This window comes from Cenococcum geophilum (assembly GCF_001692895.1).
Source record: "Cenococcum geophilum 1.58 unplaced genomic scaffold K441scaffold_91, whole genome shotgun sequence".
In the NCBI taxonomy this organism is placed as follows: Eukaryota; Fungi; Ascomycota; class Dothideomycetes; order Gloniales; family Gloniaceae; genus Cenococcum; species Cenococcum geophilum.
The window spans coordinates 238,416-310,504 of record NW_027137649.1 but is presented as its reverse complement, the minus strand read 5'-3'; the positions used below and the strand labels follow the sequence as shown (position 1 = coordinate 310,504).

At 36.1% G+C, this 72,089-nt stretch overlaps 4 protein-coding genes across 4 annotated transcripts; 1 reads left to right on the top strand and 3 right to left on the bottom strand.

The window, feature by feature from the left end:
- Positions 1 to 30,926: 30,926 nt before the first annotated feature.
- Positions 30,927 to 31,698, bottom strand: K441DRAFT_682820 (ankyrin; the record flags this gene model as incomplete). The annotated part of the gene is made up of 2 exons (XM_067651623.1): positions 30,927 to 31,620; positions 31,673 to 31,698. 2 exons carry the CDS (start codon positions 31,696 to 31,698, stop codon positions 30,927 to 30,929), a joined length of 720 nt encoding a protein of 239 aa, XP_067496679.1.
- Positions 31,699 to 45,117: 13,419 nt separating this feature from the next.
- On the bottom strand, positions 45,118 to 47,223 carry K441DRAFT_671166 (FAD-binding domain-containing protein). The gene is made up of 2 exons (XM_067650392.1): positions 45,425 to 47,223; positions 45,118 to 45,378 (listed from the first exon to the last, which is right to left on the bottom strand). The coding sequence occupies exons 1-2, from the start codon at positions 46,971 to 46,973 to the stop codon at positions 45,296 to 45,298; spliced, it is 1,632 nt and encodes a 543-aa protein (XP_067496678.1). The 5' UTR covers positions 46,974 to 47,223; the 3' UTR covers positions 45,118 to 45,295.
- Positions 47,224 to 47,932: 709 nt separating this feature from the next.
- K441DRAFT_374451 (uncharacterized protein) lies at positions 47,933 to 48,664 on the top strand. The gene has a single exon (XM_067641473.1). The coding sequence runs from the start codon at positions 48,030 to 48,032 to the stop codon at positions 48,519 to 48,521; it is 492 nt and encodes a 163-aa protein (XP_067496677.1). The 5' UTR covers positions 47,933 to 48,029; the 3' UTR covers positions 48,522 to 48,664.
- A 100-nt stretch (positions 48,665 to 48,764) lies between these two features.
- On the bottom strand, positions 48,765 to 50,580 carry K441DRAFT_691312 (uncharacterized protein; the record flags this gene model as incomplete). Its single annotated transcript, XM_067652469.1, has 6 exons — positions 48,765 to 48,812; positions 48,869 to 48,924; positions 48,980 to 49,099; positions 49,168 to 49,584; positions 49,649 to 49,892; positions 49,963 to 50,580. The coding sequence occupies 6 exons, from the start codon at positions 50,578 to 50,580 to the stop codon at positions 48,765 to 48,767; spliced, it is 1,503 nt and encodes a 500-aa protein (XP_067496676.1).
- Positions 50,581 to 72,089: the final 21,509 nt, after the last annotated feature.

Below are 72,089 nucleotides of genomic sequence, written 5' to 3'. Positions count from 1 at the left end.
TAGCTGTATTATAACTATTAAAAAGCTTATTATTACGCTATAGACAGAATATTTAGTAATATAGATTTTAATCCTTTAATATAGCGGCCTTATTATAGAGAGAGTGTAGAAAATAAAAGCGGCACTTCTTCACTCTAGTAGAGCCTTTCTTTAATCTTAAGTAGTAAGATTTAGTGTAATTATAGTGCTGTTAAAATCGATTAAGGCAGGTAGTAAGAAGCTTACTACTATTAAGCTGTTCTTTATAGCTAAGAGTAAAAGAATATTAGGGATTAGGAGGCCTAGATTAATTAGGATTTATTAAAAATATAAAAGTAGTCTAGTACTTAGTAAAAGCCGCCCTTAATTTACTAGCTAATAGATCTAGCCTTAGGGCCATTAAACTCTATAAGAAGCTATATATATAGCCGCTACCTCGTACTTACTACTTATATTAGGACTAAAAGTTAGTGCTATTAAATAGATCTATAAGTACGTGCTTTCTAAATAGATTAAAGCAGTAATATACGGATTATTATTAAGATTTTAAGAAGTAATTCGGTAGCGCTAAGCCCTATTAGTAGCCTTATATTTATTAAATAAAGATATATAAGAGTATAGATTATACTAATATAAATTAGCAGCGCTAAGTGTAAAGAATAGAGACCTACTTTTAATATTCTTAGTATAAGCTATAAGCTTATTTCTCTTCTATCTCCAGTAAGTTTTAGTACCCTTAAGGTTTCGTATATTAGCGACTTAGTTAATTAAGGCATAAGTATAGTAAAAGGGTCGCGAAGCCTATATAATTGGATTGTTTATAAACGAGTATCTAAAGCTAGAGAAAGAAAAGGAGACGGAGGGCGGCGCCGCTCGACGTTATATACAATCCTTTAGTTACGTAACAAAAATTATCTAAAACTGTATAAAACTATCTACAACTATCTACAACTATTTACTATAATTTACTAATATCTATTAGCTATAATCTACTAGTTTCTACTAATATCTATTAGCTATAATCCACTAGTTTCTACTAATATCTATTAGCTATAATCTACTAGTTTCCACCAGCGCCGTAATATTACCCCCCCCCCTCTAAAAAAGCCTGCCCTTAGGCTTTATATATCCGTATTATATCCGTAGGGTATTCTTATCTTTATACTTAATAGGCAGCTTATTATCTTCGCTATTCTAGCACTTTATTTACTTATTAAGGTACTTTAGGGGTCTAGGTTTATTAGGGTAATAACTATAGAACTCCTAAAGCTTATAGGGACTACTTATAAAGTTCTATATAGGGTACTAAGTAGGGTCTAGGTTATATCCTTTCCAACTAATATAATACTTTAGCGTTCCCCTTATGAGTTTACAGACTAGTATTTCTTTAATTTCCTATTTATTATTATTACTAACTTAAATTAGTAGGGGCGGTTTATTCTTTTATCTAGGTAATAGGTCGTTTATAGCTTTCTATAGCTTATCTAGCCAGAAAATAGAGTAAACCTTAATTAAATCTAGGAGCTTTACTTTATATAAGTTACCTATCTTTTTAAGGACCTTATATAGTCCCGCTATCTAATAGTCTAGCTTATAGCTAGGCCATTCTATCTTTTAGTTCTTTGTTATAACCTAGACTATATCTCCTATAGTAAAGTCGGGCTCGCGCCTATACTTATTTGCCTGCTATTCTATTAACCTTTAGGCCTTTTCTAAATTAGTATAGGTTACTACTTAGGCTTTCTCTAAGCGCTTAGCGTACTGTTAGGCTTCCTTATAAGACAGTTTCTCGCGTATAATCTATAGTCCTTCTAGCCTATCCTAGTTAAAGCTTGTTTAGGGTAAATACCCTATTTCTAGTTAGATAGGTGCAAATCCTATAAAGTTATAGGGTAAGGTCGCCTAGGCGTAGTCTATTAGGGGTAATAGTTTACCCTAGTTGTCCTAAAAGTAGTTAATAAAGGGCCAAAGTCTCTAGTCTAAGTATTAATTTACAATCTTCGTTTGGCCATCTATTTAGGGGTAGTACGCTATAAAAAGCTTTAGCTTAATTGTTATAGACCTTATATTAGCAGTAGTAGAACTACTAAGAAGAGATATATATAGGTTAGTTAAGATAATACGGGAGGTACTAGAACCAATTAAGCTATAGGATAAGGGGTAGCTAAGTTATATGGCTAGTTACGTTACGAGTTCGGAACGTAAAAACGTAGAAATGTAGAAACGCGACGTACTAACGTACTAATGTACTTAGTATATTTTATAGGAGTTGGATTGTGTATTTAAAGGACTATAATCCCTACTTAGATAGTTCTCTTCTTTATAGTAAATCTTAGAATATAATTACAGTTAATCTATTAGGTAACCACTCTACGGTATTACGCTATTTATTCTTTATCTATATACCCAGCCTATTAATAAGTCTACTATAGTTCCTACTATAAGGCTTTGTTATACATTTACTACCTAGGTTATAGTAGATAGTAAGATAGCAATATACTACAAAAGTAGTAGCTACAACGCTATTAACGGTAGCTACTACGTTGTTACGGGACGGGGCAGTGGCTATAAGACGTATATATTTGAGGAGTCTACAAGACGTTACGCGATCGATTGTAAGGGTCGAGGGCGTAAGGAGGTGATATACCTACGCGTAGCTGATATAAGCTATACGTGAGGTGTACGCGAGAGCATAGGGCTCTCCTATGGAGGCCCCTGCGGTAGGGTTTCGTAACACTACCCCCCCTCCTATAGAGGCGGAGCTCCAGCGACGCTGTGGTTACTATGTATATATAGAAGGGACACTTAGGGTATAGAAAAGAAGAAAAGGGGGGTATTGCTAAAGGCTTGAAACAATGTTATATAATAAGGCTTGGCATCTGAGAATCTAACTAATTAGATAACTTTAACCGCTGGTTAAAGTTCCTGGATATTTTAACGATATTCCGGTTATATAATCGCACTTTGCCGTAATCTAATGGCAATCTAACGGTAATTTGCCCCTATGTGGTAATATATAACGGTTTAACTCTATAAGGGCTCCTATAGAGGATTAGGTATAAAATCTCTGCTTAGGCCCAGTTTCTGTAGGTTCGCGTAGTAAAAGTTGTTGATTAGATCCTTTGCATTTTCGAAGTCTTCCTATAGTTGCCATTCTGGCTAGTCTATGTCGAATCCTATATATATAGCTCTGTAGTAGAGCCGTCGTCCTTTACCTTTACCAAAGTATTTAGAGTTAATAATTCGTTTAACGGTCCACTCCTCGTGGTTCTCGTCTTTATTCTTGTCTTAGATTAGTACTAGTAAGGGTTTGGGCTGTGTCTGCCCTAGTAAGGGGTTAGGCTGGTGAAGGTATAGTAGCTATAGGTGAAATATAGGCTATATCCCGCGGGTGGCTAGGGTAGGCGGGAGCTCTAGCTCGTATACGGCTCCCCTATTAATAACTCATTTAATTAGGTAGGGGCTGAGGTTCTTATAATTAAGTGACTTTATAGGCCTCTATATAGAGATATTGCGTATATTTAGCTATACCCAGTCGCCAACACGCATCTCTAGTAGTGGTGTTCTATAACGGTCAGCAAAGTAGGCCTACTTTGCTTAAGCCTAGGCCATTTCTCCCTTATAGTAGTTAAGTAGATTTTTTATGCGGTCTATATACTAGTCGGTAAGTAGCATCTTAAGGCGTTTTCTATATAGCAGTTTCTTATTAATAGGTTCTAGTGGTTCTATGCTAGATTAGGGGTAATATTCCTTATTCGCGAAGAACGGGGTAAGTCCTATAGTAGTTAAGATGTAGTTATTTGCTGCGAATTCACCTAGTAGGAGGTAATCCACCTAGTTATCTTGACTATAGGCGACTACTTATTATAGGTACGCTTTTATACTAGCATTAGCGTTTTCCGGTTACCTAGTAGTTTTATAGTAGAAGGATATAGATATCTTAACGGAGATGCCAAGGCGTTAGTAGATTCGTCTTTATATATTAAAGCCGAACTATATACCTCAGTCGGACGTAATTAAGTTAGGTAACCTATATAATCAGTAGATTTTGCAAAAAAAAGCGTTAGTAACGTCACTAACGGCTACGCCTTTAGTTAGGACGTAGTGGCGCTTTTTTATAAGTTAGTATATTATTATAAGGATGTTCTTATAGGTACGGCCATATCGCTTATAGGGTGGTAGGTTAATAACGAAATCTATGGCGATATCTGCCCATTGTTGTATGGGTACTAGTAGAGGGTATAGTAGTCCTTAGTACTTTGTATTAAAGGCCTTAGCGCACTTATAACCGTAGTAGGCGCCTATAAAGCGTTTAACTAAGTCTATTATTTTAGGCTAGAAGTAGTATTAGCTAAGAAGCTTATAGGTTCCTNNTCTACNTNGNTNGCCNCTTAATNNNAGGTCATNGGCTATTTAGATTAGTTGCCGTTATAGATTTTCTAAGTTGGGGATAAATAGACGGCCTCTATAATAAAGCCTATTTTCTTTTACTTCTAAGGCTACTATATTAATCTGGCCTAAGCTTTAGAGTTTAGTTAGTAGCGTATAGGCGCTAGCAGTCTTTACGGTAATAAGTTAATACAGTAATAGGTTAATAGAGGTGTTATATACCGTAGTAATAAGCTTATTAATTTTAGGAGGTAATTCTAGTTCTGTAGTATAGAGCTAAGGTATAGTTAGCTTTATTGTAGGTAGCATACCTAGGGCTAAATTCCGTGCTTTTAGGATTGTCTATTGTTGGAACTAGTTATAGGGGTTATCTTTAGACTAAGGAAGGTCTTATAAGCGGCGTATTAGGCTATTAGGCTTAGTACCTTATACTCCTAGCCTATATATAATTTTAAAGTTAAAACTAGAGAGGAACTTGTTCTAGTATACTTGGCGTCAGTTTAGCTATTTTATAGTTATAAAGTACTTAAGGTTGCGATAATCCGTAAGGACTTTAGTTAGCTAATTAGGTTCTACTAAGGAGAGTTCCGGTTAGAATTCCTTAAACACTTATATAATCGCAAGAAGTTCCTTATTATAGATCTTGTAGTTATATTCTTATAGTGTAAGCTTAGATAAATAAAATGCGACTAGGTGGAAAAGACCGTTATTACCCATCTAGGAGAGGACGCCTGCGTTAACGTGGTCTAAGGAGTTAGTCTTAAGATAGAGTTATCGTCCTAGTATAAAGTAAGCTAGGATAAGTACTTTAGTAAAAGCATCTTTAAGGTCTTAGAACGCCTTCTTGTATTTAGGCATCCAGATAAAACATAGATATATTTTTCTTCCTTTTACGGAAAGGCTCTTCGTTCGCATTATTGCTATAAGTAGTGCTATAATACCTAAGAAGTTATATATAAATTTTTAATAGAAGTTAGTAAAACTAAGGAAAGCTTATACGTCTTTAATGCAGTTAGGGGTTTACCATTTAGTAATTATACGTACCTTCTTAGGGTCTATACGGACACCCTTAGTAGTAATAATTAGTCTAAGGTATTTTACTTCTATAACTAAGAATTTATACTTCTTTAAATTAATATAAAGTCCTANNTCCCTAAGGCGCTATAGGACCTTTTAAACATACTTAGTATGCTTAAAAGGGTTATTACTATAAATAAGTATATTATCTAGGTACGCAGAGCAGAAGTCGTTAAGGTAGTCCCGTAAGGCGTTATTAATATAGCTTTAGAAGCTGCCTGGGCCGTTATATACGCTAAAAGGCATAACGGTATATTTAAATTGGCCAAAGCGTAATGCAAATATAGTTTTCCATTTATCACCTTCTCATATTTAGAGGCGGTTAAAGGCGGCGATAATATTAAGCTTAGTATAGATTTTGGCTTAGCTAAGCCGCTTAAGAGTTTTACGTATAAGCGGTATGGGGTATTAATTCTTAATTATAATAGCGTTAAGTCCTCTATAGTTAATATAGAATTAAATACCTCCTCCTAGCTTCTTAGTAAGGAGGATAGGGGCNGNTNCTNGGGANATNCTNGGGCNAATAAACCCTTTNTNNAGGTNTTNNTTNATATACTTTTTAANAACTANAAGTTNNTNTTTTAATATTAGGTAGGGTCTCTTATAGGGTAGCGTTTTTCCTTATTTAATATTAATGGTATAGTTATTAGGTTAATATAGGGGGAGTATATTTACGCTCTTTTGTAAGCACACGTTAATAAAGTTATGGTACCTTTTAGGGAGGAGCTTACGGAGTTCCTTATTGGTAAGTCCTTTTTTAAGCTTTATAAACTTCTTAAAGTCTAAAGGTAAAAGTCCATAAAGTTTTGCGGGGGTATTATTTTCTAGGAGGTTGACTATATCTATCCTATTACTATAAAGGACGTGGTTCTGTTCTTTATTAAGCTTATATAGTTATAATTAGGAGGCTGCGGTAACGGTCTAGCCTTTCCTATATACTATGCGGTAGAAGGCCGCGGCACTTATATAGTAGTAGTTAGTTATAGGTAGGGTAATAAGGGGTTCCTTAGGTTAGTATCCTAGGGAGTAGATAGAGGCGGCTAGGCTATATCCTAGGCAGGTTTCTCTACAGTATTTAGAGTTAAAGGTTGCTTCTCTCTTTTTCCAGTTAATAGCGGGGTTATATTATTTAAGCCAGTTTATTCTAAGAATAATAGGGTAGTTAGTAAGTAGTATAATATAGGCCCAGAGTTCTTCCTGGTGCCCATTTATGTCTAGGTAGAGTTATGCTATATAGGTAATCTTCTATGCGGTATAACTACTATTAGCGAGTTATAGGGCGCGGGCTTTAGTAAGGGGTAAGGTAGGTAAGTTATAAGTGCGCACGAATTAGGTATTTATAAATTTATTAGTAGCTCCGCAATTAATTATAGAATAGCTTTTATATTATTTTTTAGCAGTAGTTCCTATTACGGGTAAAACTATCTGTTTCCGTCTATTTATCTTTACTAAGTTATTTATTAAGCAGGCCGATATATAGATCCCCTTATTATTAGGGCGTTTTAACCTGCGACTTAGGGCTAGGACTTAGCGTTTTCCGTTTCCGTATCCGACTCTACCGCTATTACTACGTCTTCGTCTTATATAGTAGTGGTATATAGCGACGTATTTAGTATTTAAGGTACTAGGTTAGGTGTTAGGCGGCAGCTACTAAACCTAGCTATTAGGCAGTTTAGGCTATAGCTATAATAGCCTTCTTAATAATATCTATAGCAACGCTTTAGCTTCTGGAGTAGCTCGCGTTCTCTGTTTAGTAGCTTCTATAGAAAGGTTAGTATGGAAAGGTTAATATTAGGACCAGTAGTATTACTTAGGGTAGTAGGCGTTAGTGGTTTAGTAGGTCTGGAGGGCTTCTATAGGGAGGTCTTTAGGTAGGGGTTTATAGTAGTAATCTAATTCAGTCGTCGTTTAATCTTCCGTATAGCTGCTACCATATTATAAACATTATTATAGTTATGGCTGGCGGCTGCGTAACTAAGGCGATAAGTAACTTTTTTAAGGAGATCTTCCTAGTCTTTAGTATCGTCTTAGGTAAGGGCTCTAGTGTATTTCTAGAATTTAACATAGAACTTATTAAATAATTTAGTAGGGCTTATCTTTAGGGCACGTAGTTTAGCTCGGTTAGTGGCTAGTAAATTATAGTTGCGGTACATTAGGTTAAGATTGTTAAGAACTTCTTAGTAGGACTACCACTTCCGGGGGCTATTAGTCTCCCATTAGGCGAAGAGTCTATTAAATAGTATACCCTTTATTCGCCCGATAATATAGCCAATCTTAGTATCTTCCGTAGGAAAAAGGCAGGCGCTTTAAGTTAGTTTTTTACGGATTTATATCTTCTAGTGGCTATATTCTTTACGGTCTCCCTAAAAAACTAGGGGATTAGGGTAACATATATTAGACCCTACAGTAATAGCTTAGGTTTAGTTATTATAGCTTTTATTATCGCTTTAGTAGGGGTTCCCGTTAGGTAAGGCTATTTGGCGCTAACTCTCCGTTAAGTATTAAGTAGGTAAAGTTGCCGGGGGCGTAGAGACTTAAGTGGCGTTATATACAGTAGAGAGGTGTCTAGCGTTATTACGAATATACTCGTTAAGCTAAGATTATAGGTATTTAATTATGCCTTCTCTTTTAGTGACCGTAGCAATAAGTACAATCTTAGCCTTCTTTAACTATTGGACGTCGCGTTTAGACACGCGGAGGTCGTCTTTGGTTTCTTAACGCGTATTATCGGCAAGCGCCTCGCGAGCTTATAGGTCTTAAATAATATCGCGATCTTAGGCAGTACGCATCTTGGCTCATGTAAGCTTTAGGTAGTAGTTCTATAGAAGGCGGTAGTATTTATCGGGTTCTTATGCTACCATTTTTACAAATGTCTTAGCGTCTCGTATTTTAATTTTAATGGGTAATAGCCCTTCCGCTTACTTGTCCATAGTTATATAGTTAATAAAAAATAAGACATTATTAGTGTCCATCTCCTTAGGGGTTAAGGCTAGGGCTAATAAATCGAATTCTCCTGGGATTAATTGGCGTTGTAGGTTAAGTATAGGTATTAGATTATTCTTTGGGTTTAATATAGTGGCTAGTAAGGAATATTGTCTTACTATTGTGGGTTCCTTAGAAGTATAAAGTAAGGTAACTCGTAGGCACGCTACTTCTAGCAGCGCCTGTAGTATTATAAAGACGTAAAATTGGTCGTAGGCTGGGTGTCGGTGGTAAAAAGGCGCAACGTAATGTCACGGGACGGGGCAGTGGCTATAAGACGTATGTATTTAAGGAGTCTATAAGACGTTGCGCGATCGATCGTAAGGGTCGAGGGCGTAAGGAGGTGATATACCTACGCGTAGCTGACATAAGCTGTACGCGAGGTGTACGCGAGAGCACGGGGCTCTCCTATAGAGGCCCCTGCGGTGGGGTTCTATAATATACGTTAAGTACAGGCGGTGACACTAGCATAAGGGATATTGACTTATAGTTAGTCACAGTTGAACAACTATAGGAGATAGTTGATTAATTAATAGATAATAATGCGATACTTAAAAATAAACTTAATAGGAGAGGAGCAGCTAAGGTTAAGCTATTATCTATTAAACGATTCTTAGGTAAGAGATTAAAACTTAAAGGATTTCTAATATAGATATACTTTAAGGTTACGTAGGAGGAAGCTAAGCTAGTAATACCTATGGATTAAGTGGCGTATATAGGACTGTTTTTAATAGGAAAGGCACTTAAGTGGTTTAAACCCTACCTTATAGAAGTATAAGTAAATGGTATAAGTACCACTAATTAGGAAGTTAAGTTTATATTTATAAGTTGGGGCGGCTTCGCGGAACGACTTACGCAGATATTTGGGGACCTAGAGGCGACAACTATAGTAGAGAGGAAGCTATAGGACTTAATATAGCGAACCTTAGCAATTAAGTATACGATGTAATTTTAGACATTAATAATATAGGTTAAATAGAATAATAGGGCGCTTATAGCATAGTATAAACAAGGACTTAAGGCGAAAGTCTAGGACGTAATTATCCTAATAGAAGATATAGATAATCTAAGAGAATTAATTAACTAAGCTATTAAGATAGATAATAGGATCTATTAACGGGAATAAGCTAAAAGAGGGTAAAATAGGGTTCTACAGTTGTATAAGGCGTAGAGTACGCAATAACTAAAGTAGAATTAGAAATTATGGTATAGTGCAAAGCTAATAGACCTAAGTAGTATTAAAGAATCCAGAAGATGGAATAAAAGATTATAGAAACCTAGAGGGTAAGGATTAAGTAATTGAAGATCTAAGGAGCAGAGGCTAAACTAAGGATTTTAATAGCAAAAGACGTTTAGGCGGACTCTATAGTAAGAACAGTGGTATAAAGATAGAGCTTATATAAACTGTGGTAAATAGGGTTACTTGCTAGAAATTATAAAGATAGTTAGAGATACTATATAATAAAGGGAACTAGACTAGTAGACGATATATACGTATAGAGGGGTGATAATATACTATGAGGAATAAAAGAGTGTTTAATTAACCACTTTGCGTTTTGCTATAATAATACATACAGAGTTTATAAAGACGCTAAGTATGGCGTAAGCTATTAGCTATAAGAGCCTAAGTTAAAAGGACTCTGGGGTATAAGAGAGATAGATAAAGAATAGGATTGACTTTATAAACTAGATTAGGACCTAATAAGTATATTTAGTTAGGGATTAGCGAAGAAAGTTCTTGCGCACTAGTTCTATTAAGCGATAAGATCTAAGAATTAGAACGATTGGATTGTTAGCAGCGGTAATAAGGTAATAAAGGCAGCTTACTAGGAGTATATAGACCTTAAGGATGTAATAATAGAAGTAGAGACTGAAACCACTACAGAGTAAGGTTTAGTAATGGAAATTATAACACTATTAGATATAGTATCTATTACTTTACAAGATAGAAGGAAGAGTATCCTACGTAGATTAAGCAAGCAAACGATTGCTAGTGCTAATTTACCACTTAATAAAGGCAAAAGGCTAAAGGCTTAAGATTCTTAAGAAGAGATAAAAGACGACTAAGATTCTTAAAATGAGATAAGGTATACCTAAGGACCTATAACGGACGAAAACCGATAGAGTAGGGCAGTAGCTTAGTTTAAGAACATACAAATAAGCTTAGGATAGAAATTCCTAAAGGTATAAGATTCTTAAGACGAGATAAGTAAGATTTAAGACTCTTAAGACGAGATAAGAACACCTAAGTCTAGTCAGACTAAGACAGGAGTAAGGCTTAAGAAAGAAGTAAGCTTAGAACTAAGAATCCTATAGAACTAAGATTTTAATATATAATTAAGGACTATTAATAAGGGACTAAGGAAGTAAGAAGACTTTAAAGATCTACTTATAAGACGCGAACCAAAAGAAACTATAGAGGAATTTAGGGTAAGTATTACCTTATGGCAAGAACAGAAACTAGATAAGAGATTTAGCACACTAGGTTATATAAAGGACAGAGCACTAATATAAAGAATTACTAATAGGCCTAAAATAGGCACGCTAAGAGTAAAATAGCTAAATAAACTAAAATAAGAAGAGGATCTAGGGATTCTAACTAGGTTTAAAGAATGATATATAAAGGGTTATTATAACGTAGTAATAAAAAGATACTTCCTTATAGATAAACCGTATACGCTTATAGGGCTATACTAAAAGTGGTATAGATAGCGACATAATAATAAGTGGGAAGATTTCTATATATAGTTAGATAAATAAGTTATTTAAGACCACCTAATTATAGAAAAGGCTATAAGTTATATTAAAGGAGCCTTAATTATAACGTTAAGAGATTTAGAGGAGCGATTAGAGGACTAAAGAAGCGAGAGGTAAATCTTAGTACCTATAAATAAAGTTGCAACGCTCAGATTAATACAAGAAAGGTTTAAACTTAAGGATAAAGATAAACTAAGAGTTAACCTAAGACATTAAGCGCATTATACATTAGTATAGATTGCATATATAGATAATACGTGTAATATATACTAAGTACCTAAAGATAAGAACCGGATGTACTTAGTAAGAATATATTAGGCACTAGATAAAACGAAATATAAGAATACTAAGTATATATATAGCTAGTATTTAGTAGAGGTTTAAGGACAAGGGGACTTAATACTATAACCAGGAAGATTCCTTATAGAAAAATGCCTAGAGAATACGTATCTATGGTATATTAAAGATAAAAAGCAAACTAAGTATTGGCTAAAGGTGGACTAAGTACGAACAGGAACTAGCAGCTAATAGTTAGAAAAAGTGGAGGCCTATAGAATTAGAGGGAGCCAGTAATAGAGCCTTAGACCCTTAAAGGAATTTAAGGATAATACCTAAATTTAAAAATTAATTGGTAAGATTAGCAGTTTAAAGCATTAATAAATAGTGGAGTAATAAGGAACTATATTTTACTAGTAGTAGTGAAATAAATAGGACTACCTTATAGATAGAAGGAGTACTCTTACCTATTAGTTATAATTTTAGGAGATCTAATAGCCTATAGAGGAGGTATTATTAATCTTAAAATAGGACTAATTTAGATAACTATTAAAGGGAGATAGATTAAGATATCTTTTAATATCCTACTATTAGGACGGGATAAGGCAGTATTAGGAATGCTTTAGTTATAGGAATATAACCTAAGGATTGATTAGATTATAGGGCAGGTCGATATTAAAGATACTTAATAACGTAAGATGTAATAACAGACTAAGTTGGTATAGTACTAGGTAGGAGCAACCTATAAAGAAATAGAAAAAGGATTAAGTTATATACTAAAGAGATACCATAAATATAGCAAAAAGTTATAGTTACTAGAAAGTGAAAAGCTGTTAAAGTATATAGTATAAGACTATAAGATAGAATTAAAACTAGAAATAAGTCTAAGGTTCTTTCTAATATATAAGCTTACTAAAGAAGAAGGTAGAGCACTAAAAGAGTTTATTTAAGAAAATCTTTAAAAGGGATATATCAGACTATTGCAGTTATTAGTAGGATATTTAGTACTATTTATACTAAAGAAGAATGGAAAACTTAGACTATATATTAACTATAAATAGTTAAACGGTATTACTAGGAAGGATAAGTATCTTTTACCCTTAATTAGCGAAATCTAAGATAGGATTAGTAATGCGCAGATCTTTACAAAGATAAATTTAAGGTAGGTATACTATTAGGTTAGAATTAAGGAAGGCGACAAATAGAAGGCAGTCTTTAGGTTAAAGGAGGGACTATATAAACTATTGGTTATGCAATTTAGGCTTATAAACGTACTAGCAACGTTCTAAAAGCGAATTAACAACGTATTAGGAGAATACCTTAATAAGTTTGTTATAGTATACCTCAGTAATATTATTATCTACTCTATAAGTAAGGAAGAATATAGAGAATATGTTAAATGGGTTTTAAAGAGACTATAGGAAGAATAGATGCTAGTAGTAATTAAGAAATGCGAGTTCTTTATAAGGAAGACAGATTTTATTAGATTTATTATTAAACTAGGTTATATTAGTATAGACCTAAAGAAAATTAAAGCTATAGTAAGTTGGTAAGAACTAGAGAACGTAATATAGTTAAGGTTATTCCTAGGATTTTGCAACTACTATAGAAGGTTTATAGTATAGTAGTTAATAAGTATTAAACCATTTATAAGACTAATAAAAAAGAAGGAACTATAGATATAGGGAAATGAGTAAAAGGAGCTGTTTTAGAAACTTAAGACGAAGTTTACCTAATAATTAATCCTTAAGATCTACTAATTAGGGTTAGATATAGTTGTGGAAATAAATATATTAGACTTTATACTAGAAGTATGCTTACTATAAAAGTACGAGAATGTATAGCATCTAGTAGTATACTATAGTTAGAAGATAATACTACCGGAACTAAACTATAACATCTATAATAAAGAATTGTTAGGTATAGTTGCAGTACTTAAGGAATAGAGAGTATTTTTATAAGGCATAGAGAAACTATTTATAGTTAAGACGGATTATAAGAATCTAATAGGATTCCTAATAATAAAGGAACTTAACTAAAGATAGGTTAGATAGGCGGAGATACTTATAGAATACTATTTTAAGATTTAGTATACTAAAGGTACCGATAAAGTATAAGCAGACGCTCTAAGTAGAAAAGCTAAACTATAAAATGACGAGAAGCTATTAGGGGTAATGCTACGTAAAGATAGTAACGGATTAATTAGATATAATTATCCTAAGATTATAGTAACCTAAGAGTACGGGTTACTGGAAAGCGATTAGACTAGAAGGATTTAAGAGGTATAATTTAAGGACCTAAAAATAGACAAGTATAAGTGGAGAATAAATACGTATATCCTAAGGGGAATAGCAGAAGAATTTGTTAAAGAATTTTATAAAGGAATAATATAAGGACACAATAGAGCCACGGGCTTAGTGTTAAGACTTTAAGAGGAATATATTATTTATGGAATCTAAGGCTTAGTAAGAAAAGTTACTAAGGAATGTTTAGATTGCTAAAGGAATAAGCTAACGAGGTATAAGCTATATAGAGGGCTATAACCTATTAAGACACCAGAACGTCTATAAGAGATAATATTATAGGACTTTATTATAAAACTACTAAAGTTAAAGGACCCTATTATTAGATAGGATTACGACGCAATTCTAGTAATAGTAGATAAGCTTATAAAGTAGGGATACTTTATAGTATATATAGAAGAAATCTTAGTAGAAGATATTGCTAAAATCTATATTAAGGAAGTGTTTATAAGATATAGAGTACTAAGCAAGATTATATTGGATAGAGATCTAAGATTTATAGCAGTATTTTAGAAGGTATTCTTAGCGGAATAAGGAGTTAAAGCAGTAATTTCTACTATATATTATCCGCAGACAGACGGTTAAATAGAGAGATTAAATTAGATACTAGAGTAGTATCTAAGACACTATATTAATTACGCATAGAATAATTAGGTATTAATGTTACTAGTTATATAGTTTATATATAATGCGACACTATAGGAAGGTATAAAGATGTTACTATTTTAGGTAAATTACGGGTATAAACCTAGGATATTATTATTACTATAACAAGCAAAGAAAATAAGTAGTATAGTAAAGGAAAGAATGGAGACTTTAATAAATCTTTATAAGGACCTCTATTTTATAGTAAAAATAGTATAAGAAAAGATAAAAAGATACTATAATACTAAGAGATCTAAGGGACTAGATCTTCAGGAGGGGGATAAAGTATAGCTATTATATAAAAATTTCACGAGTCGACAATTAAGTAAGAAGTTAAACTACCTAGGAACCGCTATAAAATTTAAAGAACGCTATAGAAAAGGTGTAGGAGTATTAACGGAGAATAGGTTAGGTAACATTAAGAAGGAACTAAAGATAAAGGGATTAGTTAAAGGCGATAGACGAGCCGGATTATCTATAGGATCTACTACTAGCGTATAAACTGTTTCCGCCTTATTATAAGTGGAATCCATTTTAGCCTCCTTAGCCTTAAGCTTAAAAAGACCTTATTTTACTAAATATAACTCCTTATAGCGCACCTTTTTACGAACCTTTATAAGACGGCTTAGTTAAGCGTAAGTATTAAGTTAAGCCTTTAGGGCCTGAGACGCTTTATTAGAACGATGTTAAACCTTAGTAAAAGCCTTAGCTAACCTACTCTCTAGCCTTTTAGCCGCTATTAACACGCGAGACCCTAGAGTAAGTTAGATAAGGAACTAGACGGTTATAAAGGATTATAAGACGTGTATACTTAGTATTAGAAACGGATTAAACATTATAAAACGATCGCATGTTCGCTCGCGTATACTTAGCGTAAGAAGAAGGTTGGCGACTAGATAGAGCCGCGATTATAATATATACTAACTTCTTCTCCGTATAATAAGAATAGGACAGTATAACTTTACTAAGTAAGAGAATAAATGTTACTAGCTAATTATAATAGTTAGACGTAGAGGATCTAATAGGAGGCTTTAGGGATAATAAAGGTTATTAAATTAAAGACGGGAATGCTATAACTCTAATTAACGACTTAGAGATAGGAGATATCTTTAAGGATAAAAATAGAGAGGAGGGGGATAGTGTTACGGACCTTATATTAGCAGTAGTAGAACTACTAAGAAGAGATATATATAGGTTAATTAAGATAGCGCGGGAGGTACTAGAACTAATTAAGCTATAGGATAAGGGGTAGCTGAGTTACATAGCTAGTTACGTTATAAGTTTGGAATAAAAGAACGTGGGAATATAGGAACGTAACATACTAACATACTAACGTACTAACGTACTTAGTATATTTTATTGGGGTTGGATTATATATTTAAAGGACTACAGTCCCTACCTAGATAGTTCTCTTCTTTGTAGTAAATCTTAGAATATAATTAGAGTTAATCTATTAAGTAACCACTCCACAGTATTACGCTATTTGATATTTATTTATATACCTAGCCTATTAACAAGTCTACTGTAATTCCTACTATAAGGCTTTGTTATATTAATCCCTAGGATTTAAGTAAACTTGTTCTAGAAAGCTAATATAAACTGCGGCCTATAGTCTAATATAATAGTATCTAGTGATCTATAAATGCGGTAAACGTAGTAAATATATAGTTAGGCCGCCTCCTTAGCATTAATATTCTTATAATAGGGAATTGAGAACGGGCGCTTGCTAAAGTAGTTAATTAGAATTATAACTATATTATATCTGTCGCGGTTTATAGGTAGCTTATAGAAATCTATAGAGATATGCTACTAGGGGCGGTCGGGTATTAGAAGAGGTTTTAATAGTCCTAGGGTCTTATCTCGTGGAATTGTAGACCTACGGCAGTTATTACAGTTCTGTACGTAACGGTTAATATTTATAACTATTCTGGGCTAGTAATAACGGTCGCTAGTAATCTTACGGGTTTATTTTTTCCGGGGTAGGCTATAGAAATTTAGGTATATACTTTAGTAATAAGCTAAGCCCGTAAGTTCTATTCCTTTACTACTACTAGCCGTTTCTAGTGTTTAAGCAGTCTACTTTTAAGGGACTATAGGCTAGTAACATTTCTTACCTTTTTACGGTACTCCTATAGAGAAGGGGCCGTACAGTTTACCTATAGTAGTTTATTAATAAGGTCTAATTCTATAGAGTTAATAGGATATATCTTAGTATTTAAAGAGTCCGTATTTAGTTCTGCCTATATTTAGGGGTTAAGGTGTTTTGGTTATAGTAGCGTCTAGGTCCGTAATAAAATCTTTATAGCCGTCTAGTTATCTAGATCTTATTCACGCCTTATAAAAGCGTCTATACGGTTTATAGTGCCTAGTCTATATATAATTAAGAAGTTAAACTAAAATAGGGTATTCGCCTAGCGTACCTGCCGGACTATAAGGGCCTTAGTTATTATAAAGTATCCTAGGGCCTTATAATCTAAAACTACCTTAATTAGCTTAGGGGTCCCCTCTAGCTATATACGCCAGTGCTAAAAGCTAGAGATAATAGCCAGCATTTCTTTATTATAGATGTAGTAGTTTAGCTTAGCATCTATTACAGTCTTTAAATAGTATATAATAGGGTGCTATTCTCTATCCGGTTACTTCTAGGAAAAAACACTAGCTATTGCGCCCTCTAAGCCATTAGTTTCTAGTATTAAGGGCTATTTTAGGTGAAAATGGGCAAGTAAGGGAGCCGATACTAGCCGTTTTTTAAGCTTATTAAAGGCCTGCCTATATATAGCGTTAAAGTAAAAGGGCTAGTCTTTTCTAGTAAGATGGTTAAGAGGCTAGGTAATCCTACTATAGTTCTTAATAAAGCGTTAGTAGAAGTTACAAAAACCTAAAAATAATTATACCCCCTTTACGGTCCGTAGGGATACCTACTAGTTAATTACGGCCGTTTTTTCTAGGTTGGCTTTAATTCCATTTATACTAATAATAAAACCTAAGTACTTTATACGCTTAATACTAAACTCTAACTTCTTAATATTAACCTAGAGGCTAGCCTTACGGAGCTATTATAGGACTTTATAGATATGCTCCTCGTATTTTAGCTTATTCTTAGAGTAGATTATAATATTATCTAAATAGGCTGTATAGAAGTTGTTAAGGTAGTTAAAGAGTACATTATTTATATACCACTAATACGTAGCTAGTCCGTTAGTTAGTCTAAAAGGGAGTACCTTATATTTATACGTTCCATAATAGGTCTAAAATATAATAAGATCTTTAAACCTAGGGTTTATCCTAATTTAGTAGAAGGCCTAGCGGATATCGAGCTTAGTAAAGACCTTAGCTCTACTTATTCGGGCTAAAGTTTTATTAAGTAGGGGTAGTGGATAGCGGTCCTTGTGGGTTATATTATTTAGTTTATAGTAGTTAATATAGAAGCGGAGTCCTCTATTTAGCTTTTTAATAAAGAGAATAGGTAAGGCAAAAGGGGCTTAGCTAGGCTTAATAAAGCCCTTATTTAGGTTATTAATAAGATACTACTTTATAGCCTATAATTCGGTAATAGACTACTTATAGAGGGGGCTAAAGCTAAGGGTGTTTTCCTTACCCTACTTAATCTCGATCTTATAGTTATACAGTTAGTAAGGTAGAAGTATATCGGATACTACTTTAGAGAATATATTCTTAAATTTCTAGTGTTAATAGGGCAGCTTTTATTCTACTAGTTCCTTATCTATAAGCTCGCTTTCTTATCTACTAAGCTCACCTTACTTTTCCTTAATTATTTAATTAATCTTATATAAGCTAGTTATAAAGGCGACGGTATTAGGCTAAACTAAGTTCTAGTAGAATCCTACAGCACTAATACAGCAGATATTAACTAGTGGGAGGTTTACTAGTTTCTTTACGAATATCCATTAGGTTATATTTTGCGGTATAAAGTTTATAGTCTTTTTTAGCTTACGTTCCATTTTCTATAGGTTATCTTTCCTATCTATTAGTTTGGTATAGCGTCCAATATCCCTAGCTTTCCTTTATAGCTGCGTAGGGCATAAGTCCTTTATAGTTAACTTAGCTAGGTTACTACTAGCTTCCTAGGTCTCTAGTGCGGGTGGCGTAGTATAGCTAGTTTAGGGGCGGCGTAATATACAGATCCGTTATAGGTTAAGCTATATATCTTTCTTAAAGGCCTAGTCTTTACGCATAGCATCTACCTAGTAAATAGTATTAATCTAGGGCCGTATAAGGTTTTTTATTATAATGCTAATTTCTTTTATAAAAGAAGGGGTTAGGGGTAGGGTTTCGGGCTAGATAAGCCGCCTACTCTATATATTAAGCTGTAAGCCTAAATAGGCTAGCCATTTTCTTTCTAAGATTATATTATGGCTTTCTAGGTCCGTAATAAGAAAAGGGACATTATACTACCTTCGTCCGTTAACATGGAGGTAAATCCGTAAGATAGTTGTAATAGGTAGTTCTATTCGCCCATTATACCCATAAATAGGAATTAGTTTAGGCAGTTCTTTAATAAGTATATTTAAAAAGTTAGCCAGTTTTATGGTATACTAGGTATCTATTAAGGCAAAGGTATTTACTCTAGAGTTAGCTAAAGTAGAGGTTAAAACTTAATATCTATTACGGAATAAAGTATAAGGGATAGTGTAGCTTTTTTTACTAACTAGCCGATCTAGATTAATATATAATATATTAATCCCTTTTAACCCTAAAGAGGAGTCTTCCTCTAGGGTTCCTCTTTTTTTAACTCTGCGCTATCCTTTTAGATTAATAGGACCTTATTTACTTTTACGTTTATTAGGCAATCCTTTATATAGTAGCCTTTTTAACTATAAGAGAAGCAAGCTCCTTAATTACTAAGGGCCTATATATAGGGGTTACTATATATAGGCCGAGCATTCGCTAGACCTATAGTAGGACTAGCCGTATAACTAGCTACTAAATTAGCGGCGGGCTATATAGGTAGTGCTATAGGGGTTGCCGATCTTACTAGGGCATTATAGGCCGTTCTTATATTACTTATGGTCTGATTTAAAGGGTTTCTGGCTTTATACTATTTAGCGCGTACCTTAATTTAATAAAGGCCTTAGTTAATAGCTAAGCACTAGTCTATAAGTTCCTTTAGCGTCTATATAGTAGTAAAAACTAGTAATACGGCTTACTGTAAGTCTAGGGTAAGCTTATTAAATAGGTCTAGTATTAAATCTTCTTAGGGAATTTAAGCTTAGCTAGCTAGGTGTAGAAAGCGGGTCTAAAAGGCTAAAAAGGTCTCTATTATTTTTATATTTAGGCTTTTATAATTAAGTCGGGCGTTTTATACTTTAAAGGAGTCCTTATAAATAAAAGATAGGTAAATAATTATCTCTTCTTTAGAGAGGAAGGGATCTGCTAAGTCCTATACGTATCGCGGACGTAGGTGCGTCTATATATCTCCACCAGTACGGCCAAAGACGTAGGCTATTTTAGCCTAGGTAGAAGGAAAGTGGTCTGTATTAACTTCGAGCTTATCCTATAATTAAAGCTTCCAATTATTAATTATAGGGTTGGTTCCGTCTATAAGTAATAGGGGGTCCGCAACCTTTGCGGACCGTAATAATACTAATACTGTATATTAGGCTAGGGCCTTAAGGACTATAGTAAGTTTCTAGGTATCTAATAATTCTTTACTAGGTATAGGGGGTTCTCTGGCTTTAAGCGGCTCTTAAAGTCATTTAATTTTAGCATTAGCTACTATAAGCTCTACCTAGAAGTTTGAGTTAGTTGCTATTTTACTATTAGAGGTATTTAAGGGTCCTACAGCTGCTTTACCGGCCGCTATAGTTCTTAGTATAGTAATATAGTTATTAGGGTAACTTCCAGTAGGATTCTATAGGGGTTCTAGTCTATGCGTATTTTATAGGTCTTATTATTCTTTTCTATTCTTCTAGTTCTATTTTATTCTTTAAGTTCTAGTAATAGTCTTTAGGTCTACTTCTATATTCTATTCTTATTTATAGTCTATAAATATTTTTAAGTTTCTTCTTAGAAAGAAGAATAGACGAGCTTTAGATAATATTAGCAACTTAGTTAATTGAGGTATAAGCACGGCAAAAGGGTCGCGCAAGCCTATATAATTAGATTGTTTATAAATAAAGATCTAAAGCTAGAGAAAGGAAAGAAGATAGAGGGTAGCGCTACTTAACGTTATATACAATCCTCTGGTTATATAACGGCAATTATCTAAAACTATATAAAACTATCTACGACTATCTATAACTATTCGCTATAATTTACTAATATCTATCAGCTACAATCCACTAGTTTTCACTAATATCTACTAGCTATAATCCACCGGTTTCTACTAGCGCTATAATATTATATATACTATATAATCTTATTTAGCAACTAGCTACCCCTATTACTATTTATAAAATTACTAAGCTTATTTAAAAATAGACCATTCTTATTTAATCAGCCGTAAAGGAAGTGGGTAGCGTTAAGGGCTTACTCTCTTATAATTTAATTAACACATAGTAGCAAAATAAGGGGTAGCGGCTAAACTAGCTGTCCTAATACTTAAGTATATACTTAGCGTACGCAGCCAGGGTAACCGTATAGCTTTATAGTATATTAAAATCGGCTTTACTATAAGGAAATAGAGTAGGAAAGGCGCCGCGTATAATAAAACTAGCTAATCGCTTAGAGAGAGGTGTCTATTATATAGTAGGAACCTTTAGGCCCACTTATAGGTCTTATTAGTATTAAACCTTACAACTTAAAAGCTCTAATTTATTAAGGTTAGGTACTGGATTAGGAACCGGGGTATCTGGTACATTATTATTAAATTTACCGTCTAGTATATTACTGCTAATCTCGGTAGGTAGAGGATTAATAATAGAAAGACATTATATAGGAGTAGTAGGGTAAGCCGTTAGGCTACTAGAATTAGACTTTAACTTATTAATATAAGGTAGCTAATCTAATATAGAGCCATTTTTAGGTAAGCTGGTAAGCCAGGTGCTATATATTTTAATATTATAATAATTAGGATAATTAACCTTTAGAAAGTAAAGCTACTATACTATAGTAAAGCGCCTTATAGTATACCGCTTAGTAAACCGCCAACTTAGGTATTCGCCACCCTCTACTGCCGTAGGCCTTACGATCAGTATATTAAGTTTAGTAGATAGCCGTAGTAGCTGCCTCTAAGTCTTTAGTATATTCTAGCCGAGGTAGTAGATATAGCTAGTATAGCGATATTACTAGCCATATATACGCACGGCTTGTAGATAAACGTATATACGCGTAATTAGAAGCTCCTTTACCGCGGTAAGTATAGGTAAGAAGCTAGGAATAGGCCCTAGATTAAGCCCGTTACTTTTACTAAATAGAGAAAAAGAGTTAGATCTTTAAGGCTATCGGCATCCTTAATATAGGCTTTATATATACCTATATTATTACCCTCTATAGCTAGGCCTATTTAGAACTACCGCTCCTTATAATAACTACACGTCTCTATATATTTAGCCTATAGTATACTTCTAAACTTTTTAATTTACACCTAATTAATAGCTAAAATAGGTAGTAGTGTAGCTATAGTTAGAGCTTACCGTAAGGGAGCTTGCCGTAAGAAAGGTAGTATTAGTAGTAGGGTAGATATTAGAGGTAGAGTAGGTATTAGCATTAGAGTAGGTATAGGAGCTATTTAAAGTACCTCTTTTACTATATAGAGCTTTATCTATAGTATAGAGCGGAGAAGTAGGTAAGTAAGCTTTACCCCACTAATTAAGAATACGGTGCTCCTATTATATTACCCTAATTATCTTCCGTCATTAAGCTATTTTAGGAGCATCTTAACTATTCTAGCCATAAGGCAGGAAGGCGTTCTTAGTATCATTTTTAGGTAGAGTAGTTCGCTAGCGCCTTATAGGATAATTTTTAGTAGTAGAACCTCACTCTATAAGAGCTATCCGCTTATTTAAACTATATTTAGAGGCCTAGAAAAGTAAGCAGAGGTAGAAGTAATATATAGGGAAGACGCGCCTTTAACCGACATAACTAGCACAGCTTTAAAATCTTCTTTAAAGGGCCGTCTTTGACAAAGTTAAGGCGGGGCTTATAGATATATCACTTGCTGCACTTAATTACAGTAGGATCTACTATATTTATAATATATATAGTGGTATTAATAGAGGTGTTAACAAAAAGGAAGGCGATATTTTAATGTTTATAATATTTTAATATTCGTTACGTGGATTCTGCTATAACTTACCGCGCGCAACTTTTTTTCTAACTAATAAGAAGCTGGCTTTCTAACCAATTAAAAGCTGGCTTAGCGGTGGTTTAAAATCTAGGACCTAAATATATAGACCACTTATACCTTAGGTTAATAAGTATAACTATTAATAGGCTAAATGCGAGGATCCTATACTTATTTGGGGCTAATTTAAACGCGTTTAAGACACAAAAATATAATATAGGATTCTTAATAAGGATATCTAGAATTTTAACAAGACTAGCTTCTAGATAGGTATTATTACGACTATAAAAGTTATTACTAAAACTAATCGCGCTAGCTAGCCTAGAATAGTACAGCCAGGGAATCGAGAATAGGTTATAATTATTGAAGCTATTAATGCCCTAGGGGTCGCAATTCCACTACTTGTTATTTTTAAGGTAGTAATATACTGTTACAGGACACCCCTGTAACACCTTGCACACGTCCACCTATTTCCACCAACTTAGCAATTAGAGACCGACCACGAGACAGTAACCTAATGGCAATCTATAGCAATCTACTACATTCTGCCATATTCTGCTAAGTCTACTAAATCCTGCTAAGTTCTGCCAGGACCGCTTCCTAAATCCTATTCTGCCCCGTATACGTATTAACTAAGTAACTAAGTTAACGATATAGACCCTTTCTTCCCGTTTTCTTACCTTCTTTTCTTACGTAACGTCTTAACTTCCTTATATAGTTTATATATATAGCTTAATAATATCTACCTTACTATATATTATCGTCGCTTATACTTACTCTGTAATATATACTAGGCTGCCTAGTATAAGAATAATATTATACCATATAACTAGTTAATTAGTATTAGCAATAATAGCTAAATTGTTATAGAACCTCACTACAGGGGCTTCTATAGGAGAGCCCCGTGCTCTTGCATACACCTTATATACAGCTTATGTCAGCTACGCGTAGGTATATCACCTCCTTACGCCCTCGACCCTTATGATTGATCGCGTAACGTCTTATAGACTCCTCGAATACATACGCTTTGTAGCTACTACCCCCGTCCCATAATATTTCGTTACGCCTTTTTTACCACTAACGCTTAGCCTACGACCAATTCTATATCTCTACAATACTATAGGCGCTACTAAAAGCAGCGTATCTGTAAATTACCTCACTTTATACTTCTAAGGAACCTATAATAGTAAGACAATATCCTTTACTAACTACTATATTAAACCTAAAGAATAATCTAATACTTATACTTAACCTACAACACCAATTAATCCTAGAAGAATTCGATTTATTAGCCCTAGCCTTAACCCCTAAGGAGACGGACACTAATAATATCTTATCTTTTATTAACTATATAACTACGGACAAGCAAATAGAAGGGCTATTACCTATTAAAATTAAAATATGAGACGTTAAGACGTTTATAAAAATAGTAGCACAAGACCTTAATAGATACTACCGCCTTCTATAGAACTACTACCTAAAGTTTATATAAGCCGAGATGCGTACTGCCTAAGATTATAATATTATCTAAGACCTACAAGCTTATAAGGCGCTCGCTAATAATATATATTAAGAAACTAAAGACGACCTCTATATATCTAAACGCGATATCTAACAGTTAAAGAAGGCTAAAATTGCACTAATTACTACAGTTACTAAAAGAGAAGGCATAATTAAATACCTATAATCTTAGCTTAATAAGCATATTTATAACAACGCTAGACACCTCCCTACTATATATAACGCCACCTAAGTCTTTACGCCCCTAGCAACTTTACCTACTTAACACTTAACAGAGGGCTAGCGCTAAGCAGCTTTACCTAATAGAAACCCCTACTAAAGTAGTAATAATAAAAGCCACAATAATTAGACCTAAACTGCCACTATAGGGTTTAATATACACTACCTTAATCCCCTAGTTTTCTAGGGAGACTATAAGGAATACAGCCACTAGAAGATATACATCCGTAAAAAACTAACTTAGAGCGCCTACCTTTTTCCTATAAAAGATACTAAAAATTAGCTATATTATCGGGCGAATAAAGGGTACACTATTTAATAGACTCTTCGCCTAATAGGAAACTAGTAGCCCCTAGAAGTAGCAGTCCTACTAAGAAGTCCTTAATAATCTTAACCTAATATACCGCGACTATAACCTACTAGCTACCAACTAAGCTAAACTATATACCCTAAAGATAAGCCCTACCGAATTATTTAATAAATTCTATATTAAATTCTAGGAATACACCAGAGCCCTCGCCTAAGACGATACTAAAGACTAAAAAAACCTTCTTAAAAAAGTTACTTATTACCTTAGTTACGCAGCCGCTAGCTATAACTATAACAATATTTATAATATAGTAGCAGCTCTATAAAAGATTAAACAACGACTAAATTAGATTACTACTACTAACTCTTACCTAAAGACCTCTCTATAGAAGCCCCCTAGGCCTACTAAACCTATATATACTAAGCTACTAACGCCTACTACCTTAAGTACTACCGGAACTAATATCGATTTCTCTATACCAACCTTCCTATAAAAACTCCTAGATAGAGAGCGCGAGCTACTCCGGAAACTAGAACGCTACTATAGATGCTATTAAGAAGGCTATTATTATAATAACCTAACCTAATACCCCAAACACTAAATATGTCGCTACGCGCTACTACCATATAAGATAAAGATATAGTAATAGCGGTAGAGTCGGATACGGAAATAGAAAACGCTAAGTCCTAGCCCTAAGTTGTGGGTTAGGACGCCCTAATAATAGAGGGATTTATATATCGGCTTACTTAATAGATAACTCTATAAAGATAAATAGACGGAAATAGATAGTTTTACCTATAATAGGAACTACTGCTAAAAAATAATATAAAAGCCGTTTTATAATTAATTACAAAGCTATTAATAAATTTATAAATACCTAATTTATATATACTTATTACCTACCTACCTTACCCCTTACTAAAGCCCGCGCCCTATAACTCGCTAATAGTAATTATACCGCATAAAAGATTACCTATATAGTATAACTCTACCTAGATATAAATAGGCACTAGGAAAAACTCTAGACCTATATCACACTACTTACTAACTACCCTATTATCCTTAAAATAAACTAGCTTAAATAATACAACCCTACTATTAACTAAAAGAAGAGAGAAGTAACCTTTAACTCTAAATACTGCAGAGAGACTTGCCTAGGGTATAGCCTAGCCGCCTTTATTTACTCCCTAGGATATTAACCTAAGGAACCCCTTATTACCCCACCTATAACCAATTACCACTATATAAGTGCCCTGGCCTTCTACTATATAGCATATAAAAAAGGCTAAACTGTTACTATAGCTTCCTAATTACAACTATATAAGCTTAATAAAGAATAGGACTATATCCTCTATAGTAATAGAATAGATATAGTTAACCTTCTAGAAGACGACGCCCCTATAAAACTCTACGGACTTTTACCTTTAGACTTTAAGAAGTTTATAAAGCTTAAAAAAGGACTTACTAACAAAAAACTCCGCAAGCTTCTCCCTAAGAGGTACTATAACTTTACTAATATATACTTATAAAAGAGCGTAGATATACTCCCCCTATATTAACCTAATAACTATACCATTAACATTAAATAAGGAAAAATGCCACCTTATAAGAGACCCTACCTAATATTAAAAGACGAACTTCTAGTTATAAAAAAGTATATTAACAAGTACCTTAATAAAGGATTTATTCGTCTTAGTATATTACCAATAGCCGCCCCTATCCTTCTCGCTAAAAAGCTAAAAGGAGGTATTAGATTCTATATTAACTATAGAGGACTTAACGCTATTATAATTAAAAACTAATACCCAGTACCGCTTATATATAAGACCCTTAAGCGGCTTAGTTAAGCCAAAATCTATACTAAGCTTAATATTATCGCCACCTTTAACTATCTCTAAATACGGGAAGGTAATAAATAGAAAACTGCATTCGCATCGCGCTTTAGCTAATTTAAATATACTATTATACCCTTTAGCGTATATAACGGCCTAGGCACCTTTTAAAGCTATATTAATAACGCCTTATAAGACTACCTTAATAACTTCTGCTCTGCGTACCTAGACAACATACTTATTTATAGTAATAACCCCTCTAAGTATACTAAACACGTTTAAAAGGTCTTACAGCGCCTTAGGGACGTAGAACTTTATATTAATTTAAAGAAATATAAATTCTTAGTTACAGAAGTAAAATACCTTAAACTAATTATTACTACTAAGGGTGTCTATATAGACCCTAAGAAGGTACGTATAATTACTAAATAGTAAGCCCCTAACTGTATTAAGGACGTATAAGCCTTCCTTAGTTTCGCTAACTTCTATTAAAAATTTATATATAACTTCTTAGGCGTAGTAGTACTACTTATAGCAATAATGCGAACAAAGGGCCTTTCTGCAAAAAAAGAAAAACGTACTTACGCTTTACCTGGACGCCTAAATACAAGAAGGCGTTTTAAAACCTTAAAAATGCCTTTACTAAAGCACCTATCCTAGCTTACTTTACACTAGGATAATAACTCTACCTTAAAACTAACTCCTTAGACTATATTAACGCAGGCGTCCTTTCCTAAATAGGTGATAACGGTCTCCTTTACCTAGTTATATTCTACTTATCTAAGCTTATACTATAAAAGTATAACTATAAGATCTATAATAAAGAACTCCTTATAATTATATAAGTATTTAAAGAATTCTAACTAGAACTCTCCTTAGTAGAGCCTAACTAGCCAACTAAAGTCCTCACGGACTATTATAACCTTAAGTACTTTATAATTATAAAGTAACTAAACTAATACCAAGCACATTAAAATAAGTTCCTCTTTAGTTTTAACTTTAAAATTGTATATAGATTAGGAGTATAAGGTACTAAACCTAATAGCCTAACACACCGCTTATAAGACCTTCCTTAGTCTAAAGATAACCCCTATAATTAGTTCCAACAATAAACAATCCTAAAAGTACAAAATTTAGCCCTAGGCATACTACCTATAATAGAGCTAACTATACCCCAGCTTTATACCACAGAACTAAAGTTACCTCCTAAAATTAATAAGCCTATTACTACGGCATATAACGCCTCTATTAACCTATTACTATACTAACTTATTACCATAAAGACCGCTAGCGCCTATACGCTGCCTACTAACCTCTAAAGCTTAGGCTAAATTAATATAGCAGCCTTAAAAGTAAAAAAAAACAGGCTCTATTATAAAGGCCGCCTATTTATCCCTAACTTAGAAAATCTATAACAGCAACTAATCTAAATAGCCTATAACCTCCAATTAAGCGGCTACCTAGGTAGAGGAGGAACCTACGAGCTTTTTAGCTGATACTACTTCTAGCTAAAAATAATAGACTTAGTTAAACGCTTTATAGGTGCCTGCTACGGTTATAAGCGCGCTAAGGCCTTTAATATAAAGTACTAAGGACTACTACACCCTCTACTAGTAACTATATAATAATAGGCAGATATTGCTATAGATTTCGTTATTAACCTACTACCCTATAAACGACACGGCCGTACCTATAAGAATATCCTTATAATAATATACCAACTTATAAAAGAGCGCCACTACGTCCTAACTAAAGGCGTAGCCGTTAGCGACATTACTAATACCTTTTTTCGCGAAGTTTACCGACTATATAGGTTACCTAACTTAATTACGTCTAACTAAGGTATATAATTTAACTCCGATATATAGAGACAAATCTACTAACGCCCTAGTACCCCCGTTAAGATATCTATATCCTTTTATTATAAAACTGCTAGGTAACTAGAAAACGCTAATACTAGCATAAAAGCGTACCTATAATAGGTAGTCGCCTATAGTTAAGATAACTGGGTAAATTACCTCCTACTAGGTAAATTCGTAGCGAATAACTACATCTTAACCACTATAGGACTTACCCCGTTTTTCGTAAATAAGGGTTATTACCCCTAATCTAGTATAGAGCCACCAGAACCTATTAATAAGAAACTACTATATAAAAAACGCCTTAAGATGCTACTTACTAACTAGCATGCAGACCATATAAAAAATCTACTTAACTACTATAAGGGAGAAATGGCCTAGGCTTAAGCAAAGTAGGCTTACTTTGCTAACTATTATAGAACGCTACTACCAGAGATACGTGTTAGCGACTAGGTATAGCTAGATGTATATAATATCTCTATATAGAGGCCTATAAAGTTACTTAATTATAAGAACCTTAGCCCCTATTTAATTAAACAAGTTATTAATAGGGGAGCCGCATATAAGCTAGAACTCCCGCCTACCCTAGCTACCCACAAAATATAGCCCGTATTTCACCTATAGCTACTATACCTCTATTAGCCTAACCCTTTACTAGGGTAGATATAGCCTAAACCCCTATTAGTACTAATCTAAGATAAGAATAAAGACAAGAACTATAAGGAGTGGACCGTTAAACGAATTATTAACTCTAAATACTTTGGTAAAGGTAGAGGATAACAACTCTACTACAGAGCTATATATATAGGATTTAATATAAATTAGCCAGAATAGCAACTATAGGAAGACTTTAAAAATGCAAAGGATCTAATTAGTAACTTTTACTACGCGAACCTATAGAAACCGGGCCTAAGTAGAGACTTTATACCTAATCCTCTATAAGAGCCCTTATAGAGTTAAACTATTATATATTACCACGTAAGGGCAAATTGCTATTAAATTGCCGTTAAATTACGGTAAAGTGCGATTACGTAACCGGAATATTGTTAAAATATCTAGGAACTTTAACCGGCGGTTAAAGTTATCTAATTAGTCGAATTTTTAGATGCTAAGCCCTATCATATAACGTTGTTTTAAGCCTTTAGCAATACCCCCCTTTTCTTCTTTTCTATACCTTAAGTGTCCCTTTTATATATATATAGTAACCACAGCATTACCGGAGCTCCGCCTTTATAAGAGGGGGGGTAGTATTATAGAACCCCACCGCAGGGGCCTCTATAGGAGAGCCCCGTGCTCTTATATACACCTCGCGTATAGCTTATATTAGCTACGCGTAGGTATATTACCTCCTTACGCCCTTAACCCTTACGATTAATTACGTAACGTCTTATGGACTCCTTAAATATATACGCTTTATAGCCACTACCCCCGTCCTGTAATATAGATAATAAATAAAATTAGCCTAACCTGGCTAAATCTATTCTATAAGTATATAAAGGATTACACAGTTAGTATATATAGGCTACTAGTACTAAATAGCCACAATAGCTATATATTACCTAAATTTGATTAGTTCTATCTAGATTATTAAATAGTCATCCTCTATATACTAGCGTATTTGTTATATCTACTATAGCTACTAAATATAGGCTGTTTTTTAGTCCTTAAGTAATTATATAGACGCCTTATAGAATAGCTTATAGGCCGCGGTATTAACTATATTAATAAATACAAATTTCTACCACTATATAGGCAGGCTAGGTAGGCAGCACTATATTAAAACAATATACGGGCAGGATTTATAGCTACTGGCCTAGTTCTATATAGCCCCGATCGCGTACTAGTATAGCTATATACTGAAAATCAGACGCCATCACCCTAACGTCCGCAATTAAACGCATCTTAGGCGGCCAAAACACCGTATAATATCGCCGAACTACAACAGGAGACGGCCCTACTAAGGCGCTATCTTAAACGGCGTATGTATAGCCCACCGAGTCCAATAGGACAAGCCCTTAGCCAGCTTATTAAGGGGTGCGAAATGGCAATATTAAGCGCTGTCCTGCTTGTAGGCGAAAATGAGAAGCTACGCGTAGAAAACTAGCGCTAGATAAGGAAGAGAGCAAAACGGCGTACGTATATAGCTAGGGGGGGTGCCCTATTAGGAGTAGAAGGGGCCTCTTGTACACAAGCTGCCCGGGAGGGGGGAGTAAAGGGGGTAGTAGAGGCAGCGGCTGAGCAACCGCAACGGGCAGTGCGCAAGTGCAGTATATGCAAATCAATAGAACATACAGCACGTACGTGCCCTAGACGGCAGGCAATTGGCTAGTAGATAGCTACACTAAATATAATTATTTATAGTTGAGCAATTCGTATTATTTGCCCTCGGTAGCATAATAGGGTGGCCATATGCTTATACTGGCCACTTGCTTATAGATTACGTTATACTAACTTAATTATTTAACTTATACAGCGTAAGCTTATCTAAGTTATCTCTTTCGGAAAAGACGTGAGTTGGATAGGGTTGGGTGGTTAGCGTTGGGTTCTTTTTAAGATCAACTTGACTATGGCCTCGTACTTATTAGTAGCCGCCAAATCTAGCGGCGTGTTTCCCCAGTTGTCCTCGACGTTTACGTCAATGTCGTCCCGCGCCAGCAACAGCCTCACCACTGCCGGGTGGTTTTTGCGAGCCGCCAAACCCAGTGGCGTGTATCCTCCGTTGTCCGCGAGGTTCACGTCAATGTCGCCTCGCTTAAGTAGCAGCTTCACCACGGGCAGATGGCCACATCCGGCCGCCATACCCAGCGGACTGTTTCCACCGTTGTCCATGATGTTCACGTCGACGTCACTCCGCTCCAGCAGCAGCTTCACCACGGCGTGGTAACCCCTGTAGGCCGCACAACCCAGCGGCGTTTTCCCCCAGTTTCTTTCTACAAGGCTTACGTCGACGTCATCCCGCTCCAATAGCAGCTTCACCACGGCCTGGTGGCCTGCGTCGGCTGCTATACACAGTGGTGTGTATCCTGCGATGTTCGAGGCGTTCACGTCGACATCGTCCCGCATTAGCAGCTGCTTCACCACGGCCTGATGATCATTTAGGGCCGCCAAACCTAGCGGCGTGTATTTCTGGTTGTCCGCGAGGTTCACCTCAACATCGTCCCGCGCTAGCAGCTGCTTCACTATCGCCTGGTCGCCGTGGCTTGCCGCCCTCAATAAAGTATATTCCCTAAGACATTATAGGTAAGACTTTTATCTAGATTGACATGGAAGTGGCATACTCATTCTCCTTTGAACAGTCAGCCATTTAAAACGTTGTTGTTTAGCAGGTTACCCTTGTTGATTTGTGACTTAGGATGGGAGTTGTAGATTTTAAGCTGTTTGACCGAGTAACAAACGTACCCCGCGGGCCAGTGGGCCTGCGGGCCAGTGGGCTACCTTTAAAACTTACCAAAAAATTAGGAAATTGATACCTTAATATCTTAACAACCGCTTAATAATAAATTCTAATAATTTAGATTTAGACTTTTATATATATTCTATAGCCTCTATTAAAGTTATATAGTAAATAGTTTGGTAGTTTTTAAAATATAGTAGTTTAGCCTTATTTTAGCCCCCAAATTTTAATATCTTAAAAACCACTAAACTATTTACTATATAACTTTAATAGAAGCTATAGAATATATATAAAAGTCTAAATCTAAATTATTAGAATTTATTATTAAGCGGTTGTTAAGATATTAAGGTGTCAATTTCCTTTTTTTTAGTAAGTTTTTAAAGTGGCCTACTGGCCCGTATGGCCCACTGGCCCGTGGGGTACGTTAATGGAAATCGTTATCTTAGTAAGCGACTTAGACGGTAACCAAGATAGCAAATCCTCTAATACCTAGATAGTATAGCTTTATAAAAACCCCTACTAGCTTTATAAAACCCTTATTAGCATTATATAACCCCTATATTTAGGATTGCTATCTTATTGGGAAAATATTCGCAGGCTGGGGTTTAAACTACCTATTAAGTGAAAATTAAATGCTGCCAATTAGGTCAATTGGGCGCCAAATAGCTGCAGTCGACGCCGCTGACGTCATTGACGTATTTGACGTTTTTAACGCGCAACCAGCGCAATTGGCGCATTTGACAGCTAACCTGCGTACAGCTTAACAGATTTTTTTAATTTTCCAATTTTCGCTTATTTTTGCTTAGGCTAGTCGGTCGAGTTGCCCTCAACTGCGCGCCAATTGCGCGTGCGTATAGGTCGGCTAGACCACGCTAAAAGGTCGGCCCGATAAGCGAAACCTCCGCCTACCATACCAAATCTTACCTTCCCTTTGAAGCACCTTTGTGAGCACCCTTATCCTCATTATTACCCGTAACGCATCGCGCACCTAGCACGCAGTACCCAAGTTAAGAAAGGAAAAATGGAGATGGCAGAGGCGGAAGGAGGCTTGACGCGTTAATCGCGTCGGGAACGCGCCAAAACAACCAAGGCCCTTAAAAACGATAGTTACGAGAGCGATACAGAAGATACGGTTTATATGGCAGCAGTGGCCCCTAGTGTACCACGATCAAAGCGTACGGGGAAAAAAACTACGCCCTAAGGATTAAACAGTGTTAATAAGAAACCGTGTAATGGCTAAAGAGAGAGCAGAGCAGCTAGTAATAATAGCCACTATAGTAAACTAATTAATAACTAAGAAGATAAATATAACAATAAATATATAGATTAAGGTGCTAACTAACTTAGTTATATTACTACTAGTGGTATTAGAGAAGTAGAAAGAGGCATAAGCAAACTAAATTAAAGTTATTACTAAAATATTTATAGAGTAGATTAATGTGCTTAAAGTAGAGGTTATAGAAAAGATAAAGGTAATCTAGACCCAATTATCTAACTTTTAAGCACTACTAAGCGCAGCTCCGTCGTACGCGGATATTGCCTATATACTACTAAGCAGTTAACTAAGCAACTTAACGTCCTTCTCTTTAAGAAATACTATGCTATTAACTATTACTAACACGCTATACTATATAGTTAATACGTTTAGAGTTAAAGAGGAAAATAAAAACAAAGTATAACTGGGGGTAATTAGATAAGTAATTAAAAATAGTATATATATAATGGAAGGCCATAAGAGCTAGCGCTATATAGTAGTAATTAAAGACCCTAAGAACCCCGCACGTATTAGGATAACTTATAAAAATAAAACTAAACTCTAACGTATAAAAGAAGCGGCCTAAAAGACCTTAGTACTTAGTATTTAGGTGCTATAAGACTAGCTCTACCTAGTAAAAATTAACAACGCTAATTAAACAGCAGTTCTTAACTAGAAAGGAAATATTTAAAATAAAATAGTGGAGGTACTAAGAAAAGAGAACAACGTATACATAGCCTAGATATAGTGGCTTAGTAAAAAAGACATAGGAAAGGTATATAGATTAATAGTAGTATATATTACTAAAAGTAGTAAGGTAGTACGGTTGCTATAGAACTAATACTTCTATATTATAGGGGAATTAGCCTATATTAGAACCTATAAACCTAAAAGCGGCCTATTATAATACTACTAGTATTAGATACTAGGGCATAAAGCATTTATATATATAAGACCGCAAGTATATGCTAGATGCGCTTAAGAAGGATATTATTATAATAACTGCTAAGGATAGATTTTAAAATATATACTATACGGAGGACTGCATAAATCGTTTAATAAAAATTGTTAAGTACTTTATCCTACCCGCTATATATAAGATACTTTAGGTACTTTAACTAAATGTTTAAAAGTAGAGTATAGTATAATAGAGTCTAATAAACGATAAACAACTAAAAGACTTTAGAGTATTAGCGATATTAGAGCTATATATATAGAAAATAGACAATATAGTTATAACAGCCCCTATAGGACACTTAAATTAGACTAAAATAATACCTATAGTCTAGTATAAAGAGAGGTAGGTAGTATAGAGTATGCTATAGATTTAAAAAGATATTAAAGCTAAATAGGTGCCTATATAATCGGCAAACCCTACTATAGTAGTACTACGCCTTTCTAACTAATTAGTACTAGTGGTATTAGTATACGTTAAGGGAAAGAATATAGAGGCACTATAGAATATAACTGGTAAATTATACTAACTAATCTAGGAAATATAGAATAAGATAGGTATATAAACCGATATAATATTTATAGGAGGCTTTAACCGGCATAACTAGCTATAGGGAGGAAATAACGTCTTACTAGCGAGATAGGGAGAAGTTAATTTAATTATTAACTGTCACGGCACTGACCTGACGTATACTATCTTATACTATTTCCTACTATTAGCTAGCCCACCACTAGCGACTTAGCGGCTGGCCCTACTATTTATATACACTACCCCCTTTCCACCTTCTTTCCCTCTTTATACTATAACGTAGTTATTTAGTCTACTTTATTATAGCACTGTATCAGTTTATAGTATCTTTAATTTACGCCCTATTGCGATCACTAATTCCTTATACCCTGGCTAATTAACCTCCGCCCTAAAGCAATCGCGACCTACATACACCTCTGCTAAAACTAATATATCCCTAGCATAGTCCTAAAACGATCCTTAGTTTTTATTTAGCGCCTAGATAGGCGACACTAATGACGCCGAAATAGCCAAAACCTAAAACCCCCGCGATGTTTTTATAGACCTCTTTATAGAGATATACCCTAATATCGCATAGACAATCCGCCGCTTTCTACTATACCCTAAGACCTTTAAGCCCAGCAAAGCTTATCTTACCCTTATTAACTATACAAACGAGTTCCTTAATAATATTAAAGTAGGACTATAGTGTATATATAACATAAACACCGCCAATAAGAAAGCTAATAAAAACCTTAGTACCCTTATTGCTTCTTAGATAGGAACTATTAACTCCTAAGCAAAGACTATCACCGTTCTAAAATAATTAACCCCTATAATAACGGTAGTAACCTAGTAGAAAAAATAGAGATCTAAAGACCCGCTAATATTTAGCGGAAAAGGCACCCCGCTAGAATAATAAGCTAATTTTAAGACCTGGTATATTAAGATTAAGGGAGTCTTTAACTAGGACTAGGACTACTTTAATATAGTTTAGTCCCAGATCCTTTATATCTTAGATATACTAGAGGATAAGGCCTATAAGTTTATTAAATAGGGCCTAGAGCTTATATATAAGAACCTAAACAATATATCTACGTGGAAATGGCCTACTAAGGAAGATATACTTAAAGACCTTACTACTTACTATGAGGTCCTTAATATAACCCAGGTTGTAAAGAATAAGCTTAACCATTTCCCCTAGGGCGAACGTAATTATTAGTTTTAAAAGGGAGAGCTTAATAAGCTAATAGTCCGCGCTAAAAAGATAGACGAATAGAAGGTGGACCTACTCTAAAAGTTTATCTCTCTAAAGATGGAAGAGCTAGTACTTAGACTTACCTATAAAATTAATAACAGCGACTATATAGGTTAGAGTAAGTAGATAGATATATTTTCTAAAAACCTTACAAACTATATATACTAAGCTAACCTTAAGAAGAACGCTAACTACTGCCTACCTACCTAAGCCCCTACCCCTATATTAACCCTAACCCTAGTAGTAACTAGAGAACCTATAACCTTAATAAAATCTTAGATACAGAGTGTAAGCGTTATACTAATAATAGACTATGTCTTACCTATAGCCTGCTTAGCCACTAGAAGAATGCCTATAACCCTACTAAGATAGTAAACCTAGTCCCAATGCCACCCTATTAAATAACGCGAACTAATAACCGCGGACGCGGTAACCGTAGAGTTTATTATAGACGCGGTAACCGTAAAGCCTATTATAGCCGCGGTGGATAACCCCACCCCTTTAACCCTATAGCTTAGTTACTCTAAACTATACCCTATATAGAAGCTTAACCCGTTAATAACGCCTAGTATTAGCAACTTCGCGCTAGCGAATACGAACACGGCTATGTCGTTAGTAAGGTATTGTCTTTCTATAGCCCAACCGAAACTAAGACCGATACTACTAGCTAAATAGACACTAGACCGCCCTACTAAGACAGCTCTATACCCTAGTTATTAAAAGGCAGACCTTTAGACTAAGTTGCGTTTAAGGGTTTAAACTATATAAGGAGAAAGACAAAAAGATTAGGTCCCTATTACTAGATTAATTAGTTCTTTTTATTAGTAAACTACTACTTAATCTTAGATTAGTAAATAGTAATAAGAAATTAATCCTTATTTAAACCTAACTCTTTTTATTACGTAACCCATACTTCTAAGTTTATATTAATATAGTAAGCCTAGTAGACTCCGGTAGTACTATAATAGTATTTACTAACATAGAGTCTATTATAAGAAAGTATAATATTATAACTAAGAAGCTACTAGCACTTAGGCTACTACGCCTTATAAATAGCATCCTAACTTCGCTTATTATAGACTACTTTACCACCTAAATATTAATTGGCCTCTATACTAAAGCTATACTCTTTTTTATTACTAAACTCTTACCCACTATCCTAATTATTCTAGGTATACCCTAGCTTTAGAAGTATAAGCCCTGTCCTAGCTTTAGGAAACTTAAGATTCGCTTTAACTTAAACTACTACTTTAGGCTCTACCTCCTATAGGGGATAACTAATGTTAGTAGGGACGCCCTATGTAGATACTTAGTACTATTAAGCCTAGTGCCTAGGACTATATATAAAGCCCTAATAGTAAAAGATGTTCCTAATAAAGGGGAGCCTATATAGCTATAAAGAAACGAGATAGTGGAAGACTAGACTACCCTAGCACTTAAGACTAAAATAATAGGCTAGACAGCCCTACTAAGACCAAGGAAGAAAGTCCGCTTCGCGCTACTACTACTAAGAATCTAACCCTAACCTAGGTACTATTTAAACCCTAGCCGCCTAGCTTAATACCTAGAACTAAGCCATATGCTATATACGCACACTATAGCTCGCGTTATAGTAAGGACTAGCTATAAAACTACTAAGACCTGGATAATAGAAACCGCGCCACCGTAACGCCTAACCTTATACCCGTCTCCCGCGCGTACTATATAGGGCCGCCGCCTTATATCCGCCCCCCTAGGCTAACTAAGCTATGCTAGCCTAGCCATAGCACTAGAGAACTAGACACGCCCTAACCTAGACGATATTAAATATACTTATACTATTAATTTCACCCAGTTCTATAAATAAAAAGACGTAAAGGTAATAAGGATCTATATAGCGGAGTTAGTAGAACTAGTTAAATAAGATAAGTACTGACAGCTGCTTAAAGAGCTGCCTATAGGCCTAATAGAAGTACCGAACCTATTAGAAAGGTCTTTCCGCTGGCTAGTGGAAGGCGACTATACGATAAAGGAAGCCCGTAAAGTGCTCCCCCCCTATTTCTATAACTTCCTTAAGATAAATTTAAAAACTAAACCCAAGCTTTTATATCGGAAGATAGTTAATACTAATGTTAAAAAATTCCTAAAAGGCAAATTAGGATTAACCCGCGAAGATATTTTATAACGCCTACTAAAGGAGTTTAGTAAATATATTAAGTATTTCCTCCCTAAGAACGTAGATAAGCTGCCCCCTTACTAACTATAGGACCATAAAATTAAGATCACCCCTAGAAACTAGGCCCCGTACTATAAAAATAGACTACTTTTACCTGCTAAACTTAGGTATATAAAGAAGTGGATTAATAAGATACTAGATAAGGGTTTTATCCGCGAATTAACCTTACCAGCTACTATACTACTCCTCCTCGCTGCTAAGCCTGGCGGTAATATATAAATTTACTATAACTACCGAGGCCTAAATATAGTTACTATTAAGAATTAATACCCACTACTACTAATCCGCAGGATACTTGACGCACTCTATAGTGCTAAGTACTTTACTAAACTTAATATAATTACTACGTTAAACCGGATCCGGATTGCGAAGGGCCATAAGTAGCTTATAGCATTTATTACCCGGTTTAGACTCTATAAAATACTAGTTATATTATTCGGCCTCTATAACGCACCTACTATATTCTAAAACTATATTAACTATATTTTATATAACGCCCTTAACAACTACTGCACTGCTTACCTTAATAACGTCCTTATCTTTTCTAAAACGCGCGCTAAGTAGACTAAGTATATAAATAAAGTTATCTAAAGACTTAGTAATACTGGACTTTAGATTAATATTAATAAGTCTAAGTTCTACTCTACTAAAATAAAATACCTTAGCTTAATTATCTCGACTAATAGTATAACTATGGACCCTAAGAAGGTATAGGCCTTATAGGAATAAAAGGACCTAATATTAATTAAAGAACTATAAAAATTTCTTGGCTTCGTAAACTTCTACTAACAATTTATCTAAGGCTACTCTGCTATTACTATACCTATAATAAAACTTCTAAAGAAGGATATCGGATAGCTATAGGGACTAAAATAAGCCAAATCGTTTAAGGCCCTTAAGGGAGCCTTTACTTTAGCACTAGTACTAGCATACTATAACTACACGAAGAAAACAGTGGTAGAGATAGATGTATTAAATTAGGCTTCTAGTGGAGTCCTTTCCTAGTATAACAACGACGGAAAATTAAAACTGGTCGTATTCTTCTCTATAAAGCACTCTATACTAAAGTATAATTATAAAATCTATAATAAAGAACTCTTAGCTATTGTTAAGGCTTTAGAGGAATAGCGTCCTAAGCTATAAGGGACTAAAGAGCCGTTTAAAATTATTACCGACCATAAAAACTTATAGACGATTATAACTACTAAATAGCTAAACTAGCGCCAAGTCTAGTAGGCAGAGTTCCTTTTATAGTTTAACTTTATAATTATATACAGACTTAGCAGCAAAGCCACGCTCCCTAATACCCTAAGCCGGCTACTAGGAATAAGGCCTAAGGATATCAATAATAAACGCCTCCGCTACTAAGCCTAAGTCGTTATACTACCCTAAAAAGTTAACCCTATAATCTTAGAAGAATTACTATACGAGTCCCGTAACTCTAACGACGCGGAGTTTATAGCTACTTTAAACCCTAAAATAGCTAAAAAGTTACTAGACGAGTTAATTTAGCTAGGATACCAGGAGAACGAACTTATAAGAAATATAGTAGCAGCCCTACGTAATTAGAAAGCTCGCCGTTAGCTAAAGAAGATTAGGAAACTACTTTATTGCGATAAGTTAGAATATAGTATTATTAATAGATAGATCTACTTCCGCTAACGTCTTTTTGTTCCTAACGCCCTAGACCTTCGCCTAAAAGTTACCTATTACTCTTATAGCAGCGGCCCCACTAGTTACCCTGGCTATATTAAGACTTTTAACCTCTTAAACCAAATATATTAGTAGCTAGGGATCTCCTAGTTTACGGCTACCTTTATTAAAGACTATGCCTTATACTTTCGCACTAAAACCCCCCGTTTTACCCCGCCTGGTTTCCTAAAGCTATTAGAATTACCCGCCCGCCCATAGACTAATATCTTAATTAACTATATTACAACGCTGCCGGTATGCTAACGCTACGGTAAGGTATATAAACATATTCTTATTATTATGGACCGCTTAACTAAAATGCGATACCTTATTTTAGTAATAGGACTCTTAACAAAGGAGCTAGTTAATAGCTTTGTTAACAACGTATATAAGCTCTACGGTATACTAAGTATAATTATTTCTAATCGCGGTATATAATTTATTAACGACTTCTAGCGACGGCTAAGTAAACGCCTTAAGATAACCTTATAACTAAGCTTAGCCTAGTACCTAGAAATAGACGGCTAAACTAAAATTATTAACGCTGCCGTAAATAAATATCTTTATACTTTTATTAGCTTTATATAGAACGACTAGGTTAACTACCTACTACTTACTAAGTTTACTATAAATAACTAAGTCAATAAGAGTATAGGCATCTCCCCGTTTTTTGTAAATTATGGCTTTAACCCTTACCTTAGAATTAAGCCTACTGGCCCCCGCCTACTAACACTATTAGTATAAGTAAAGAAGGAGTTCTTCTGCGCAGACTCTATGGCCAACCGCTTTAAGCGGATATTAATACAGCTTAAGGCCCTAGCTTAGATTTTACAGTAACGCTATAAAGATAATACTAATACCTATAGGGATAAGAGCGCGTTATTCTACGAAGGCGATATAGTTATAGTTAGCTTAGAAAATATAAAGATAAATAAACCTAAAAAGAAATAGGACGATAAATGGGATAGCCTATACTCCGTACTTGCAGTATACTAAAGGGCAGTTATAGTAAACCTTCTAGACTATATCTGAGTAAATAAATCCTTTTATACATTTAAGGTCCGCCTCTAGGCTACTAAAGAGATCCCTAGCTAAGCAAATATTAATACTATAGAGCGTCGTAATATATAAGGACGAGTGGTAGAGAGAGATAATAACGGCAATATAGAAGATAAATAGGAGTTTAAGAAAATCCTTAATATACACGACAAAGACCCCCAGGGCCTAACTTATAAGATTAAATAGAAATATTATAAGGATACAACCTAGCAGCTAGAGGAAGACCTAAAGGGTTATAAATAAGCTATATAGCGCTTTTATAAGCAATACCCTAAAAAGCTAGGACCCCTAGACTAAGTATAAGATAAGAAAAAGTTATATTAAGGTCGCGGTCGACTACCGTATTAAAATTTGTGGTAGTTAAGATGTTATAGAACTTTAACCGGCGGTTAAAGTTATCTAATTAGCTAAATTCTCACTAAGAAACGCTACGCGGATTAATTTAGGTGGCGGTATAGAGTTCTACCGACCTTACTTACTAAACTAACTAATTAGAATTTTCCATACCCGGTATAGAAAATCGCCATTAGCTTAGTTAAGGGCGGTAAGCGGAACTAATATCTTTGTGGTAAAAAATAGGCAACCCCGTATACTACTTATTTTTAAGTTATTTATTTAGTTTAGGGACCAAACTATTTAGGGGAGAGGAGTACTATTACGGCACTAACCTAACGCATACTGTTTTATACTGTCTTGTACTATTTCCTACTATTAGCTGGCCTACTACTAGCGACTTAGCGGCCGGCCCTACTATTTATATATAATACCCCCTTTCTACCTTCTTCCCCTCTTTATACTATAACGTAGTTATTTAGTCTACTTTATTGTAGCACTGTGGCATTAACCTTATAGGAGATTATTCCCTATATAACCTACTGCTTAGGGGTATAAAAATATAGCAAAATAGTAACCACGAGATAACGATTAACCTAATCCTAGTATTAGACGAGCTAGTATTTATAATAGTAAAATATATATTATATAGAACAGAGCACGGATCTAATTATAGGGCAATTAAAATAATATTTAATATTGCGGTTCCTAAACGCGCTATAGAATAAAGAATACTCTTTAAGAACGTACTATAGAATAAAATTAGGAATAGGATTGCTACTACCCTCTATATTATCCTAATAGGTAGTAAAGTATAGTAGTAAACAAACTGGCTTATAGATATAGTGCTAGAGGCAGTTTACGCATTAACTCTAAAAGCTAGACCTTTCCTATATATAAAAAGGTAGTAGATAATAGACCTTATAAAGCTCCGCCGGATATATACTTATTAGAGGAACCGGGTAAAGAATTAACGCTAAATAGGCTAGATACTACTAGAACTAAAGTAATAAGTAAAGGAGGCCTTAAAGGAATACTACAATATAATATAGAAATAGAAAAGGATATACTGGAATAACTTTCTAGTTAATAATATAAATATTTAGTAAGTAGCAAAATACTTTAACCTAAGCGGTAACTTAGCGTTTAATAAGATACTACTATTAGTAAGGATAAATAGATCTGTTATAAAAGGAAAAGATAAGTAAGTAGCGAAGTTATTAACTACGTTCTTTCCCCTACTCTTAGTAGGAATAGAGGATAAGGGCCCACGGCCTTAATAAACGCTAATATTAATAACGCACCTTATAATAGAAGAGGTAGAACGGAAGATATTTATAGTAAAGCTATAGAAAACGCTAGGGAATAATAGCCTACTAGTAATAGTATAAAGGTAGATATAGCCGGTAATAAAAGATAGGGACCTGCTCCTCTTTTAGACCTTACTAGATAAGGGCAACCTTCCTAACTAATAGAGAAATGCTAAGATTATACCGCTTAAAAGGCTAAATAAAGGAGACTATATAAAGGTAAGGGTATAGAGGCCTATCTCTCTACTTTCTACGTTAGGTAAGATACTAAAGTCTATAGTTACTAAGAGAATATCGCACGTGGTAGAGACCTTTGGACTACTACCTATAAATTACTTTAGGGCGAGGAAGAAGCGCTTTATTAAATAGGCGCTACTGCTATTATAAGAATATATCTATAACGCGTAGAGGTCTAGGAAGGTACTTAGCCTTATTAGCTTTAATATAAAAGGTAAATATAACGGAGTATATAAAGAAAGGCTATTATAGAGACTTATAGTAAGAGATATACCGCTAATACTAGTGTAGTAGATTAATTCTTTCTGCTCTAATTATATAGCGACTATTTTGGTTAACGGCTATACCTCTAACTAGTAATAGTTATTATAAATAGGACTACTATAAGGATTGCCACTCTTACTAATACTATTTCTCTTTTTTAATGCTAACCTAGTCTAGCACCGGCTTAATGGCGTTTATAGATAACTATAATATATAGGTTATAAGACTATTAATAACAGCAAACTGCGAAGGTATTTAGACTATTATTAATAGAGTAATAAACTAGGAGAAACGAAGTAGCGTAATATTTAAAGGTAAAAAGACTATATTAGTGCACTTTATAAAAAACGCGGAGCGGACTAATACTACCCCATTTATAATTAAAGGAAAAATAGTTATACTAGGATATATAGCTAAGATTCTAGGGGTAATTATAGATGCGGAGCTTTGGTATAAGTAATATATTATAAAAGCAGCTATTAGGGGCCTTATCGCGGTTATAGCACTAAAGAGACTTTAGATGGTATCCCTTTTAACCATAAGACGGCTATTTAGGGTAATAGTAGCGCCGGTAGTAAACTACGCCTTAAATATCTAGATGCACGCCTATAGGGGTTCTACTATAGCCGTAATAAATAGGGTATAAAAAATTAGAGCGTAGGCAATTATAGGAACTTTCCGTATAGTAGCTATAGTTATTAAGGAGGCCGAAGCAAATATACGGTTAGTACGCGAGCGGTATTTAAAGAGGGCTACTAAGCTATAGGTTAACCTCTATACGCTATATAAGACAAACCCATTTTTAAGGCTTTATATAAAGGTGCTTTAGAGGTTTACGTCCCTACTATAGAAGATAGCCTATATATACTAATATACACTAATAGATAAGATGGAGGTTATTTAACCCTATATAGTACTACTATAGGAGGACTAACTACTTATAAGTATTAACCTAGATAAAAATAGGGCAACTAAAGCCGCTAACTCCTTCTAAGGTATATAAATTGTAATAAGCTTATTTAGGAGGAGAGGTATAGTAGGAATAGAAGGGGTTATTTATAATACCCTTAGTAATACGCTAAATAGGGAAGCTGTTATATACTTAATTATACTAGGACTAAGAGCAGAATAGAACCTATATATAGCTAAACTAATAGCAATATTAATAGTAATAAAATGCTTACCACTAGATCTATAGGAAAGATAGATTACTATATTTACTAGTAATTAGGCGGTACTACTAATACTTAACTAACCTAAGCGCTAGTTTAACTAAATAAGCATTATATAGATCTATAATATAGCCTATACACTAAGGCAAAGAAGTAACCCCGTTTTTATTGCATGGGTCCTAATATAAGGGGAGTTTAAACTAGGTAAGAAGGCAAAAAAAGTAGTACGGCAGGCCACTATATAAGGACGCCTACCGTAAGGACAATAATACTAGGCTAAGGCTATAATAATAAATGCCGTAAGAGTAAAATAGTAGGGTAGGAAAGCACTACTAGAAGGAGTAGGGAGGCACTTAAGAAAAATAGATATAGCGCTACTAAGTAAATATACCTATAGGCTATATAACTCTCTTAAGCGAGAAGAGGTAAATATATTAGCTTAGTTACGGACAGGAATAATATAACTTAATAGATATCTATACTAGATTAGAGCGGTAGAATTAGATTAATATAACTATAGATAAATAAGAGAAATAGTAAAGTATTTTCTCTTTAGGTGTATAAAATAGACAGCGTATTAAGAGTAAATGCTATAGTAAATAGATATAAAAAGAGGTAGCTTATCCTTCTACCTTAGGGATAAGGCGCTATCCAACCCTAGATAATAAACACTAAACGTAAACGTGGTCCGAATAATAGTAAAATATATAATAGCTACCGGACGACTTAAGGCAGAACCGGATTAATAACCCGCCCACCATAGTTAACCCCCCCCCCCCTTTACGCTTTAACCAACCTATACTATACACCTTTATGCCATTAGCAGATCTCGCTTTAATTGCTAAAGATAGGACATTAAATACTTAGAGGAATAGCCCCTAAGACTACCTACTACTAACCACTTATAAGATCTCGTAGAATAAGGTATAAGTAACACTAGGGAGTATAAAATAAGGCATATATACGGGCTTGTACGAGAATATAGCGAGACTAAAGGGAGCGAAAATATGTAATATAGTACTAGTGCCCTTTAGGCTTAGTGCCTCCGGGCGGAATAAACATCATCATCATCATCATCATCATCATCATCATCATGCTCTGCAGACTAAAAGGGTAAGACCCTAAAGCTACGATATATCCCCATAAAAACCCCCTAGGTGCAAAAGGTTGCCGGGTAGGCTGCCAGGTACTACTCGAGTAGCATTTCATTGAAGCTGCTGACGTAGACAAAGAAGGGGGGGATCTTCGCCCTAATCAGACTCAACCCCTAAACATTCCTCCAAATCATTAAGATCCACTTCTAGGTCATCCGCCTTGTAATACGTCCATTGATCTAGACTAATTAGACCAGGATTCTAGAGAGTAAAATCAAAACATACCCGCCCACTGCTCCCTGGCAAACTTATCCGTCCGCTCTGCATACTCCTCAGCTGTATCATCCTCCTCGGGATCCCCGGGCCTCCTCACCCCATGAACCCACTTGAAAAACCCATTCGGATCCCACGTCTGCTTTACCTTTCTCAACTCCTCCTTATTGCCCCCGAAATACCGCTCCTCATGTAATTTTGTCGGAAAATCCCTGTCGGGGAAATTCATGAATGCCGCCTTCTCGTTCAGCGACAGCGGGCGGAGCTCCTTTTTGACACTTGCTAAGAAGAGCCGCATTTCCAGCTCCATCCACTTGTCGACCCATTCGACGGTCACATAGGCATGGAAGACGGCCTCGCGCCAGAAGAAGGCCGTGTCGGTGGGCTGGGGTTCCGAGGCTTTTCCGCCGGAGTGGATCCACGTGACGAGGAAGTTGACTTGTTCGCCGTTGAACTTTTGGCGAAAGAATGCCATGCGCTCGCAGATGGCGGCGGTGATTTTTGCGAAATCAGAGGACTTGGTGAAGATGAAGGAGCTGTAGAGCTCATAGGTTTTGTTGGAGGGGTATGCGCGCTCGGCTTCTTCAAGCCACTGCGCGACGAGGGTTTCGTAGAGAAAACGGCTGGATTTCTCCGCGAGGACGCGGCGTTTAAGCTGGGTTTGGAGTTCGGGATGGGTGATGTGTGTGGTGATCAGCCGGTCGTACTCGACCTTGTTGCCGTCGAAGGAGACGTTGAAGCGCACGCCGCCCTGGTTGGAGCTCTGGCGCAGGTCGCAGATCCAGGTGGTGTCGATGGTGAGCTCTTGGGGCCAAGGGGTGCGGTAGAAGGTGTTCATAGTGGCTACGACATCGTCGGTAAAGCCGGACTGGGGGAACCATTGGTACCGTCCGGCGACCACCATGCCTTGGAGGTTGCGGAGTTTTTGGACGTGGAGCTTCATCTGCACGACCACACCAAAGTTGCCGCCACCGGCGCCGCGGAGGGCCCAGAAGAGACGGCCTTTCTCCGAGGTGGGCGGGTCGGATTCGCGGACGGTGATGAGGGAGCCGTCGGCAGTGACCAGGGTAGCTTCGGCGAGGGTGTCGGCGCCCATGCCGAAGCTACGCGTGAAGGGGCCGAGGCCAGCGCCAAGGATGAAGCCACTAACGCCGACGGTAGGACAACGACCTCCATTGATGATATAGCCGTCGTGGTGGCCTATGATTAGTTTGTCGTAGACGTCGCCCCACTGGCAGCCGGCGTCCATGGTGACCATCTTAGAATTCATGTCGAGCTCGGCGTTCTTCATGCTGCGGAGGTCGAGAGAGATGCCACTGAAGGCGGTCGAGTGGCCGGCGTAGGAGTGTCCATTGCACTTGATCGTAACCTTGATCGACCTAGCCGCTGCCTCTTTGATGATGGTCTGGACTTGGGCGGGGTTTTCAGGCTGAACGACACATTCGGGGCGGGAAAAGCGGAAGAGGAGGTTGGAGGTTGCGATGGCCTGTCTGTACTTATCCTGGCCGGGCACCAGGACGGAGATTTGCTGGGACCTGAAGGCTTGGATAGCCTGCTCCATTCTCCTGTTTTGATTTGGATGCTATGTGGTGAATACTGCGTTTTATCTAAGGTATGGCAGTGTATGATGCTGGAGAGTCAGGAAGGTCCAAGTGGGTGTCTCATCCTTCTGCTAACAATAAAGACACGCGTTCTGTGGAGCATATGTATAAGACATACTTTCTGGGACGTACTTCGTGTAAGGACCCTGCATGCTGACCACGCCCACAGCCTTCCCCAGAATATGCGTGTCTACCCAACCGACACTGCCGAAAATCCGGGGGTGGTGGTGGTTTGCTCATGCATATCCCTTGACCCGTCCAACGTTATCGATAAGAATCTAGCCAATAAGAAGCTCTTATTCAACCTGATTCTTACGCGTTCCTGTCTGTGCGGCCTTGGCGTTGGACGCAGACGGGTCAAGGGATAGATGCATTCTGGCTTGCAAGATATTGTCCTCTGCCCTCTGCCCCCCACCCCCCACCACCAACCCCCACCCCTTTGTCGGTACTTACACCCAGCTTTTCGCCACCCTTTATACCTACCTCTCTGAAAGTACTTAACTTCCAACACCTCACACCAAGCATCATCGTAGACACAAACCCCACCATGGCCACCGCAGACGCACAGCCAACTCTCGGCAAGTACATCCAATTCGACCTCAACACGGGCGCCATCATCGACAAGGCTACCGAATACCTCAAGCCAGAAAAGCTCACTGCTCTCCTAGAAGAGCACAAGAGTCCGTCACCACCCACACGCCTTACCCTCTCACACCGCACTAACAAATCTATAACCACCTACAGGCGGGTTCATCGTCGCTGGCCTCTGGCTGACCTTTTGTCTCCGCTCCTGGCTATCCTACCTCTCCTTTCTCTCACTTAGCACCCTCCCCCTTGTCCTCCTCACCCTGATATCCCTCTCCCTGACCACATCTTCCCGTGCCCTCACTGGCCTTGCTTACTATGCCTACACTGAGATATCCTCTTCCATCACCTCCCTTAGCAAAAAGATCCTCCCTGCCTGGCTTCCCCGCGCCATCCCCATTGTTTTACTCTTCCCCGTCACCCGCGCAGCAATGCTTCTTTTGGTGTTAGCGGTCTGGGAAATCGTGGCCAAGTACCGCAGCGGTGTTGCTGGTGCGACCGAGGGGGCCGATCAGGCTATCCACCGCGCGGTATCGGCTGCTGAGAAAGCTGGTGAGCACGTGCGCGAAGCAAAAGGGCTGGAGTTGCAAGCCATGCAGCTGGCTGCCGCGGTAGTGGACGATGAGGATAATGATGCGAGGTTGAGAGCAACTATCAATGCAGTGAGGGAGGTGAAGAAGGAAGTGGAAGGGATGGTGAAGGACGTGGGGGGGTTGGGGGCGACAGTGGACAAGGTGAGGAAGCAGGCGGAGAAGGCGAAGGTGGTGGCGGAGGAGGGGGATTTGGAATTGGCGGGGGACATGGTGGTGAATGTGGAGAAGTTGCTTGAGAAGGTGGTGCAGGGGGAGAAGAAGGTTGGGGAGAAGGTGGAGGTGATGAGGGGAAAGCTTTGGAAGATGAGTTTGGGCCATGGCTCTGGCTAGGTGGAGTTGCTCAGGCGTGTATGTAGAGAGGTTGTTGGGGATGGTGGTAGAGGCGGCCGGAATTAGATGGGAAGCTGTAACTTGAGAGGATGGATAATGAATGAAATTTCTCTAAAACCCAGACTCGAGACCTTTGTGTTGAACTTCGAGTGACAACTTAGAAAACAGGCTTTCCGCCTCAGGAATTACACCGTCGAGCCGAACAGGAAGCCCAAGAGTATGGCTACCCCTTCTTCTTCTTACCTAGATACTCTCACCAGTTGCCAGGGGTTTGAACAGCGTCTCAATCAGCTGGAAGAAAGTCAGCAACCCATAGAACCAACCGCCAATAGCGAAGGAATACTCACCCATCGGTCCAACTTCCGCTCATCACGAAACGAATTGAACTCGTCATCAAACCTGCCTGTCCGATTGTAAGTACTACTGGTTCCTGACGTCCAGCCCAAAAATGCACTTACCCGCAAAGATATGCAATACGCTGGCAAGGGCCGGGTTGTTGTCGCGTGCGACTTTGAGGCCTCTTAGAAATTCGACGGCTTCGGCCGACGACCCGATTTGGCCAACCAAGAACCTCACGCCTGTAAAACATACTCAGCAAACCGAACACAAATAATACCATATAAACCTAAGGGGAATGGAAACGCACCGTCCCTCGGACGCCCCTTCCTCTCCAACTCATTCCCACACTGGACAATCACATTCACCAGCGTGCCATTGTCCTCGTCTGACGGGCCCCCATCGGTAAGAATGGATACAAGCAGCGGCCTCTTCAGCGTGCCCGCCGTGAGCGGGTTGTATACCATCGGCTTAAGGATGCGCTCTCGCAGCGTCGTGCCGATGGCCGTATTGCCCCGCGGAGTGATCGAGTTGAGGACTCGGCCGATGCCTTCGAGGTCCAGGTTGGGGGACTCGTCGGTTCTCTGGTTGATGAAGCGGAGGGCGACGCCCTCGCCGTCAGGGAGGATCCGGGTTGTGGTCCGCGCAATGCGCAGGGCGAGGCTCAGTTGGCTTGGCCATCGTTTTTCAGCCGTGCCTTTCTTGTTGGCCATGGAGCCGCTGTCGTCTGTTGCTTTGTTAGTGACACGACACATGAAGGAGTAATGAAATGGAAAACCGGGCTTGATTACCGCAGTAGATGACCTGCTGATGCATAGTCACTTGGATAGTCTTGGGGAGGACTTCCTCGCTGCCTAGGTCTGAGCTGGTGTCTTTGGCAAGGTCCACTGCCTTTTTCGCTATGTCCTGGATGAACTCCTTGTTGTCCTTGAAGAAGGTGTTCAGCATAGGCTTTTCTTTGAGATAGGCGTCGACGAGTTTGACGAATTCTTGGGGAGTGGGCTCCCCCGAGCCGGACTGCCTCCGCTTCAATATCTGAGATAAAGTTCATTGTCAGCGGATGTCGGATGTTGTGCTATTTTGGATGTTCAAGGTAATTAGGTACCTTTTCGGTGCTCTCGTCGCGCTCTCCCTTGAAGTTAAATACCTTGCTCATGGCGTCTTGAAACTTGTCGTTGACCCACGAGACAACATGACGCATAAATGTTATGACACCGGACGCAAGGCGCATGAGATTCGACTGCTCCTCCTCCGGCTTCAGCGCGTTTTGCACCGAGCGCTTCCCGGTATTTTTCGCAACCTCAACCGCATTGAAACCATCATTATTCTTGATATGCAGCCTCGCGCCAGCCCTCGCCAGCAGCCGTACAGAATCCACATCCAGCTTCTCAATCGCGCACATCAGCGGCGTGTTGTACTCCGCGAGTTTGCACGTATCGTCGATATTTTCCTTAGGAACGTGAAGGAGAAGCTTCTGCACGATCAGCGGACGCTCCTTCGACGTCTTCCAAGCCGCGAGAAGGAGCGGCGTCTCGCCATTTTTGCAGTGGAGGGTTGCCTTTGCGCCTCGCTCGAGGAGCTGCTCGACTTGGTTCGGGAATCCGGACACCACGGCGGTTGCAAGCAGTGTCCAGCCGGTGGTGGGGTCCTGGGAGTTGAGTTCGTTGTCGGTCAGCCTGGCGGCGTTGAGGGTGCCTCTGCGGGCTTCGTCAAAAATCGTCATCTTCACAGTTGCTAATATCGCACGCAGGTCAGATTGCAGAGCAGAGGTGAAACCAAGCAGTAATTTTCTTCCATCTCCCCCCACCCACCCATCAGAGTTACCCCCTCAGATGCTGGGCAATCTGCAATTTCTCTGACAAAAAGTCATCGTATCGGCACGCTTTTGCAGGACATGGGGGATATCGGGTTAGACCCTCAGAGAGAAAATCCACCTTACCTCCTGCAAACCCCTGAGCCAATAAGCGGCTGGCACCGCCACACCTAAGCCAATTAACGACTGGCGCCGCAGCTAATGTACGCCGCAGGCGTTAGTGCTTGCGCTAGCTATAGCAGCCAATTACAGAGCGCCGAGGTGGATTCATCTCCGAGGGTCTAAGAGATTATGGGCGCGTTTTATAAGGGCTGTACAGCCTTACTAGTGGACAACAGTTGTATCGGCTTTGATGTCGTACTTTAACCCCTAATATAGCGCTTCTTAGCTCGCTAATACCTCCATTTAAAAGCTTATCTCCTACTCTATATATTGCATTCGCAATAGAGCCCGGCCGTGCCCCTAATACCCCTATAAACGTCCCTATAAACGTCCCTATAAACCTATATAAACGCCTATATAAACGCCTATATAAACGCCTACATAAACGCCTATATAAAGCTCTGCTTAAAGCTCTATATAAAGCCGTTTATAAGGCCTTTAAAAACAAGCCTAAATATAAGGTCTATATAGGGAAGCTCCCTACTTAAAGCTCTACTCCGCTTAAAGCTCTACTCTGCTTAAAGCTCTGCTTAAAGCTCTACTTAAAGCTCTATATAAGGCTCCACTTAAAACTCTATTAAAGCTCTACTTAAAGCTCTATATAACGCTTTGCTTAAAGCTCTACTTAAGGCTCTATATAGAGCTCTGCTTAAAAGCTCTACTTAAAAGCTCTATATAAGGCTCCACTTAAAGCTCCACTTAAAGCTCTGCTAGAAGCTTTACTTAAAGCTTAATATAGAGCTCTAAAACTCTCCTAATACGCAGTACTAATACACTAGGAAGTCTCTATAATTGTCTATATAAATAGCTCTATAAACGTCTATATAATTAATTAACTAAACGCCTATATAAACGGCTTTATAAACGTCTATATAATTAATTAATTAATTAATTACCTATACGAACGCCTATATAAATATCTATACGTTTATACGTCTATAATCTATACGTCTATACACTTGTATATAGCTCTATATAAGGCTTTATATAAAGGTCTATATAAAGCTCTACTAAAACTCTATATAAGCCTCTACTTAAAGCTGCCCCCCTACTATAAAGTAAATCTATACCTACTAATATAGGTATAGTATAGTTAGGTAAGTTGTTTATAATAGGGTATAAAAGGTACCTTAAGAAGTTTTAGGATAAATAAAGGTGTAGTAGTGGAGTACGGTCGCTATATTAATAAGGCTAGTTAGGTATAACTAGGGTTTAAAACGCGTCTTTAAACTTTAAGGCCATACTTTGCCCCCTAATACGTTAATTAGCTAGTTAAATTTACTAGGATATACTAATAGAGGATATTATAATTTAATTATATTAAGAATTACAGCTATAGCTACTATATTAACCCCGTTATAGTTACTTAAAGTTAATATATATTAAGAATCGCGCCCGGTTTATAGTAAACGCATACCTATAATTTCTTAGACGCTTTGTAGAGGAATTTTAGGGTTATAGGGGGGCTAGGGGGTAGCGCGACGTTCTATTGGCTCAGGAGTTCGTAGGAGTTAGTGCGCGCCGCTAATTGGCTCAGGAGTTCACACGAGTTGGCAGGGTGGGGCTGTGGCCGGAGTGGGCCATGCAACGCCACAAATTCCTCGGAGAAGCGGCTGAGGCACCTGAGATAAATATCGGGCAGCATTGCAGCAATGCTGTGATTCCGGTGAAGCAGCATGCAGCCTCTGGTAGGCGGAGCCTGGGTCGGCGTTTTCAACATTGGAAGCGTGATATAGAGGCGGGGGATCATTGGATGTAAACCGGAGCCTCGCCGAAGCATGGAATCAAATGGACTCTCCCGCATCTCCCGCAATAGTCTGATGCGGACTTTGTGGGGGAAGTCGTCGAATGACTTTTTATTCGGCTCAGCAAGTGGGACTAGGGCAGATATTAATAGGCTATCATTGCTCGGGACGACGAAAGGCTACGAAACACCGATGTTGTGAATACGAGGCCTATGTTACGCATTAGAAATAACGTGTTCCACCACTCCCACCCCAAAAACTCAAAAATGGGAAAAACCGCACGTTGATATCTCGATAACGGCTTAATAATAAAGTTAGAAATTTTATAGTTAGCCTTTTATACCCATTTTAAACCTCTTATTAAATTTAAAAAGTAATATATTAAGTAGTTCTAAAGATATCGCAATTTAGCTTAAGATTGGGGGCTAAAACCCGATATCTTAATAACGGCGAGGCTTATTACGCTAGAACTTTATTAAAAGTCTTTAAGTAGGCACAAAAGGCTAATTATGGAATTTTAGAATTTATTATTAAGCCGTTGTTAAGATATTAACGTGCGGTTTTTTCTATTTTTAATAGGTTTTTAGGGTAGGCCGAGGAGTAGTACGGGCCAAGAAGTGGTGGAATACGTTACCCCAGACTCTAGATTAACTTAGGGCGTTACTATATTATTATAGAAACATTAGTATAGGCTACTTACCTAAAGCATTCCTTTCTCCACTTTTAAAGACCTAATAGCTAAAATATTAACTACTTTACTAGTATTATTAATCTTTAGAGCCTAATAGGGTTAACTAGGTATACTATATATTACTCTCTAAATATTAAAGAAATGTAGGATTTAAGAGAACTTTAAGGCTATAGGTAATTATACTAAGATAATAGCCTAATACTCTAAAGAGAGCAATAAGCTAGAATTAGATTAAGGACAATATAGCATTATAGTAGCTGTACTATAGCAGTATCCTTACTACCGCTAACAATTCGTTAGAGTGCTCTATATCTTATAGTTTGGTATTAGAGCTTATTAGGGTATAAGGATTATTACAGCTGCAGCTAATACTCCATTATGTTTAGGTAGAAGAAGGTAAAGTTAGGAAAATAGAGTAGGGAAAGTAAAGCTAGGAAAGGAAAGTTGGAATAGACTTATAGGGTTAAGCTATAGGATCTTATATAGTGAAAAGTAAGCTATCTTTCTTCTTAGCTAGTCCTAAAGCGGCGGCATTATCCTTAGCCTCGACTTAAACTAGTAAAGGACTTTAGTAATATTAAAAAATATTATTTAACCTTATAATAAAGCCTTATAGCAGAAACTACAGTAGACTTATTAATAGGCTAGGTATATAGGCAAATAAGAAGTTAATAATGTAATAATAACTAGTAGAGTGGTTACCTAATAGATTAACTTTAATTATATTCTGAGATTTACTATAAAGAAGAGAACTCTTTAGGTAGGGACTGTAGTCCTTTAAATACATAATACTGCGCCTAAGAAATGTACTAAGTACGTTAGTATATTAGTACGTTAGTTTATTATATTCCTACATTTCTATATTCCTATATTCTAAACTTATAACGTAACTAACTACATAACTTAGTTACCCCTTATCCTATAGTTTAACTAATTCTAGTACCTCCCGTACTTCTACTACTAGTCCGTTTATATCTCTTCTTAATAGTGCTATTATTACTAATATAAGGTCCGTAATACTATCCCCCTCCTCTTTATCTTTATTCTTAAAGATATTTTATATCTCTAAGTCGTCTATTAGAGGTATAGCATTTCCATTTTTAATTTAATAACCTTTATTATTCCTAATGCCTTTTATTAGATCTATTATATCTAATTATTATAACCAGCTAGTACTTAAGATTCTTTTTTTTATGAAGTTATGCCATCCTATTCCCGTTATATAGAGAAGAAGTTAATATATATTATAATCGCGGCTCTATTTAGTTACTAACCTTCTTTATACGCTAAGTATATAAAAGTAAATATATAGTTATCCTATAATATTTAATCCGTTTCTAACGCTAAATATATATATTTTATTATTCTTTATAACTATCTAGTTCCTTATTTAATTTGTCTTAGGGTTTTATATATTAGTAGTGGCTAAAAAGCTAAAGAGTAAGCTAGCTAAGGCCCTTGCTAAAGTTTAGCGTTGTTTTAATAAAGTGTTTTAGGCTTTAAAAGCTTAACTAAATACTTATACTCGCCTAAGCCGTCTAGTAAAGGTTTATAAAAAGGTACGCTTAAAAGAGCTATGTTTTATTAAATAAGGTCTTTTTAAGCTTAAGGCTAAGGAGGCTAAAAAGGATTCTAATTAAGATAAGGTAGAAATAACTAGTACGCTAGTAGTAGATCCCTTAAATAATCTAGCTTATCTATTACCCTTAACTAATCCCTTTATCTTTAGCTCCTTCTTAATATTACCTAACTCCTTTTCTTTTAATACTCCCATATCTTTTTTATAGCGTTTTTTAAGTTCTATAGTAGTTCCTAGGTAGTTTTATTATAGCCTATCCACTTAACCTTATACTATATTTTATTGTTAATATCTTTATAACTAATAATCTTTAAAACTTATTATTTATCTTCTTTTTACCCTCTATACGTGTCTACCTTATAGATTAGTGGCTTAATATTCCTATATACTGGCTCTAGTATTATAATATACTATATAGGGTAGATCTTTATTTTAGCTAGTAGGTTTAACTTAAATATAACCGGTAAAATTCTTTATATAATTTTAAAATGTCCTAATCTAATATAGTCTAACTTCTTACTTAGTTGTTAACTCTTAAAAATTTTATATAGTAGCTATACTTTATCCCCCTCCTTAAGATCTAGTCCCTGAATCTCTTAGCGTTATAATACCTTTTTATATTCTCTTATACTATCTTTACTAATTCTATAAGGTCTATATAAAGATTTATTAGTATCTTTATTCTTTCTTTAGCTATACTACTTATTTTCTTTACTTATTATAGTAATAATGATATTCTTAGCTTATATCTATAATTTGCCTTAAATAGTAATATGCTTATTCCTTCTTATAGTGTTGCATTATATATAAACTGCGTAACTAGTAATAATAATACCCAATTATTCTATACGTAATTAACTATAGGGGATATTATTACGGACACCTTAGGTTGCCCTTAGGACAACCCCCAGACGCCCCTTAGATAGTCGCCGGTCACGTGCTAGAGGCACGTGCCCGTAGTATATAGTCTCCACAATCCCTAAGGCCTTACCTCCTTAAGGATTCGTCTCTCTTACCAATCTATCCTATTCTACAATCGTGTCCTTATAGCCCCCTATCTATAAGATCCCCTTATATCTTAAATACTGTTTTAGCGTTTAATTTAATCTTTCCGTTTAACCGTCTATTTGCGGGTAATACACTATTAATATTACTGCGCGAACCCCTTATTCTAATAAGAATACCTCTTAGAATACTACTATAAATCTTAGATCTCTATCTAATATAATCTTACTTAGTACTCTATATCTTGTAAACACTTCTTTAATATAAATTCTAGTAATATCCTCTACTAAGATTTCTTCTATGCATGCTATAAAGTAGCCCTATTTAGTTACCTTATTTACTATTATAAGGATTATATTATACTTCTATCCAGTAATAGGATCTCTTAACTTTAGTAACTTAATAATAAAGTCCTATAATATAACCTCCTATAGTCTCTCTGGTATTTTAATAGGTTATAGCCCTCTATATAGCTTATACCTTATTAGTTTATTCCTTTAGTAATCTAGATATTCTTTTATTACTTTCCTAGCGATACCCTAGATTCTATTAATAATATATTCTTCCTAAAGTCTTAATACTAAGCCTATTACTCCGTTGTGTTCTTAGGTTATTCCCTTATAGAAATCTTCTATAAAATGCTCTATAATGCGTCTTAGGATATACTTTACTTCTCGGTTTTTGTATATATCCATCTATAGATTTTCTAGCTATACTTTTAGAATTCTTTATATCTAAAAGCTTTCTAGTATCTTATAGACTCTTTCTAGTTTATTATTTTCTTAAGTTGCTACTAGCTTAGGGTAATTATATCTAATTAATCCGTTCTTATCTCTACGTAGTATTACTCCTAATAGTTTCTTATTATTTTATAGTTTAGCCTTTCTACCTAACGCGTCTACTCTGGCGTTTTTAGTTCCTTTAGTATACCAAATCTTAAAATAATATTCTATAAGCATCTCTGCCTATCTAACTTATCTTTAGTTAAGTTCTTTTATTATTAAGAACCTCGTTAGGTTCTTATAATCTATCTTAACTATAAATGGTTTTTCTACGCCTTATAAAAATGCTCTCTATTTCTTAAGTATTATAACTATACCTAATAACTCCTTGTTATAAATGTTATAGTTTAGTTCTAGTAGTATTATCTTTTAACTATAGTATGCTACTAGATGCTACGTGCTCTTATACTTCTATAGTAGGTATACTTCTAATATAAAGTTTAATATATTTGTTTCTATAACCGTATCTAGTCCTAGTTAATAGATTTTAAGGATTAGCTTTTAGGTAAATAACTCCTTAAGTTCCTTAAATAACTTCCTTTACTCTTCCCCCTATACTTATTATTCGGATCACGGTAGGGGGGGTTTTTAGTCTCAATTGATTTCTTCTATCTCCTCCGCAGAGGATCGTAAGGATCGCGGTGCCTAAATAGGGGGGGGCTGAGGTCGGACTCTCTATCGGGCTATAGGTGGTCAGGTGACCTACGCTACGCTATACGGCCCCTGCCGCATACGCTCTGCGCGTAATACTATTTATAACCTCTACTTATACAGACACTGGCAACATTTATAAAAAGGAAAGAAGGTGAAAAAAATATAAAGGAGAAGTATATACGTCAACAGGTGCTTAGGGTAGTAATCGCGGATATTTCGGGTATTGTAAATATTGCGGATATTGCAGACATTGCGGATATCGTTATGGATATTGCGGATATTGCGGATGTCGTAAATATTCGGATATTGCGGTAGAAACAGGTAGGCGCGTATAAGGTGTTACTGAGGTGTCTATAATCTCTATCCCTCTCCCTTTACAAACTTAGTCCAAAACGCCTCCGCCTTAGGGTCGCCGTAATAGCTAGGATAGGGTTCTATATTAAGGTAGAAGTTAGAAGCTCTAAAGGTATCCCCTTAGTTATCGTCGTTATCGTTAGTATCGCTATTACTGCCCTCAAAATCGGAGATGTATTGACGTATTCTTTGGTCCCTTTCTTCCTTTATATGGATTGTAGACTAATATCCAGATTTACTGCATATAAAGCATTTTTTGCCCTTATTGCGGTATTAACAATTAGGGGGGTAATGTTGTTGGTTAGAGGAGCGGTATTATTAGTCGGTATAGAATAATTTAATCTCTAGTTCTTGTTTACCGTACGTTATAATTAAGGACTTAATATCGCTAATAAGGCCAGCAAGGGGAGTAGCGGGTTAAAAGCAGGCTGGTTTATAGGCTGGTATGTCTTAACACGCAGTAAGGAGCTTATTATAGAATGTCATGTTATTTTAGAGGTCCTTTGCTAACCTACGTTATAGCTGCCATATCTCATTAATTAATATCTAAAATACTTAGCCTGTATCAAGTCCTTTTTAAGTAGTAACTTATTTAAGCGTAATTGCATTCCACTTTAATAGGATATCGCGTTTATATTCGTTGCCTTTAAAGTATAATTTAAGGCCTATGCATATATTCTTAAGAAGGTTAAGATCTTTAAGGTGGGTGAAGTAATATTTAAGAGCAAGGCCGCGGAGCATGGTAGGAATAGCAATGATATAGGCCTACTTAGGGACGCCGGCTCGGAGGCAGTAGTTTTGGAAAATCTTAAACTTGAAATCAAAGTTATCTTATTTACTAGAGTATTTAACTTCGTCCGTGTAGAGCTTAGCTAAGTTAGTAATCTCTCTTTCGAAGCTTCCTTATAAGGCAAGCTGGTCTATAGCTTAGGTAATTCGTGCTAAAGTCAGGGGGGTAGTTGCTGGGGTTGGCTGAATAATTTGAACGGGGGCAGTCGATAGTGATGGTAGAGCTAGGGTAGGGTCGTCGATAGGGTCGTCGGTAGGGCCGTCGGTAGGGTTATCAGTAAGGCCGTTAGTAGGGTCGTCAGTAGGGTCGTCGGTAGGGTCGTCGGTAGGCCATTTTAAGGGAGTTGGTTCGTGAATAGCTCCTAGAAGGCCGTCTGCAATTGACTTCCTTGCCTCCTTCCGTATATATACGCCATTTTCACGAAGGTAATCCCTGATCTTTTTCAATCGATCCTTGCTAAGGTCATTAAGTATATCCCTTATAAATAACTCGAAGTCATCAACAAAGCTCTCCTATAAGTTAAATCCCTTTTATCCATTCTCCTTATATATCGATAAACGCCAATTAACGAATACTTTAACTTCCTTAATGTTGGTTACGGTCGCGTCAATTCCAGTCTCCTATTTTTTGGTATCCATTGCGGAGGTAGATTTTTCGGTATTCATCGCGGAGGTAGCCATCTTTTGGTTCCGTAGTTAATTCAATAGTTAGACTAGAAGCGTAGAAACACCCATAAACTAATCGTTCTAAAGGCGTAATAGACGCAGGTTAGAAGCGCGAGGAACCTCACAAACTGGCCTTTAGACTTAGCAAGCAATAGCTTAATTCTTAGCCTTTAACAAGAGGTCTAGAGAATCAGATAGTGCCTTTCTTCGTTATACCTTACTGATCTGTGCGGCACTGATTAGTATTCGGATCACAGTAGGGGGGGTTTTTAGTCTCAATTAATTTCTTCTATCTCCTCCGCAGAGGATCGTAAGGATCGCGGTGCCTAAATAGGGGGGGGGCTGAGGTCGGACTATCTATCGGGCCGTAGGTGGTTAGGTAACCTACGCTACACTATATAGCCCCTACCGCATACGCTCTGCGCGTAATACTATTTACAACCTCTACTTATACAGACACTTATAATTCCTCTTTCTTTATAAGCCTAGTAAATAGTTTAATATTTTTTAACTATTATACTATAAACCTTTTATAGTAGTTACAAAACCTTAAAAATAACCTTAACTATATTATATTTTCTAGTTCTTACTAACTTACTATAGCTTTAATTTCCTTTAGGTCTATACTAATATAACCTAGTTTAATAATAAATCTAATAAAATCGGTCTTTATAGTAAAGAACTCGCATTTCTTAATTACTACTAGTATTTATTCTTTTTATAGTCTCTTTAAAACTGTTACGGAACCCCACCGTAGGGGCCTCCATAGGAGAGCCCCGTGCTCTCACGTACACCTCGCGTACAGCTTATATCAGCTACGCGTAGGTATATCACCTCCTTACGCCCTCGACCCTTACGATCGATCGCGTAACGTCTTATAGACTCCTCAAATACATATGTCTTATAGCCACTGCCCCGTCCCGTGACATTACGTTGCGCCTTTTTACTACCGACACCTAGCCTATAACTAATTCTACGTCTCTATAATACTATAGGCGCTGCCAAAAGCAGCGTGCCTATAAGTTACCTCACTTTATACTTCTAAGGAACCCATAATAATAAGACAATATTCCTTATTAGCCACTATATTAAACCTAAAGAATAATCCAATACCTATACTTAACCTACAACGCTAATTAATCCTAGGAGAATTTGATTTATCAGCCCTAGCCTTAACCCCTAAGGAGATAGACACTAATAATATCTTATCTTTTATTAACTATATAACTACGGACAAGCAAGCGGAAGGGCTACTACCTATTAAAATCAAAATATAAGACGCCAAGACGTTTATAAAAATGGTAGCATAAAAACCTAATAAATACTACCGCCTTCTATAGAACTACTACCTAAAGCTTATATAAGCCGAGATGCGTACTACCTAAGATCGCGATATTATCTAAGACCTATAAGCTCGTAAGGCGCTCGCTAATAACACGCGTTAAGAAACTGAAGATAACCTCTATGTATCTAAACGCGACGTCTAATAGTTAAAGAAGGCTAAGATCGCACTTATTACTACGGTCACTAAAAAAGAAGGCATAATTAAATACCTATAATCTCAGCTTAATGAGCATATTTGTAACAACGTTAGACACCTCTCTACTATATATAACGCCACTTAAGTCTTTACGCCCCTAGCAACTTTACCTACTTAATACTTAACGAAGGGTTAGCGCCGAGCAGCCTTACCTAATAAAAACCCCTACTAAAGCAATAATAAAAGCTATAACGACCGAACCTAAGCTACTACTATAGGGTCTAATATATATTACCCTAATCCCCTAGTTTTTTAGGGAGACCGTAAAGAATATAGCTACTAAAAGATATAAATCCGCGAGAAACTAACTTAGAGCGCCTGCCTTTTTCCTACGGAAGATACTAAGATTGGCTACATTATTAGGCGAATAAAGGGTATACTGTTTAACAGACTCTTCGCCTAATAGGAGACTAATGGCCCCCGGAAGTAGCAGTCCTACTAAGAAGTCCTTAATAATCTCAACCTAATATACCGCGACTATAACCTACTAGCCACCAACCGAGCTAAACTACGTGCCCTAAAAATAAGCCCTACTAAATTATTCGATAAGTTCTATATTAAATTCCAGGAATATACCAGAGCCCTTGCCTAAGATAATACTAAAGACTAAGAAGATCTTCTTAAAAAAGTCACTTATTGCCTTAGTTACGCAGCCGCCAGCTATAACTACAATAATATTTATAATATGGTAGCAGCCATATAGAAGATTAAACGACGACTAAATTAGATCGCTACTATAAACCCCTACCTAAAGACCTCCCTATAGAAGCCCTCTGGACCTACTAAACCACTAACGCTTACTACCCTAAGTAATACTACTGGTCCTAATATCGACCTTTCTATACCAACCTTTCCGTAGAAGCTACTAGACGGAGAACGCGAGCTACTCTAAAAGCTAAAGCGTTGCTATAGATGTTGTTAAGAAGGCTATTATAGCTATAGCCTAAACTACCTAATAGCTAGGTTTAGTAGCTGCCGCCTAATACCTAACCTAGTACCTTAAATACTAAATATATCGCTATGTGCTACTACCGTATAAGATAAAGATATAGTAATAGCGGTAAAGTTAAATACGGAAACGGAAAACGCTAAGTCCTAGCTCTAAGTTGTAGGTTAGGACGCCCTAATGATAAGGGGATCTATATATCGGCCTACTTAATAAATAACTTAGTAAAGATAAATAGACGGAAATAGATAGTTTTACCCGTAATAGGAACTACTGCTAAAAAATAATATAAAAGCTATTCTATAATTAATTGCGGAGCTACTAATAAATTTATAGATACCTAATTTGTGCGTACTTATAACCTACCTACCTTACCCCTTACTAAAGCCCGCGCCCTATAACTTGCCGACGGTAGTTATACCGCATAGAAGATTACCTATATAGTATAACTCCACCTAGACATAAATAGGCACCAGGAAGAACTTTAGGCCTATATTATACTACTTACTAACTACCCTATTATCCTTGGAATAAACTAGCTTAAATAACACAACCCCGCTATTAACTAGAAAAAGAAAGAAATAACCTTTAACTCTAAATACTGTAGAGAGACCTGCCTAGGATATGGCCTAGCCGCCTCTATCTACTCCCTAGAATACTAACCTAAGGAACCCCTTATTACCTTACCCATAACTAACTGCCACTACGTAAGTGCCGTGGCCTTCTACCGTATAGTATATAGAAAAGGCTGGACCGTTACCGTAGCCTCCCAATTATGACTATATAAGCTTAATAAAAAATAAAACTACGTCCTCTATAGTAATAGGATAGATATAGTTAACCTCGTAAAAAATAATGCCCCCGTAGAACTCTATGGACTTTTACCTTTAGACTTTAAAAAGTTTATAAAGCTTAAAAAAGGACTTACCAACAAGGAACTCCGCAAGCTCCTCCCTAAAAGGTACTATAACTTTATTAACGTATGCTTATAAAAGAGCGTAGATATACTCCCCCCACATTAACCTAATAACTATACTATTAATATTAAATAAGGAAAAACGCTACCCTATAAGAGATCCTACCTAATATTAAAAGATGAACTTCTAGTTGTTAAAAAGTATATTAACAAACACCTTAACAAAGGGTTTATTCGCCCCAGTATATCCCTAGCAGCCGCCCCTATCCTCCTTACTAAGAAGCTAGGAGGAGGTATTTAATTCTACGTTAACTATAGAGGATTTAACGCTATCACGATTAAGAACTAATACCCTATACCGCTTATACGTAAGACTCTTAAGCGGCTTAGCCAAGCTAAAATCTATACCAAGCTTAATATTATCGCCGCCTTTAACCGCCTCTAAATATAAGAAGGTAATAAATAGAAAACCGCATTCGCATCGCGCTTTAGCTAATTTAAATATACTGTTATACCCTTTAGTATATATAACGGCCTAGGCAGCTTTTAAAGCTATATTAATAACGCCTTATAGGACTACCTTAACGACTTCTACTCTACGTACCTAGACAATATACTTATTTATAGCAATAACCCTTCTAAGCATACTAAGCACGTTTAAAAGGTCCTACAGCGCCTTAGGGACGTAGGACTTTATATTAATTTAAAGAAGTGCAAATTCTTAGTCACAGAAGTAAAATACCTTAGACTAATTATTACTACTAAGGGTGTCCGTATGGACCCTAAAAAGGTATATATAATTACTAAATAGCAAACCCCTAACTGCATTAAAGATATATAAGCTTTCCTTAGTTTCGCTAACTTCTATTAAAAATTCATATACAACTTCTCGGGTGTTATAGCACTACTTACAGCAATAATGCGAACGAAGGGTCTTTCCGTAAAAGGAAGAAAAATATATCTACGTTTTATCTAGACGCCTAAATATAAGAAGGCGTTCTAAGACCTTAAAGATACTTTTACTAAAGCACCTATCCTAGCTCACTTTATACCAGGACAATAACTCTATTTTAAGACTAACTTCTTAGACCACGTCAACGCAGGCGTCCTCTCCCAGATAGGTGATAACGGTCTCCTCCACCTAGTCGCATTTTATTTATCTAAGCTTATACTATAAGAATATAACTACAAGATCTATAATAAGGAACTTCTCGCGATTATATAAGCATTTAAAAAATTCTAACCGGAACTCTTCTTAGCAGAACCTAACCAGCCAACTAAAGTCCTTACGGATTATCGCAACCTTAAGTACTTTATAACTATAAAATAGCTAAACTAACGCTAAGTACGCTAAAATAAGTTCCTCTTTAGTTTTAACTTTAAAATTGCATATAGGCCAGGAGTATAAGGTACTAAGCCTAATAGCCTAATATGCCGCTTATAAGACCTTCCTTAGTTTAAAGATAACCCCTATAACTAGTTCTAATAACAGACAATCCTAAAAGCACGGAATTTAGCCCTAGGTATACTACCTATAATAAAGCTAACTATACCTTAGCTCCACACCACAGAACTAGAATTACCTCCCAAAATTAACAAGCTTATTACTACGGCATATAATACCTCTATTAACCCATTACTATATTAACTTATTGCCGCAAAGACCGCCGGCGCCTATACGCTGCCGACTAAACTTTAAAGCTTAGGCTAAATTAATATAGCAGCCTTAGAAGTAAAAGAGAACAGGCTCTATTATAAAGGCCGTCTATTCGTTCCTAACTTAGAAAATCTATAACGGCAACTAATCTAATGGCCTATAACCTCCAATCAAGCGGCCACCTAGGTAAAGGAGGAACCTATAAGCTTCTTAGCCGATACTACTTCTAGCCTAAAATAATAGACTTAGTTAAACGCTTTATAGGCGCCTGTTATAGTTATAAGCGTACTAAGGCCTTTAATATAAAGTACTAAGGACTACTATACCCTCTACCAGTACCTATATAACAATAGGCAGATATCGCTATAAATTTCGTTGTTAACCTACTACCCTATAAGCGATATAGCTATACCTATAAGAACATCCTTATAATAATATACCGACTTATAAAAGAGCGCCACTACGTCCTAACTAAAGGCGTAGCTGTTAGCGACGTTACTAACGCTTTCCTCTACGAAATCTACCAATTATATAGGTTACCTAACTCGATTATGTCTAACTAAGGCATATAGTTCGGCTCTAATGTATAGAGACGAATCTGCTAACGCCTTAGTATCTCCATTAAGATATCTATATCCTTTTACTACAAAACTACTAGGTAACCAGAAAACGCTAATGCTAGCATAAAAGCGTACCTATAATAGGTAGTTGCCTATAGTTAAGATAACTAGGTAGATTACCTCCTACTAGGTAAATTCACAGCAAATAACTACGTCTTAACTACTATAGGACTTACCCCGTTCTTCGCGAACAAGAGATATTACCCCTAATCCGGCATAGAACCACCAGAACCTATTAATAAGAAACTACTATATAGAAAACGCCTTAAGATGCTACTTACTAACTAGCATACAGACCATATAAAAAATCTACTTAACTACTGTAAGGGAGAAATGGCCTGGGCTTAAGCAAAGTAGGCTTACTTCGCTAACTATTATAGAACGCCACTACCGGAGATGCGTGTTGGCAACTAGATATAGCTAAATGCACGCAATATCTCTACGTAAAGGCCTATAAAGTCACTTAATTATAAAAACCTTAGCCCCTACCTAATTAAACGAGTTATTAATAGGGGAGCCGCATATAAGCTAGAGCTCCTACCTACCCTAGCCACCCGCGGGATATAGCCTATATTTTACCTATAGCTACTATACCTTTACTAGCCTAACCCCTTACCGGGGCAGATATAGCCTAAACCCCTACTAGTACTAATCCGAGACGAGAACGAAGACAAAAACTATAAGGAGTGGACCGTTAAACAAATTATCAACTCTAAATACTTTGGCAAAGGTAGAGGACGACGGCTTTACTACAGAGCTATATATACAGGATTCGATATAAATTAGCTAGAATAGTAACTATAGGAAGACTTTAAAAATACAAAGGATTTAATTAGCGACTTTTACTACGCGAACCTATAGAAACTGGGCCTAAGCAGAGATTTTATACCTAATCCTCTATAGGAGCCCTTATAGAGTTAAACCGTTATATATTGCCACGTAGGGGCAAATTGCCATTAGATTGCCGTTAGATTACGGCAAAGTGTAATTACATGACTGGAATATCGTTAAGATGTCCAGGAACTTCGACCGGCGGTTAAAGTTATCTAATTAGTCAGATTCTTAGATACCAAGCCTTATCACATAACGTTGTTTTAAGCCTTTAGTAATACCCCCCTTTCTTCTTTTTTATACCCTAAGTGTCCCTTCTATATATATATAGTAACTATAGTATCGCTAGAGCTCCGCCTCTATAAGAGGGGGGGTAGTATTACGGAACCCTACCGCAGGGGCCTCCATAGGAGAGCCCCGTGCTCTCGCGTATACCTCGCGTACAGCTTATATCAGCTACGCGTAGGTATATCACCTCCTTACGCCCTCAACCCTTACAATTAATCGCGCAATATCTTATAAACTCCTCGAATATATACATCTTATAGCTACTGCCCCGTCCTATAACATTAACCTATTTAACGTATTCCCTATATTTTTCCTTAGTTATTAAGTAGATAATATTATTATTAAGGTGTTCTTCTAACACACTATTAATTCTTTTCTAAAATATTACTAGTGTATTTGTTAACCTATATTATATAACTAATAGCTTATATAGTCCTTCCTTTAACCTAAAGGCTACCTTTTATTTATTGCCTTCCTTAGTTCTAATTTAATAGTACGCCTATCTTAGATCTATCTTTATAAAGATTTACACGTTACCTATCCTATCTTAAATTTCGCTAATTAAGGGTAAAGAATACCTATCCTTTTAAGTAATGTTATTTAACTGTCTATAGTTAATACATAGCTTAAGTTTTCCGTTTTTCTTTAGTATGAATAGTACTAGATATCCCGCTAATAACTATAATGGTTTAATATATCCCTTTTATAGGTTTTCTTAAACAAACTCTTAAGTGCTTTTAACTCCTCTTAAGTAAGCTTATAGGTTAGAAAGAACTTTAGACTTATTCCTAGTTCTAACTCTATCTTATAGTCCCATGCTATATAATTTACTAACCTTTTATTTTCTAGGCTCTATGGTTTTTTACTATACTTATAGTATCTCTTTAGTATATAGGATAACCCTTTCTTAGTTTCCTTATAAGTTTCTCTAACTTAGTACTATACTAACTTAGTTTATTATTGCATCTTATGGCGTTAAGTATCCCTAATATTAACCTAGCCTATAACCTAATTAATCTTTAAATTATATTTCTATAACTAAAGCATACTTAATACTGACTTATCCTTCCCCAATAGTAGGATATTAAAAGACATCTTAATTCGTCTCCCTTTAATAGTTATCTAAATAGGTCCTATTTTAAGGTTAATAAGCCCTCCTCTATAGGTTATTAGATCTCCTAAAATTGTAACTAATAGGTAAAGTTACTCTTTTTATCTATAAGGTAATCCCATTCTTTAAACTGCTGCTAATAAGATATAGTTCCTTATTACTTTACTATCTATTAGTGCTTTAAACTACTAATCTTACTAATTAACTCGTAAATTTAAGTATTATTCTTAAATTCCTTTAAGGGTTTAAGGCTTTACCACTAGCTCCCTTTAGTTCCGTAGGCCTCTACTTTTCCTAACTATTAGCTGCTTAATTTCTATATACTTAGCTTACTCTTTAGCTAATACCTAGTTTACTTTTTATCTTTAATATACTATAGACATATATTCTCTAGGCACTCCCACTACTATTATCTATTAAGGTATTCTTCTATAAGGAATCTTTTTAATTAAAATATTAAGTCTCCTAACTCCTAAACTTCTACTAAATGCCATCTATATATATACTTAGCATTTCTATACTATTGCTTATTTAGCGCCTAATATATCCTTATAGGGTACTTCCAATTCTTTTCTTTTGGATTCTTATACATTTTATATATATTATCCATATATATAATCTATAATAGCGTATAATACGCTAAGTACTTTAGGTTAACTCTTAACTTATCTTTATCCTTAAGTTTAAACCTCTATTATATTAATCTAAACATTATAACTTTATTTATAGGTACTAAGATTTGCCTTTTACTTCTCTAGTCCTCTAATTATTCCTCTAAATCCCTAGATATTATAATTAAGGCTCCCTTAATATAACTTATAGCTTTTTCTATAATAGGGTAGTTTTAGATAACTTTTTTTATCTAACTATATATAGAAATCTTCCTACTTATTATTATATCGCTATCTATACCACTTTTAGTATAGCTATTAGAGTATATACAGCTTATCCGTAAGGAAGTATCTTCTTATTACTATATTATAATAGCCCTTTATATATTGTTTTTTAAATCTAATAGGGATCTCTAGATCCTCTTCTTATTCTAGTTTATTAAGCTATTTTACTCTTAGCGTACCTATCTTAGGCCTATTAGTTATTCTTTATATAGGTACTCTGTCCCTAGTATATCTTAGTATACTAGATCTTTAATTTAGTTTCTATTCTTACTATATAAGAATTCTCTGTCTAAATTTCTCTATAGTTTCTTTTGTTTTTTACCTTATAAGTAGATCCTTAAAGTCTTCTTACTTCTTAATCTTAGTTCTATAGGATTCTTAATCCTAAGCTTACTTCTTTCTTAAACTTAGCTCTAGCCTTAGTTTAACTAGGCTTCTATAATGTTCTTATCTCGTTTTAAGAGTCTTAAATTTTACTTATCTTATCTTAAAAATCTTACACCTTTAGGAAACTTCGTCCTAGGCTTATTTATATATTACTAAACTAAGCCGTTACTCTGCTCTATTAGTTGTTGTCTATTATAGGTCCTTAAGCTTATCTTATCCCTTCTTAGGAATTTTAAGCGTCTTTTATCTCTTCCTAAGAATCTTAAGCCTATAGCCTATTGCCTTTATTAAGTAATAAGCTAGCACTAGTAGTCGTCTACTTACCTAACCCTTTTTATTAAATATTTCTCCTTTTATCTTATAGAGCAATAGATGCCGTATCTAATAGTATTATAATTGTAACGGAACCTTGTAGCAAGAACTATGGTGGGTCCTATTATTGGGCTAGGTGTGTAGGAAATGCAAGTAATAATAGTCGACAAGTAATAATAACTAGTGGAGTGGTTGCCCAATAGATTAACTCTAATTGTATTCTAAGAATTACTATAAAGAAGGAACTATCTAGGTAAGAACTAAGGGTCCTTAAATACACAACCGTACTCCTATGAAATCCTCTTTATACGTAATATACGTCTTATATATAAGGTACGTAAGTTCCTCTTATTCCTCTTGTTTAATACGTAGCATATTATATAACCTTAGTTACTATTCCTTGTTATATAGTTCTACTAGTTCCATCCTAGACCGTGCCTAAATTAACTAACTAGCTTCTTCCGACTCCTCTTCTAGTAGTTATAACATTGTACTTAAAGCGTCCGTAACACCATCTCCCTCCTTTTTATCTTCGTCCTTAAAGATTTAAAATATCTCTAAGTCGTTTACTAGAGGTGTAATATCCGTCTAATTAATTTGGTTAATACTATTGCTTATTATACCTAAAGCAATTTCTTCTTCACACGCCCAACGTCGTGCTCGCACTATTGCTGCGATACTATCTCTTAGTGAGATTATGCCATCTCCGTGTTCTTGTTATTCGAAAGAGGGGTTAGTTTATATTACGTTGGCGAACCTATCTTCGCGACAACTGTCCTCTTACTTAGAGTGCACTAAAGCAAATATTCGTTTGTCCTGTGACGTTTGCTTTACTTCTAATACTAAATATACATAACCTATTACTCTTAATAGTCGTCTAATTCCCTAATTAATTTGTCTTAGGGTCTTATATTTAATCTACTACTACGCGGCTAGATAGTAAACTGTCTTAAGCCCTTACTAAATTAGAATATTCTCGTAATGCGGAACAGAAGGCCCTAGATACTCGCATCGCGGCGTCTACTCGTCTGCTTCGTCTTAAAAAGATATATAAGAAGGTTTATTTTAAGGAGTAGAAGCTTATAGAACAAGGTTTATAGGAACTTAGTAATAAAAAAACGGATTCTCCTCTAATAGAGAAGGAAACAGATCTAAGTAGTTCGGCAACTACTCTTCTTAGGTCCCCCTTAGGTGACTTATTCTTTAGCGATCCTTCTTTATTAATGCTACCTAACCTAATTTCTTCTAATACTCCTATACCTTTCCTATAGCATTTTTTAAATTTTCTAGTGGCTTTTAGGTAGTCTTAGTATAGCCTATCTACTTAACCTTATACTATGTTTTATCGTCAATATCCTTATAACTAACGATCTTTAAAACTTACTATTTGTCTTCTTCTTATCCTCTATACGTGTCTGCTTTATAAACTAGTAGCTTAATATTCCCGTATACTAGCTCTAGCATTATAATATACTATATAGGGTAGATTTTCATCTTAGCTGGTAGATTTAACTTAAACGTAACCGGTAAAATCCTTTACGTAATTTTAAAAGGTCCTAGTCTAACGTAGTCCAACTTCTTACTTGGTTATTAGCTCTTAAAATTTTTATATAGTAGCTATGCTTTATCTCCCTCCTTAAGATCTAGTCCCTTAGATCTCTTAGCATTATAGTACTTTTTCATTCTCTCTTATACTTTCTTTACTAATTCTATAAGGTCTGTATAAAGATTTATTAATGTCTTTATTCTTTCTTTAGCTATACTACTTATTTTCTTTACTTATTGTAGTAATAACGATATTCTTAGCTTATATCCATAATTTGCCTTAAATAGTAATATACCTATTCCTTCTTAAGGTATTATATTATATATAAACTATATAACTAGTAATAGCAATACCTAATTGTTCTATGCGTAATTAATATAGTGCCTTAGATACTGTTCTAGTGTTTAATTTAGTCTTTCCGTTTAACCGTCTATCTGCGGATAATATACAGTAGAAGTTACTACTTAAACTCCTTACTCTACTAAGAATACCTCCTAGAATGCTGCTACGAATCTTAGATCTCTATCTAATATAATCTTATTTAATGCTCTATATCTTATAAATACTTCTTTAATATAGATTCTAGCAATATCTTCCGCTAAGATTTCTTCTATATACGCTATAAAGTATCCCCACTTTATAAGCTTATCTACTATTACTAAAATCGCGTTATAATCTTATCCGGTAATAGGATCTCTTAACTTTAGTAACTTTATAATAAAGTCCCATAATATAACCTCCTATAGTCTCTTTAGTATTTTAATAGGTTGTAGCCCTCCGTATAGCTTATACCTTATTAGTTTATTCCTTTAATAATCTAGATACTCCTTAGTAACCTTTTTAGCTATTCTCCAGATTCCGTTAATAATATACTCCTCTTAAAGTCTTAATACTAAGCCTATAGCTCCGTTATGTCCTTAAGTTAATTCCTTATAAAATTCTTCTATAAACTGCTCTGCTATACTTCTTAGAATATACTTTACTTCTTAATTCTTGTATATATCCGTCTATAAATCTTCTAGCTATGCTTTTAGAATTCTCTATACCTAAAAGCTTTCTAATATCTTGTAGATTTTCTCTAGTTCGTTATTTTCCTAAGTTGCTGCGATTTTTAGATAATTATATCTAATTAATCCGTCTATATCTTTTCGCAGTAAAGCCCCTAATGGCTTTTTATTATTTTATAGTTTAGCCTTATAACTTAGAGCATCTGCTTATATATTGTCTGTACCCTTAATATACTAAATCTTAAAATAGTATTCTATAAGCATCTCTGCCTATCTAACCTGTCTTTAGTTAAGTTCCTTTATTATTAGGAATCCTGTTAGGTTCTTATAATCCGTTTTAACTATAAATAGTTTTTCTATGCCTTATAAGAATGCTCTTTATTCCTTTAATGCTGTAACTATACCTAATAACTCTTTGTTATAGATATTATAGTTTAACTCTAGCGGTGTTATCTTTCGACTATAGTATACCACTAGGTGCCATCTATCTTAATGTTTCTATATAAAGTATACCCTTAGTACATAGTCTAATGCGTCCATCTCTATAACCGTTTCTAGTTCTAGTTAATAGATCTTAAGAACTAGCTCCTAGGTAAACAACTCTTTAACTTTTTTAAAGAGTTCCCTTTATTCCTCTCCCTATGCCTATAGTTCTTCTTTCTTTATTAATCGCGTAAATGGCTTAATGTCCTTTAACTACTACGCTATAAACCTTCTGCAGTAATTATAAAACCCTAGGAATAATCTTAACTGCGTAACGTTCTCTAGTTCCTACCAATTTACTATAGCCTCGATCTTTTTTGGATCTATACTAAGTTGGCCTAGTTTAATAATAAATCTAACGAAATTAGTCTTCTTAGTAAAGAACTCGCATTTCTTAATTGCTACTAGTATTTGTTCTTCTTATAGTCTCTTTAAGACCCATTTAACGTGTT

What these genes read in the sequence shown, in the direction of transcription:
- K441DRAFT_374451 (XM_067641473.1), top strand. Translation starts at nt 48,030, where the DNA reads ATGCTTCTTTTGGTGTTAGCGGTCTGGGAAATCGTGGCCAAGTACCGC.
- K441DRAFT_671166 (XM_067650392.1), bottom strand. Translation starts at nt 46,973, where the DNA reads ATGGAGCAGGCTATCCAAGCCTTCAGGTCCCAGCAAATCTCCGTCCTG. An exon ending in TGCCAGGGAGCAGTGGGCGG is followed by an intron (nt 45,379 to 45,424) that starts GTATGTTTTGAT and finishes TAATTAGTCTAG; the next exon opens with ATCAATGGACGTATTACAAG.